The sequence below is a fragment of the Argiope bruennichi genome, chromosome 7, assembly GCF_947563725.1.
Source record: "Argiope bruennichi chromosome 7, qqArgBrue1.1, whole genome shotgun sequence".
In the NCBI taxonomy this organism is placed as follows: domain Eukaryota; kingdom Metazoa; phylum Arthropoda; class Arachnida; order Araneae; family Araneidae; genus Argiope; species Argiope bruennichi.
In genome coordinates, this window is record NC_079157.1 from 16,615,449 (window position 1) to 16,687,537 (window position 72,089).

Sequence of the window (72,089 nt, forward strand, 5' to 3'; positions counted from 1 at the left end):
CTTAACTGTTCTTTTCTATTGGCAGAAAATGCTATAATTCATTTTTCTTTAAATCTGAAAGACCTTGATTGTCTTCGAGATATGAATCATTCTCTGAATTGTCGTTCTAGATCCTCGGGAAGAGGCAACACTACGAAACCAAACTTGTTCGAGTTCAGATGATGTTCTCTCATTTAATTGTTCAGCTTATCTTCTTCACAGTTCAATGTACCCTGATTCCTGGAAGATATTGTGGTGAAAGCTTATAAGCCAGTTAACAGATACGCTACACAGACAACTGCTTTTGTATTGTGGTCATGTTACTGGCTGCGAACCACAAGGTCCCAAGTTCTATCTTCGCTCCTAACAAACTGCCACAATATCATAGACGTTTTGGTTAAAATTACCGCAAATAATATTTAAAAAAATTCTAAAAGAAATCATTTCGTTTGTGTAAATATGAATCATTCTCTGAATTTTCATTCTAGATCCTTGGGAAGAGGCAACACTACGGAACCAAACTTGTTCGAGTTCAGATGATGTTTGGTCATATAGAAAGAGGAAGTCATGCTGCGTAGGGGATCGGAGTGGCATCAAGATTTCCTCAAAGACAGTATGCATTTGGGACCAGTTTATAACCGCGATAGTATGAAGGAAAGGGTTCATGGAATGTAAAGAAAAGAATATCCTACCTTTTTCAGTTACTCAATTGAAAAGGGACTTCTGGTAGAATACAGACCGTCCCGTATCTCCGTTTTCCTAATCTTTTTGCCACTCTTCCATCATTTTCTGTTCGAAGAACAATGATAAGTAGGATCTTGGTACCTCAGTGTGGCATTGTTTTATGTTTGATTGCGCGGCTTCCTCCACCAGTCTGTCGGATTCTTCATTTCCCTTATATCCAACATGGGCTTTTACCCAGGAAATTCCGTTTTTTTTTAGTTTTTAGTTATATTAACGTCGCGTTTGAAGCAACACTAGGTCTATTTTGGGACGGACCTCGTCATTTTGAACCACGGTCAAATGACGAGGACGACACCTGAGCTGGCACCCCCCTCTCCACACCACACCACACCAGCGGGAGGACGTTTGATCATGACGGATTTAACTTGCAACAGGCCCCCTTACACGACGTTCTTCGGCGAAATCGGGTCTCGAACCTGAAACCCTCCGGTTCCGAAGCCGAGACCTTACCACCAGGCCACCAAAGCCCCCGCCGCCAAGGAAATTGAGATTTTTATGTGTTGAATTAGATTATTTTCAAATGAATTAGTAGAAAAAGTTTTGATTTTGTTATGACAGTGAAAAAAAAACTGCTAAAATTTAATCACAAAAATAATTTTGATGAAATTGATGGCAAAAGATAAAATACAAATTCGTTATAAAAACAAATATTTTTAAATTTTAGAGTAGTGTAAAATTTATCTTCAAATTAAAAAAAATCGTATTTATAATATTTTTGAGGATTACTGTGAAAAAATGCTGAAATTTTGGTGGATTTTCAATAAATTAAAATTTTAAAACGATTACAATTTTCAAAAGAGTTTTAAAATACCTTCCAAATTTTATATTTTTCAAATCTTATAGTTCTATTTTAAGTAGGTTTTTTATTTCTGGATCACGTCGGCACATAAATCTTTCTTATTACTTGTAGAGATATAATCCTGTCTGTTCCTTGATTGGCTTTGTAAATTTAGGAAATGAGAAATCCTACACAATTCACTGTTGATATGAAATGGAATTCCACTACCCAATAATATTAATAATTAAAAAAAGGCTTGCTCTATTTATTATGTGCCTGTTTTGTTCATATCCGTGTCCTGTTCACGGACAGTTGTAAAAGAAACCGTAATATTTCAGCATAGCGCCATTCAAAATGAAACTCTCCTGTTAGACTATCTCCTAATAGCTCCCTATCTTTTGCTGTACAATAAATTCTTATTCTGTAATTGGGTAAATGATAATCTGTTTTTCAACGGCTTTCAACAACGGGAAAAAAATCACGCGATTAAATCGTTAATGAAACAATGGAAAAGATTTTCAATTTTATTCTAATATTGAAAATAACACTGAAGATTCCGCTAAAAATATTTTTTAAATATGTTAAATTACAGGAAATAATTTCTCGATAATTTATCAATATCATTAAAATGCGAATTGTTTTCAAAAATTTTAAAATGTGTTATTTTTTTGTTTTGTTTAATAAAATTGTGACGGATTTTCCTCCTTACCGTCGGGTTCGTTTAGATAGTGGTAGTGATGGTGAAGAGAACACAATCAGCAGGCCTCAATAGAAACACAACAACAACGTTTATTTACACGAAGACACGATTACACAAAGACGACGAATAAACAGACAAGAAATATTTACAGCAGAGACGAACACAGGACAGCACACAGTATTACACTACAGCAGACAGTAACCCACAAGTAGTAATCGTTCACTGCACACGAAGCGGCTAGACAGAATCCAGTAGGAGAGGTGATCTTGGGAGCTTTGCTGTACCGTCTCTCCAACGGCTGACTTCACGCTTTATCTGCTGGCTACTACACACAATATACGACGCTGCCTCCACAGTACACGACAGGATTCGGCACACAGCAGTTCAGTATTCGCTCCACATAACGCTGGTAATTCGCCGTTGCTTCGCTATCCTCTGGAAGACTCGTTATTTGTCGGCGACTCCAACTTCTCGATCCCGCAGCTTGAGAGTGCCGGCCTTATACAGTTCCCGGGAGGCGCGGCTAGAAGCTTCTAGACCAATCAGATATACTTCGGTTCCTAATGGACGGATCGACAAAATTCTGGAAGTTTCGAGTATTATCCATTTTGTCGCCATAGTCGCCAAATGGTCGCAAAGTTCGTCGCCAATCTCTGGGATCACTGGCTCGGCATCCGGCAGCATCCAATACTGATGACTGTAAAACGGTCTTTCTTATGATGACACTATTCGCGCTGGGAATCAAACTTACAGGTTTGTAGAATTGTTCCCCTCTTTAAGGACTGACGTCCTGGGATTCCCAGTTCAATGCAACAGCTGGCGTAGGCTTCCGAACGATGTGATGCTGATGATGCGTTAGGCGACTTATTAGTAAATGCAGGTACAGGGTAAAACAGGTTTTTATAATCTACATTTTGTGCATGCAATCGAAGGATATTGTACTCTTAAAAGAGACAACATAGTATGAAATTGGATAAATAATATTTATAGAAGTTGATGGACATTTGAAAGCCATTGCTAAAATAATAAAATGAAATAATAATTAGTCTGATGGAAAAAAATCCAAATAATATTTCAGTAAATTACTGGAAATGACTTTTAAAACATATTGAGATATGATATTAGTATTATTTAAATATTGTTACGAAAATACCTCAGGAGTTCTTTTTCCATTTGTTGGTCGATGAAATAAACTTCTTTAGTAACGGACGACGACTTTATTAACACAAAGACAGCAGTACAAAGACAACAAATACACACACACACACACGTGTATATATATATATATATATATATATATATATATATATATATATAAGACGAACACACACAATACATAGCAGCACACTACAACAAACAGTAGCCCACAAGTAATAATCGGTAGCAAAAACAGCCACAGCACACTACAACAAACAGTAGCCCAAAAGTAGTAATCGGTAGTAAAAACAACCACAGCACACTACAACAAACAGTAGCCCACAAGTAGTAATCAGTAGTAAAAACAACCACAACACACAAAGCGGCCAGACAGGATTCAGCAGGAGGAGGTAGTGCGTAGCTTAACTCTACGGTCTCTCCAAACGTCTGCAATTCTCCTCGCTTTAGCTGTATCCAACTGCCCACTGAATACTACACAATTGGCTACTCCACACCCCACTCAATGCTGCAAATACAATAAACGCTAGGACCCGTAACACAGTTCAATTCAGCAAACGCTTGAATTCATAACATCGCTTGAGCTTCACCGGACTGATCCAACTTTTCGCCGTTGTCTCGCCAAGATTCTGTATAGTATTGACTACAGCTTGAGACTGTCGGCCTTTTATAGTTCCCAGGAGGCGGACAGAGAATGTTCTGGAACAATCATGCGTATCTGGGTCCCTATTGGTTCAATCGCTAAAATACTGGAAGATTCTATATTATCTGTTGCCAAAGTCGCCAAATGGTCGCCGAGCTCTGGGATCGCTGACTCGGCAGCTAATCAGCATCCAACATTACTGATTGTAAAACGGTCTTTCCAGTGATTGAACCAACCGTGCTGGGAGGCAACATTACATATCTTTAACAATATGTATACTCTGTTTCACCCTAACTTGGCAGTATTGTAAAAGGCAGAAAATGTGACGCTCCGCGTTAGGAAAGAGTTCCCCTTCAATTCTGACTTTAAAATAGTTAAAATGCTTAGAAATTTATCAAAAAATATCATAAATTACAGAAATTCTTTTTTTATCAGTTTGTATTTAAAATTATTCTCAAGTTAGAAGGGCTTGTCTGTTAAGTATTTTGTAAATAAAGCGAACGAATAAAACTAAAAGATTAACATAATGAATTCCACTTTGGCTAAAACCGGTCTTCAAGGTCAAATATTTGGCGCGCTTTACTTTTACGTCTCCGCCAACTCAGCTTCATTCAGTTCGCAACCATTATCATCTTTCGTACTTTTTTATTCTCGCTTTTTTTACCAGCTGATATCTTTGACATTATTAATCACTTTAGTAGTTACTAGTTTTGATTATTGAATATTTATTCGATTCGTCATTTCTATTCACTTCTAAAATGTCTGAAAAAGAAAAAGTGCTATCACCGACTACACTGTGCACACCTTCAAGACGAGAGAAAATAACGAAAAGTGCAGCATGCAGAAACATATTAAAGGTTTATTCTCGTCTCCGAGAAAACCCTCAAGATTCCATCAATCAAATCGTCGATAAAGTTTTGCATCTTACAGGTGTTTCGCAATGAACAGTTTTCCTTTTGAAAAAAGAAATAAAGCATTCAGTCCTTTAAGTACCCCAGGAAAGAAGCGACCAGGCTCAGTAGGTAAACATTCAGGTCTTATAAAATATGCTGATTTTACACTATCCTGTATTTGGCGAAAAATCCATGCATTTTTTTCGTAAAAATGAGATCTCAACATTAGATAAAGTTTTAAAAGATGTGAACGATGATACAGATATCTTTTCTAAAAACAATAGCCGAACTACGCTTTACAGAATAATGAAAGATTTAGGGTTTTCTTTTGAGAAACGATGAAACGAAATGAAATTACTTTAATGATTTATTAAAATAATGTATCAATAATATAGAAAAAATAATGAAAATAAGGAAAAAATTAGTTCTCCGATAAAATGATAATATAATAAAGTAAATAAATATTTACTATTTGGCGAAAAATTTGCGAGATGAAGTTTCGCCAGTGATTTGCATTTCTAGTAACTTTGTACTTTAAAGTAACCCAGTTCCCCTGACAACGACTGCGATTCGGCATGCCTAGAATATACACTACTTCCAAGTTAGGGTGAAAGAGAGTATAGTGATAATTAAATGATGAATTATAGTAGTAGCTACTATATTTAAATATGCAAACAGTAGCATTTTTACATTAATGGTGTGTAGAAAATTCTTGATATGTATTAAAACAATGGATTGACATGTTAAATCTATTGTTTTCTCAGATTACTTTAGACAAATCGTCTAATCAAACAATATTTTCTGTGAAATTAAAATTTTAAAAACGATACTTAGAAGTCTTTCAAAATAAAAATTTGAATTCAATTATGCCTGAAATCTGCTGGAAGATAACCCCTGCTAGTTTATATAGGAACATGTCGATAACTGAAAATATTTAAGTTCGAAGCATTGATAAGACTGCACGACAAAGAAAAGCAAAGAGTATGTTATGACGAAGCCCTAAAAGGAGTCTGGGAGTATCTTCTCCAAGAATGTCTAGTAAAGCTGAAACTGTTTGTAAATAGATATGGATGAAGCAAGCAATTATCGACAATGTCTGTCTGAATATTAATATTGAAAAGGTGATTTATTGCTTGAGGTTTTTCAAATGTCTGTAGATGTATACTCATTAACCACAATTACCTTCAAAATATATTTCGTCCTGGAAAAAAAATCTAGAATGAAAAATAACATCAAAACCATCCATTTTAGTATTACAATGATACAGACGTCAAAACTACAAAAAAAAAAAACCCCTAAGTAACACCTTTCTAACTTTGTTATTTACTATCGCATCTTTATAAAAATGGCTGTCGATGGAAATGGCTTAAAATGACAGGTTTGCTGAGATAGGCAAATAGGTTAACTGAGTTAATTAACTTAGTTAATTAATTACAATATGGGAATTGATGAATAGGAAAATTAATTAACCGAGTTCATTAATTTAGTTAATTAATAACTATGAGATAATTTTCCCATTACGGAAATTGTTATTTTTAATAATTCGATTCAGCAGGGTTTTTTTATGTAAGTGTATCAAATTTCATTCTGAAATTTGTTATAGTTCCTGAAATATAATTAATTTTATTTTCTGAAAACTTCGTCCCAAAACAACCGACCTACTGGGAACCATATATTAAGTAAATCTCAGTTTATGTATAACTGCCGTAAAGAGTAAAAATCAAACATTGTTATAACCAATCTGCCCTTTAATCAAATTTTATACCGTTTAAGTGATAAAAAAACATTTATTTTGAAAAAGAAAACAAAATTCATACTTAATTAAAATCGTCTAGTCTGAAAATAAATGTAATAACTAATTGCGATATTTTATGGCTACTGAAGCTCGCGTTTTATAAAGAATAGATCTATAAATACAAATAAATTTAATATGCGGTTGGTCAAAAATTGGACGTTGTAAAATTGGCTATGGGAATTTTATAATTACTGTGAATGTTTCGAATACTGTTTAAAATATGCACTCATTTTTTTTATTCCAGCATTTTAGCATGTCAGCCTTATTTCCATGCAAAAATTTTGCTACATTACAATTTATTTTCTCTCCATTCAATAAAATAAAAAAAGGTATCAAATTTGTGTTATTTCTGCCTTTATTTCGTGAATTATAAAACATAATTTTTTTTTTTTTTTTTTTTTTTTTTTTTTTTTTTTTTTTTACGTAAGTGAAAAAATTTGAAAAATGTTTAATAGCTTCCAAGATAACGCAAAAGTTCATAAGATTTATTTAACACTGGAAGTGATATTTTTTCAAAACCCTATAAATCTCAAAACTATCATCATAATTTCATAAAACTTTATTGAGCAGCTAATTTCATGATGAAAAATCGATTCAACAAGTAAAAATGATAATCTTAATGAAAAAATTTCGAGATGTTAGTTAATTAACTTGGTTAACCAGCTTATAGTTTGGAAGAAACCTGTCGCCTCCAGTAATTTCCATACATATCAAATTTATGAAGATGCACTTAACACTTAACACCACACCACACCTCCATTTCTGGAGCTCATATGGCCCTTTTCCGGTTTGGTATAGATGTAGGTGGACTTTATTAAAAAGTATGACACAATAATCAATTTGAAAGAAATAAACAAATGACAAAATACGGAAACGTATAACGTAACAGGAAATGATAAAAACTAGAACGAAAAAGTATCTGGAGTACAATAAAACTGTATGAATGCAACTACGTTTATTTATTATTGTGATAACGTCCAATTGATGATTGAAATATTCTAAAATTCCAAGAAGACTTGTGTTTGGGCCCTTTGACGAATGCTCCATTACTCTACATTTAGGGATTGCAATACCGGACCAATATTTCAATACCGGTATTCGGTATTTTTTAAATCTTAATACCGGTATTAGAAATTTTAGAAAACGAAAGAAAACACAGGTGTTTCTTTGTTTTATTTGCCAGTTTTGTTAGAGAGTGTAAATATCACAAAAAATAATTTGTAACATAAATTTTAACAGTATATAATCACAAAAAAGTAAAGAAACATCTTATTTATTTAAATCACAAAAAAAGTGTAAATATCACTATTCAGTCTGTGGTACAATTACAAATTTTTGAAATGTGATCTTAAAAAACAAAATGCAATAATTGTACTGTCATTAAGCCTAAAAAGTAATTTTGTGTAAAAATGACCAGCTGTCGAAAACGCTCTTTCAGCATCTACGCTAGTTGGTGGTACTGTTAGCAATGCGCGATATATTTTTTCCAAGTATTTACCTCTAAATTCCTCATCTTCAAATAAATCGATTTCTCGTCGGATGGTTTTGGATATAGCTGATTTCTGTATTGTATTTTGGTTCGTTGAAATTTTTTTTATTCATCGCTAATTCTAATTTTTGTTTAAAACACAATTCTTTTTCACTATCGACAGTAGTGACATCATAATCTTCGATAATTGAACCGAATTCTGAATGTGGATAGGTTTGTGGGAAATTTTTTTTAAAAAAACTTTACTCTAACTTAATCAGATTTGAATTGGTTATTTTCTTTTCTTCTTTTCATTTTCATTTTTAAAATCATTAGAATTATGTAAATACCATAAGACATTTTCTATTTCGGTATGCCTTTCATCTGTGCGATTTTTCAATGTAATGTATAATTCTTCAGATAGTTATGTGTGCTGTTCTTTCAGTGACTGCAGCATGAAATTGATTGTTGCATTATCTGTTAATAAATTAGAATCTCTCCGACATAATGCCTCAATAGTCAGTTATATTGGAAGTAGAGCTGATATAGTTCTGGATATTAAGTCGAATTCACTATCTGAAAAATTAATTTACAGGTTTAAGTCGATTATTGCTTTTTGGATTGAATTTCTCAGTTTCAAAAATCGTTCCATCATTAAGAGTAAACTGTTCCAACGTGTTTTAGAATCTAATATTAACATATATTCTGTTTTATTTTCAGTTAGTATATATTTTAGTGATATATCCTTTTTTATAGGGGAACGTTTAAATATCTTAACAATTTTTCGAACTTAATAAATTATAGGAAGCAATTCTCGATAGATTAATATTTCATCCACATTAGCAATATCTTCTTCAACAATTACATTGTCATTATCTTCATTGTCAATATCACTAGCACTCTCTTCAAAGTCTTAATCCGAAGTTTCTATATCCTCAGTATTTGGATTCTTCTTTATTTTTTTTGGTATAATACATCTATTACTCCTAATTGAAGACCATGTGCATAGCAGAACTGCTGATTTGCACCTATCAACTTTCCAACTTTCTTCATAACTTTTGCTCCATTAGTCATTATGGATACAATATTTTCTTTCAGGGATAATCCATGTTTCGCTAATTTAGATTTAAGCAATTAATTAAGCCATTAATTAGCTAATTCATTTCGCCCGTTAGGGAGACATAAAAACAAAAACGTATGCTATTTTGTCATGTTGGCGATCTCTGAACATATAGTGGAGACACTTTAAAAAATTTCTAGTAAATACCGAAAAACCGGTATTTAAACTTGTGAATACTGGTATTACAAAATTGTACAAATGGCTCAAAATACCGGTATTCGGTATCCCGGTATACCGGTATTGCAATCCCTATCTACATTGTCTCAGCGATGCCAGTAAGTCAGCTTTTGCAGTATGTGTTTTCCTTAGAGCATCGTATCAAGGTAATACGTCTGTACGCCTTCTCCAAAGTAAGGCAAGGGTTTCACCAATGAAAGCAACAGCAATTCCTCGTTTGGAACTTTTGGGAGCCCTAATATCTGCTCGTATGTACACTCAGGTTGTTGAAGCCCTGAATTTTCGAGTCTGCAAGGTGTGGTTCTGGTGCGATTCAAGCTTTGTTTTAGCTTGGATAAAGAGAGACTCCTGCTGGGACACATTTGTAGGAATCATGACTTTGCTATTTTTGAACAAACATAATAATGTAGAGTATGAGTAAAAATATAGAATAATTTTTTTAAAAAAATATTAGTTACTTGAGGAGGTTAAAGGATAAATTATGAATAAAATGCTAGGTGCATTAAATGAGGCCCTAAAAATTGTTAAGGTTAATCTAATTAGAACTGTTCTAAAGGATCAATTAAGAATCTAATCGTGTTTATGATTCTTTCTTTGCAAGATGAATTATTAAGAACTTTTTGTATTAAATACTTTCTAGCGAGGATGAGGGTTTTCGGAGGTGCTATTGCGTGCTGCTGTATATAAACTTATAATAATCTTTGATAATTATATACAACACACACACTCAAACGTAGCGTAGAACGACTGAATTTATTTAGAAAAAGAAATTTCCGTTACGTTCATCATGTTGCCATGAAAAATAATATAGTTTTATTTATATAACGCCATTCTGGAGCGCGACAGGTGCCATGGAAGAGTAAAAGGTCAGGATATCGCAAAGTGAATGGGATCGCCGACTTCTCCACAAGAGCAATAGTCATCTTCTGATAAATGGAAGCTATGAAGAAAAAAAGGGAATGGACCATGTCCTGTTACAAACAGGATGTCTTCACGAATCCAGGAAAGTGGTTGCAGTTTTACTGTTTCGATGACTTTATAAACAGAACAATCAGTATCTCCACTACCCCAAAGATTTTCCCATTTTCTTATATTTTCTGAAGACACGGTTTAAGATGACACCGGGATTTTGGATCTTCCATTGGAATGTCTTCGATAATGGGGTTTTTTTTCTAGAATATCATCTTCTTCATTACCCCCATAACGAGCATGGGCTTTGATCCATCTTAAGAGAATATTTGGATTATGGAGGAATAGGGATTGATGTCCTGGACAAGTTGATGAGGAGAATGGGGATCTTGTATTGCCATCAAACTTGAAAGACTAACTGTTCAGATTTTAATCGTCTCGGTTTTTTCACTAGCTCATGTAATACTCCTGAGGTATTAAATCCTGTAATACCCCAGTTTCTTCTGGCTCCTGTAATACCCCCAAGCAATTCAGCTTGAAAAACAGTATGGAATGTTTCCAGTTTTCCTTTCCATTCAAGGAATTTCATGTCATTTTCGAATGCGCAATATGAGCAACCTGTTCCCAGGTGTGTTTTGGACCCATCTGTGTAGAATGCCAGACTGTTATCCTCTTCAAAAAGCTCTATTGCTGAGATTTGTTTTTCTATCTCAAACAATGGAGGGTGGATAGTAATATTCTTGACTTTTTCTTCAAATTCTCTAGGATAATACGTTGTTGTTTCTTATGGCACTGGCCATGGACAAGTCCGCTGTTACGAAGACAGCGATTTAAGCCGGAGGGAGAGCGTCTCTTGTTTTTTATAGTAGCCCCAACTAGGATCAAGAGTATGACTTCGCTACTCGCGTATCACGCATTCGTTTGCACAACCCCTTTTTACAGGAGGGCACATTCACACATCTCACAGATAGAACAACGGAAGAACAACCATGCCCAAACCGGGACTCAAACCCAGGACGCCCAGATCACGGGGAAGACGCGCTACCCCTATGCTAGGACGCCGGCAGGATAATATGTTACACTTTCTAATTCCATTCCTTTCTTTAAGTCTGTGATATAGATGTAAAGGGCTTCTTGTTGAGCTTTCAGGTGCAGAGACAGGATGACTATAGCAATAAATAAAAAAGTTATAGAGGTGTTATATTTTTTATTGTTGTTGAAGACTGCGCAATAGTACTTAAATTGTGTTTGCTGTCACATGTTTCTATGTATCATATAACCAGCGGTAGTGGTTATATGATACGTATACTCGTATGATAAATGTACTTCTGCATTATCAACTGCATGTCATTATCAGCAGTAGGTACGAAAGAACCAATTGCAATACGATTTTTGACAACTCATCTCTGAGATGTGATTAATACACAAATATCAGAATATCATGCACATTGAATCCACATGATTGCAACCAAACTTTGACACGGAACTGCAATGGTATTCACAAAATCACATACAAGTTTCATGCATTTATATCAGTGTGTTTTTGAGTCATCGTGTTTACGTATGGACAGATGTACGACCGAAAAGTACAAAGTTGGCAGATGGGCAACTTCTTGGAGTATTTGATTCCAAGCTTAACATGGTCTACATTTTAAATGTTAAATTAAATTTGCATTCTAGATTTTATTTTGCTAATTTTTTATGTTTTGTAATTAGCTTTTTGTATTCGAACAGCCAAGCAATTAGATTTTCTCCAAATGGCTTTCAATCATAATTTGTTACGATATTTGGTGTAAAGAAAATATAGTGAATTACTTCAGTCCAGTTCAAAGCAAATTTAATTATCGTGTTCACAGAGATACAGACGTATTGCAAGAAAGTATTTTTCTAATTTAGGGAGATCTGAAACATAGAGTCAAAATCTCGAATTCTAATTTTTTGATAATTACAATGTTTTTTGTATGCTTCATATATGAGAAAAGAAAAACTAGTTTCGGATGCTGGATTTATCCTTAAAATTTGTTTAAGGCATTTTCAATCGTCTTCCTTGTGTACAACCAAATTATTTTCTCGTTTGCGTGAACACTTTTTACTGAAGCAGCTAGTTCAATAAAGTTATGTTTGTCTTACTTCATAAAAAAGTTTTAGTACAATTTCCAAAGTGTTAAGAATAATAATTGTCGAGGAATTTAAATGTTTATTTTTTAATTTTGAAATTTTTAAGAAACGAATAAACAAAAGCCATGGTAATATAATAAAATCTGAAGATTATTTTTATATTACTAATTTGAATAAACGCTTATAAAAAGATGCCACGATATTTTTAATGATTATAGTTTATTTTACTTAAAAAAGTATAGAAATTCGGAATTAATCCAAAAAAAAACGCAGGCTTTAGTGAAGAAAAAAAAATATATTTTTAAATATATTATATATTACTGAGAAGATAATAATTAAACAATCAGTTTTATATATCAGAATTTTCTAAATATAAATTTTAGAATTATTTTTTTTTAAATTTGTGTTATATTTCAAATATAAAATAAAAATTTAAAGTAAAATATTGGTTCTGCTATTTAACTATTTTTAAATATTTCAAATTTATATTAAATAAGAAAATTCAATAATTAAATAAAGTTTTTCTTTTGTTAAATAGAAGATCTAAATGTTTCATATTTTTGAAAAGTTTGGATAAAATTCGAATTTATTCAATTGGAGAATTACTTTATAGCTAATGACATCAGAGAAGTCATAAATAAACAGTAAGAAAAATGATAAGTAAATTTGACATAAATACACTAATCTTATGTAGATAATCTAAACACTACTTCAGCTATCGAAACGATCGATAAACTATCAACACTTCCGAATAGTTAAAAATTGTAATTTAATCACATTTAAACTATATAAACATTGTCTAGAAAGTTATCTTATATTTTTTATTCTTCTTTTAGCGATAAATAAATAAAATTTGGAGTTCAAAATGTATTCAATTATTAGATGCATGTTTAATACAACAATGTTTATAAAGTCCTCTTTTCTTTATCCTTCATTTGGATATAGGTAAGTGGATTTTTGAATTTAAAATATATTCAATGACTGAATGCACAGAATTTGATAATTTATTAATAAAACTAATCGTTTTTAAGGAAAGATTTTCTTGACAGTTTAACATTTCAGGTCGATGGATTATTTTGTACTGTTTTTTCACTTTTAATTTCCTTGAGTATAGCATTTAAAATTTTAGATTACGATTAGTATTCTATTTATTTAATTTTAGAAGCTGTTCTTACAACTATCTCAACTAATATGTGCAGAAATTCTTATTATATTTCTTTGATTGGCAACAGACAAAATTAACCTATGCCATATAAACGTCTCAGATTGCTCCATTGAATGCTTTAATAGCCTTATCTAATTTAACAGGTCATTGATGGAAACGCCAAAAAGTGTTAGAAATGCTCGGAAAAGGACTCAACGTGCCATCGAAACCTCCATTCATTCACAAGAAGGTAGATGTAAAAGAAAGATATATCAAGTTCAAAAAATTCAAACAGCTTTGCCATCGCTCATTAATTAATTTGCTTATGATGAGTGATGTTCGCTATGATTTGTTTATGAAAACTCATGTGCATATCTTCCAAAACTTTTAACTTGCAAAAAGGATTTTTGCCTTAAATTCACACTTAAAAAATTATCTTTTTTTAATTCTATCAATTTCTTTTACTTCATTTTTTCTTTACTTTTAATATATTTTAAAACATTTCATTTGGTATACAATCCATGACAATGCTTTTAACTTTATGAAGGAATTCAAAATCATCCATCATAACATTTAATGGAGTGCTTTTATCAATTTTAAAAATGAGATAAATAAAATATTTTCTGCGGGCATCAACTCTGGAATATGATTTCGATTTTTGAATTTGAATTTTTGTTTACACCTACAGTAATTTGTTGCAATCTAAATCAATTAAATTCATATTTTTCAGTTTTATCAAAAAACAAATTAGAACTGTAGAAAATGAATTCCGTAGTTTAACAGCCTAAAAGTTCATTAATATAGAGGTACAAGCTGGTCCCCAAAGACGGATAGTAACTTTTTATTAATGCTACCACAACATATGTACAGAACTAAAGATGCTTAGTTCCTTATTAAATTTTAATAGAATTGCATTCTATTTACGCACAAAATGAAATTTGAAAACGGAAAAATATATTATTCTATATTTTAGCATTTTCCTTGATAAAGCTACATGATTTTTGCATTTTTCATGTACAAAATATATAGTTTCTTAATCTGTATTTATCATTTTATGTATTTAAGATTTATTTTTTATAGCTATTGTTCCAAAAACTCAAGAAATTGCACGCTAAGATTTTACAGTGGATATATGTTATTTTACATTCATTTATTTTTCTTTGTTAATAATTGTTGATCTAATATAAAACAATAAATAAGTGTATTCCAATAAAAAACATTCTTTCCTACATTTAGTGTTTTAAAAAATTAATTACAAACAGTTGTTATTTATGTCATTAATATTCCTATTTAATGTTCAAGAGTATTATCCAATGAGAGAAATATTCCGGTCATAATTTCAATCAAAATAATTTAAATATATCGCGTTTCTGCAATATAAGGTAACTGAAGATTTACTTATCTAAGCACCCTAAATGAAATTTAATTTTTTTAAAGTATTCTAAGTTGTTTAATTAAATTTTTTAAAATTAATTTGAAAATTGTTATTATGCATGATTAATTTTAGACCAGCTGCATTTGGTGACCAACTTATTCATCCAAATTATTGACTTTTTAGGTTATTAATTGATTCACACATAATGCACACACCGTGTTTTACATATATACATTTTAAAAGAAAATTCACAAAGACAATTGTAGAAAAACGCACTTAATATCTTTAAACTTTTTATTAATAATTACAAAAATATACAAGGAATAATACTTGCAGTGCAAAATACATCTCACCACGTGATATATTATTACGTCATGTTCTCTAAGTTTCAGATGTTAAAACTCTTCATTATACTGTACATGTCATGCCATAATATTTATAATAAGCAGCCAAAAAAATAGCATTTTGAATGCTTTTCAAAATTCCTTAAAGCCTTTTAAAACTCCCGAAAATTATTATCTTTATTTTGATATCTAAGAAAACCTGAGAACTTCAGCATGGTATATATAAAGCTCTCTACTGTTTCCTTGAATGCATCTCTCAAATTGAAATGCTTTAGAATCTCTCAATATGCAGATTCAAGAGGTAAACTGATCAGCAAATGTCCGTTTTCGATCTTAATCTAAAATAAGAGTATACTTAATTTATTAAATATGCAGTTTTAAGAATTTTTTAATTATTCACTATTTCCATTCAAGTTGATAGCTTCATTTCATTATTTATATCACAAAAAAATCTTATTTCAAGTTCATTAAAGTTGATTTTTAAAAAGAGAAATGGAATCATTTAAATCAATGCAAAGAAAACATTTTTGTAAAATAAATTGTTCTGAAGCAAGGTCTTTATTTAGCAAAGGATAAAATATTTTAGGCCCTTGGCAATTATTTCAGCTATAATTCGAGCTTAGTTATAAATAACTTTTCGATAAATCCTTTTTACATCTTTTCCATTAAAAAAATATATTTAAGCAAAGATAATAACAAATAAATACTATTTTAAGTTAAAGGTATCTAAGTATCAACACACTTCATCATGAATAAATATTGCCATATAGCTCAAGCTTTAGACGAGCGTCTGCTGGAATTGGATTCACGGCGCCAGTTAAAACAATTAGATTCACGACGATGGTGGGAGTCACGGCGTGGGTCGGAAACGGATTCACGACGAGTGCCGCCAATTAACGCCAATTTTTCTGGCGCCATAGCCTTCCTGAGCCAACTCGTCATGTCATACTTTTCCAGTTCTCCACCATATTGAGTTGGCAGGATCTCTTTCGGGAAGTAATTTATAAGAGTTTTTGAGTTATTGTGGAAAATAATCTGAAAGAAAGACAGACAGAAAAATTATTTTATAATGCTTCTTTAAAATGTTAAATTCAAAGTTGTACTGTACGATCATTCTGATGATTATGTAAAATTGCCAGTTATTATATATAATGAACACTAAGTTTGATAAATATGAAGCATTCTTAATTATTTATCAAATTAACCGACAAGTTTATAAAATGATCATCTAGTTATAAAAATCCGTTACTATTCGTTATTAGCTTGATGCTATTAATTTTACTTTAAGATGTTAGAGAATGCGTGAGAAAATCATCTCTTTCTGAAGGCTACCACCGGGGAGGAGCTATGAGGAGGAGAAGCTTCTGGTATGGTGGTTGGTTCTCTCCACTCTGGTCTGTATAGAAATAGTGAGGGTCTGCTACCTCCTACCGATGATGGGAACGGTTTCCCACGGGAAGGATTGTACCTTGGCCGGTTGTACATAAATGTGATGAATTCTTTTATATTTATCAAATTACGAGTCGAATTCGAAGAGTTTATATAATTTTCATCTCGTTAAAAAAGTTCTTTGATGTTTGTTGTTAGGTCGATGTTATTAATTTTGCTTGAATATGTGAGAAAATCATATCTTTCTGAAAGCATCCACCGGGGTGGAAGTACTCCATCTATGAGGACAAGAAGTTTCCGGTATGGTGATTGGTTCTTGCCACTCTGGTCGGTATAGAAATGGTGAGGGTCTGCTACCTCCTACCGATGATGGAACCTCTGTTGCGGTGGTCCTCTCATTCAGATTTATACGCGTGTCTGAGGGCTAGATCGGAGTAGTCAGTTTGTCATCTGTTTTTGAAGGTCAGTGATATCAGCAATGCCTTTGCAAAAGGACAATGCAACTCTTATAAATACAAATGTAAAAAGTTTGGGTAACTATGTAATCTTAAATGTCATAACAGTCTAATATGTTTAAATATGCAAATTTAAAATTTTTAATAATTTGCTGTTGTAGAAATAAAGGTTTTTTTTTGAAAAAATGTAATTTTTTCCTCTCGAATAAAGGCTTCGCTGTTTTTGATAGCTGTTTCGTATGAGTAACTGTTTTGTATGAGTTCTAATAATAAAATTATTTTCTCTTCTTAGGTCTTCCATTTGTCAAGATATAAAAGCTATATTTTGTTCATTTTACATCTATGGGATTCAAAAGAAGCATTTATAGAATTTTTAACTGTAAATTATTAAATATTTTTATTCGGAACCTCCTGGGTCATAATGACCACCGACAAAATATCCTTCTGACTGATAAATACTCAAAACACTACTAGCTTGTTACTGGCTAAGGATTCTTAGGGATACTCCAGTTACTGGCTAAGGATTCTGCTATTAAGGATTCTTAAGGATACTCCAGTTACTGGCTGAAGATTCTGCTATTAAGGATTCTTAAGGATACTCCAGTTACTGGCTGAGGATTCTGCTATTAAGGATTCTTAAGGATACTCCAGTTACTGGCTGAGGATTCTGCTATTAAGGATTCTTAAGGATACTCCAGTTACTGGCTGAGGATTCTACTATTAAGGATTCTTAAGGATACTCCAGTTACTGGCTGAGGATTCTGCTATTAAGGATTCTTAAGGATACTCCAGTTACTGGCTGAGGATTCTGCTATTAAGGATTCTTAAGGATACTCCAGTTACTGGCTGAGGATTCTGCTATTAAGGATTCTTAAGGATACTCCAGTTACTGGCTGAGGATTCTGCTATTAAGGATTCTTAAGGATACTCCAGTTACTGGCTGAGGATTCTGCTATTAAGGATTCTTAAGGATACTCCAGTTACTGGCTGAGGATTCTGCTATTAAGGATTCTTAAGGATACTCCAGTTACTGGCTGAGGATTCTGCTATTAAGGATTCTTAAGGATACTCCAGTTACTGGCTGAGGATTCTGCTATTAAGGATTCTTAAGGATACTCCAGTTACTGGCTGAGGATTCTGCTATTAAGGATTCTTAAGGATACTCCAGTTACTGGCTGAGGATTCTGCTATTAAGGATTCTTAAGGATACTCCAGTTACTGGCTGAAGATTCTGCTATTAAGGATTCTTAAGGATACTCCAGTTACTGGCTGAGGATTCTGCTATTAAGGATTCTTAAGGATACTACAGTTACTGGCTGAGGATTCTGCTATTAAGGATTCTTAAGGATACTCCAGTTACTGGCTGAGGATTCTGCTATTAAGGATTCTTAAGGATACTCCAGTTACTGGCTGAGGATTCTGCTATTAAGGATTCTTAAGGATTCTCCAGTTACTGGCTGAGGATTCTGCTATTAAGGATTCTTAAGGATACTGCAGTTACTGGCTGAGGATTCTGCTATTAAGGATTCTTAAGGATACTCCAGTTACTGGCTGAGGATTCTGCTATTAAGGATTCTTAAGGATACTCCAGTTACTGGCTGAGAATTCTGCTATTAAGGATTCTTAAGGATACTCCAGTTACTGGCTGAGGATTCTGCTATTAAGGATTCTTAAGGATACTCCAGTTACTGGCTGAGGATTCTGCTATTAAGGATTCTTAAGGATACTCCAGTTACTGGCTGAGGATTCTGCTATTAAGGATTCTTAAGGATACTCCAGTTACTGGCTGAGGATTCTGCTATTAAGGATTCTTAAGGATACTCCAGTTACTGGCTGAGGATTCTGCTATTAAGGATTCTTAAGGATACTCCAGTTACTGGCTGAGGATTCTGCTATTAAGGATTCTTAAGGATACTCCAGTTACTGGCTGAGGATTCTGCTATTAAGGATTCTTAAGGATACTCCAGTTACTGGCTGAGGATTCTGCTATTAAGGATTCTTAAGGATACTCCAGTTACTGGCTGAGGATTCTGCTATTAAGGATTCTTAAGGATACTCCAGTTACTGGCTGAGGATTCTGCTATTAAGGATTCTTAAGGATACTCCAGTTACTGGCTGAGGATTCTGCTATTAAGGATTCTTAAGGATACTCCAGTTACTGGCTGAGGATTCTGCTATTAAGGATTCTTAAGGATACTCCATTTACTGGCTGAGGATTCTGCTATTAAGGATTCTACTTGCATTCTACTGGCTAAGAATGTGATAAATGTCGGTCAAGATATTTATCACATTCGCCCTGCCGATTTGGGAATTACATAAACTCGCCGATTAATTTGATAAATATTCAAGATTCATTACATTTACCAAATTTAGCAATACACAGTAATCGACAATTACACATAATATTCATATTATTCACATTTAACATAACATATACATTTAAACTAAAAATTCCTGTTAATATATCTGAAAAAAGAAGAAAGAATAGGCATGCATTGCCAAAATAAGCCTCTGAAAAGAATGCATTTAAAATAATTAATTTTACTTTAATAAATCCCACTTAAAGCGGAAAGAGTAAAAGCTTGAATTATTCTTCATCAGTCGCAATTAGCGACTGGTTGGCTCTACGGAATTAACGATTGTAAAATTTTTTAATTACATATTTGATTTATAGAGAAAATATTTTTTAATTCGAATTTATTGAAAATCTTATGTCATTCTGTTTATTGTTTTACTCGTTTCCCTAATTTTCTATCTATATATTTATAAGTTTAGTTATATTAACGTCCCGTTTGAAGCAGCACTAGGTCTATTTTGGGACGGACCTCGTCATTTTGAACCTCGGTCAGATGACGAGGACGACACCTGAGCTGGCACGCCCCACTCCATACCACAACAGCGAGAGGACGTTTGGTCAGGACAGACTTAACGTGCAACAGACCCCCTTACACGACGGTTCTTCGGTGGAATCGGGTCTCGAACCTGAAACCCCCCGGTTCCGAAGCCGAGACCTTACCACCAGGCCACCGCGGCACTCCTATATATTTATAAATGCAATCATATCATTTTAAAGAACAGCAGTGGTTTAAAAGCCTTTAAAAATGTCAGCACTTTTCCTTAAAACATTTCATAATGTCTCAGCTCTGATGTTAAATTATAACAAAAAAGTTCAAAATCTTATTAAAATCTAATCAATATGGAAAAAAAATTCCTCACAGCAAGCTTGCAGATGCCTTTTCATCTAAATATTTTAAAATTCATTTCAATCTTTATACAAAAACTAATGTGAAAGATCTTCCCGATACATTTCTTTTATATTCTCCAATTAATCCCCCCCCTCTTCCCCACACAAAACTGTGGCCCTAGGATAAAACCGCGAGTACCTTGCATGGCGTTTACCATCGCCATGGAAAGTTATTGCATTGCCCCCCCCTAGGATTGAACATCAATTCAAACCAAGACAAAAAATCGGCGCTGTAACTTCTGAGGGTAAGGACCCCCTAAGCATCCAAAGACAAAAGTCTGACTTTAGCTCATATGAATATGACACTCACACACTCGCTTGCACAACCCCTTTTCATATAGGGGGAGGGCTCTTTGACATATCTCAAAGATAGAACACAGGGTAGAAAACATCAATGTCCAAACCAGAGCTCGAAACCGGGACGCCCAGATCACGGGGAAGTCGCGCTACCCAAAGGCTAGGACGCCTGCACCATTGCGTGTAATTACAACTTACAGATATTTTGATATTTACAAACTATGTTTTGGTTTGGATCTAGTATTTTTGCTGAATTATTTTAAGAATGCGCATTTTGGACACCGTTTTGCAGAACGACAAAAGGAAACAAATTTCATTGATTTAAGTCATTGAGTTTATGAATTCTCGTGTTTACGTGTATTAAAAAGTATTTACGGTTAGATGGTCAACCTCTTTACAGATTTCATTCAAAATTTGATAACAATTTCTACATTAGATGCTAAATCTACTTACGAAATATTATTTGCATGGATTTTTTATGTTTTATAATCAATCATTAAGTCCATTTGTACTCAACAACTGGACAGACAGATTTCCTCTGATCAGATTTTGTTCAACGTTTAATAGAAATCTACTAAGTTGAAAAGACCTTGTATGGAATTGAGTTATTTTTGTTACATACTGACAGACAGAGAGTCATGGTGCCAAAAATACGTTTTTTGGACTCAAGTAGGCCTGAAACGAAGAATTTAATCATAATTTCAATTTGAATTATTTGAAGTTTTGGAATATATATACTATATATATACTTGTATAATAATATATATACTTTCTCTATACTTCGTATACGATGAAGCAAAAATGAAATATTACAAATTTGTAGCCACCATAGGTAGTGATTATATTGTTACGAAACAATTTAGTATTTATTACAGAATAAATAATATCAAAATACAAATATTATAAAAATAATATAAGTATCTATGTTTATTACAAATTTTATATTACTGAAAAGCTTTAAAGTGACATGAACATGGCACTGAATATTTTAAAGCAAAAGGCGAAAATTAAGTCCTAACAGAGCTATTTCCAAGATTCTGGAATATTCAGAATCTTTCATTTTTGTCGCCAATGTTACTAAATTCCTTAGTGTGTCGCCAAAGCCTGGGATAATTGACCTGAAGCTATTCAGAACCCGTTAAAGCTGTCTGTAAATATTTTTCTTTTACCATGAAAATAACAGCTCATGGAAGTATTATTTCTGATTTGTTACAATATGCTGAGGACTTTATCTGAAGGTTATCTTCATTTCAAACTCGTGCAAACAGTGCATCAATAATAATGCATGATTGCCAATACAAAATGTCCAATAATTTAAATGCATTTATTTTGATTTTGAAATTACTGCTAATCAGAAAACCATCAAATACCCAATAAAAAGCATCTAGATATTTGTGATAGTTTGCAATAAGAGTTTTCATTTAATAATATGTCTAATCATAAAATATCTTCTCAAAATTAATAATTTTATAAATATTTTTCTAAATTTCATTTAATTTAATATTACTTGCTGTTATAAAATTCGTGGTAAAGTTACACTTACTCTTTTCTTCAGTTTATCGCTCATAAAGGATTTTATTATGAACCAAGCAGCCTTAAATGTAGCTGACGTATTAACAATGTGGACTTCTTTGTATCTTCCAGGAACACATTCCTGCAACGAAAGAAAATCAAATTTTGAAAACCATATATTTGAAAATAAACTCATGAAGATCTAATATTGCAGTGTATAAGTGGTTCATACTGAATGGGAAAAAAAAGAATTATATGGTACGAATTCTAGAATTATTTATTTTGCCTTAAGAAATTTATTCTGAAATTACATTATACGAGTTTAATCGAACAACAGCGAGTATTGTTCCAATAAGAAAGTATCGTCACTATAGGCAGGTAGGAGAAAATGTTCGATGTCATTATCAAACTAGTGACGTCCGGGCAGGAAAAAGTATAAAGTGTTTTGGAATATGCCATTACATCTTCTTTAATTGTCTGTCAAAGAGATTTTCTCAACACTTTTGTTCAATCACTTTCGTCTCACTTTGGACGAATTATCGTATCGTCACAACATATAACTGCAGAAGGGGAAGTAATTTCAACTTGCTTATCTATACTTATAATAAAGCTCAATGTGTGTGTGTGTGTGTGTGTGTGTGTGTGTGTGTGTGTGTGTGTGTTGGCGCTCTACAGGCCAGACCGTTTGACATACAGCTACTAAATTTGGTACATGTATACCTTGGAGGTTGGGAATGAGCACCTGGGGTTTCTTTTTTCGAATTTTTAATTAGAATTTTAATTATTAATTAAAAACTAACTTTCCCGCCAAAATAATCTTCCATTTTCCCCACCGCCAACTTTTCCGCCAAAAAAATCTTCCATTATCCCCAGCGCCAAACGAGAAAGGCTTCAGTTTTTTTTTCTCCCAACAGTAATGAAGCTAGGGTTAAAATTTTTCGGCGGATTATTTCAATCGGTTCTGTTTATTTTCTTAATGTTTGATGCATTTAAAATTAAACATTGTTAATGAATCAATCTTTCAGATTCATTCTGAAGTACTTTTGAATTAAAATAAAACAGAATAAAGGAAATTAAAAATGTCTAATCCGCATAGCGTTACCCCAACTGGCGTAGAAAAAATCAATCACGTATTTGCGTTACGTAACCGGCGAAGAAAATTCACGCGTGCGCATTCTGTTCTGATTGTTGCCATGACAACGTTATCAATGGATGATTTAAATTATTTTTGGGTTAGTTGCATGCTTTTGTAAGTAAATTGTATTTATGTTAGTTATATATTTTTTGTATATGCTTATAGTTTTAAGTACATCGTTTTTTAAGTAGTTTTTTTAAAACCTGTTTTCAACCGTTTATTTTAAACGATTCGTTTTATTTTCTTAGTGTTTGATGCATTTAAATTTAAACATTGTTAATTAATCGATCTGCTCATAATGAATCTAAGAAAATTTTGTTGACCAACTCTTGAGATATTACATAAATTAAAAAAGATATTCTTTAGTGCCCATAAAGTTGAAACGATGAGTGACTCTATTTTCAGTAATCAGATTATAAAAAAATGCTTTGTTTCAGTAAAAAATATTATTATATTAATTGAAGATAAATTCTTTCCACTTTAATTTAAAGCATAAATTCTACGGGTGCTAACAGAAAATGAGAGAAATACATATTACGTTATGACTGAAGGCCTTTATAATATTATGAATGAATTATATGATAATCAAAATTTGAAGTTTTAAAATATTTTGATGAAGAAGCTATTAAAGTAGAAATTGCATAAAATATTTAATTATTAAAATTTTAACGAACATTAAGATTGGCGAACCGGCTGGTCGCCAAAGGCGGCTAGTGTATAATAATCAGAATAGGACGAACGCTCACCATAAACAAAATGGTTGAAAAAATTCGTAAACCATTTTCATGAATCCCGCCCCCCCCCAAAAAAAAAATCAAAGCATCGTGCAAGAAGTGGATGAATAAATGTATCCTAAACAATGAAGAGGTATATTGTTAAGGAATGTGAGAAGAGGAATGCATCTATAGAAAGAGATAATTGTAATTTCACGATGAGTTTGATTTATCAAAATAAATTACAGCGTTCATAGGAATGATTTATTTTTGTCCCATTCAATAGGAATCAATGAGTATATTAAGAAACATGATTCGTAAATCATTATGTAAAAATTGGAAATACTTTAAGCTCAACTTACTCCATGTTGAGATTTTTGCATTTAGTTTTGTCAAATTACACAGCTGAGAATAGGGCATACAGTTCGGAGTTTCGCTGGAATGATGAACTGAATCCAATTTTTGACAACATATTCAAAGTTTCGATATACAAATACTTACGGATAATATAATGAGTATTGCAGCACTTTTCAAATTTAATACATTCACACCGTGTGACTCACACCTACTATCTAATTGTACGGAACCATCTGTCTAATTAGATTACCTCTTTTCTACTGTCGTTAAAAGATAGCAAATAAGAAGTCATCTAATTAGATAATTAATGCGAATACCAGATATGAGTAGGAGCAGGGAATGCGTTAACTGAATAAAAGGAATTCGAAATCCCCCAACTCTTGTATAGCGACAAATATTGTTAAATTTTGTAAATAAAAAAAATGTGTTTGGAAAAAACAATGAATATAAAAAAATACAGCATAAAGCAATTAGTTTAATTTTAGTTTAGCTTAGTTATATTAACGACCCGTTTTAAAGCTAGCTACACTAGGGCTATTTTGGGACGGACCTCGTAATCTTCAACCGCGGTCAGAAGACGAGGACGACACCTGAGTTGTTCCCCACCCACTCCATACCACATCAGAGGGAGGACGTTTGGCCCGAATGTATTTAACGTGCACCAGAGCCGTTTACACGACGATTCTTCGGTGGAATCGGGTCACGAATCTCAAACCCTCCGAATCCGAGCATAAAGCAATTAAAATTAACAATAAATCTAAGTAAGGAATAAATGAAATTTATTGCAATTTTGGCAATAAGAAATACACTGGAAAAAGTTTCAGTAAACAGCACGACTGAAGGCAAATAAAATCACATTAAAAAAGCCTCAGACATTTTCTCAACTGTTGTAATTATTCGTCATTTTGAGTGATATTTGTTCAGTTCAGCAACATTAACGTCCCGTTCTAAAGCAACACTACAGCTATTTTGAGACGGATGTCGTAATTTTGAGTCATACTCAAATGATGAGGACGGCACCTGATCTTACACCTCTTCTCTAAACTTATGCAACATATCAGCTTGAAGAATGTTAACAAGAATAAATTCAGAAGTCTTTTTTCTCCGATTTCATGCTTTAATCCCCATCCCTGTTGGTGGTTTCTACAATAATCTGTACTTATATAAAGCTCAATGTGTGTGTGTGTGTTGGAGCTCTACAGAAAAGACCATTTGACCTACAGCTACCAAATTTGGGATGTGTATACATTGGAGGTTGGGAATGTGCACCTGGGGTCCCTTTTTTGAAATTTTAATTATTAATTAAAAGATAACTTTCCCGCCAAAAAAAATCTTAATTTCCCCAACGCCAAATGAGTAAGGCTTCAGCATTTTTTCCCCTCGCTAATGAGGCTTAGGCTTAACATTTTTCGGCCGATTATTTCAAACGATTCTGTTTATTTTCTTAATGTCTAATGAATTTAAAATTAAACGTTTTTAATTAATCCATCTTTCAGATTCATTCTGAAGTACTTTTGAATTAAAATAAAACAGAATAAAGGAAATTAAAAAGTTCTAATCTGCATAGCGTACCCTAAATGGCGTAGAAAAATTCACGCATTTACGTTACCGTTACTGTCATTGAAAATTCACGCATGCGCATTGTGTTCCGATTGTTTACATTATTTTCAACGGAAGCGGAATTATTTTTAGGTTAGTTGTATGCTTTTATAATTAAATTGTATTTATGTTAGTTTAAGTTCATCGTTATTTAATTAATTTTTTTTACCTGTTTCCGACCGATTATTTTAAACGATTGTGTTTATTTTCTTAATGTTTGATGCCTTTAAAATTAAACATTGTTAATTAATGGACCTTCTCATGATGAATATGAAAAATTTTTGTTGACAAATTCTTGAGATATTACATAAATTAAGAAAGATATTCTTTAGTACCCATAAGGTTTAAATGCTCAGTGACTCTGTTTTCAGTAATCATATTACAAAAAAAAAAAAAAGTTTTGTTTTAGTAAAAAATACGGGGAAATTCTACGGGAGCTAACAGAAAATTAGAGAGATACATATTACGTTATGACTGAAGGCCTTTATAATATTATGAGTGAATTGAAATTTGAAGTTTTAAAATATCTTAATGAAGAAGCTATTAAAGTAGGAATTACATAAAATATTTAATTATTAAAATTTTAACGAGCATTCAGATTGGCGAACCGGCTGGTCACCAAAGGCGGCTAGTACTTAATAATAGAAGACGTTAAAATGTTTTCATATTGAGAGAAGTGTTAAGTTAGACTGAAAAATTAATCTTTAGAGTGTGATAAAAGAAATTTCAAAATGTTCTTCACGAGGAAATTATTTCTGGTAAAATAGGCTATACTTTGCACTTTACTTTTTAAGATAAGTATTGCTTTCCCGACAACTAAAGAGATGATGTATTGCCAGAATTGGATTTCAAAAGGAATCCAATTCCATTTATAGTCAATATACATGTTAAGGTAATCATAGATTGACTACTCTAAATCGTACTGAGGCACACGGAAGAAGCTGGATGACTGGGTCGCTGCTACAGCAAAATGGCAGGTACTATGGCTGAGTCCTAAAGAGAGCAGGCACTATATAACCCTTCACATGGGAAATACATTCCGTCGTCGATATGAGGCAGCCACCACCACTTTTTCTGTACCCACCAGTGTAGCGAGAATCAACAAGCATGCCAGAAATTTCTCATCTTCGTCTCGGAGGTGCTCCGATGGGAGTTATATGTTAGGGTTAGTCATATCACTGATTCACCGACCCGCCCGAAGGCCCATGGATAAATAATACTGAATGACCGTATCTGCCGCAACAGCGACCATGGCGGGAACTGTGGTTGAGTCCTATGTGCCATCACCGGCCACGTTACAACCCTTCCATAAGGAAGTACGTCCCGTCATCAACGAGAGGAGCCAGACCAGACTCCCTTCTTCGTTTACACTCTAGGGTGGCGAGATCCAACCACCATGCCGGAAGCATCTCATCCTCATTTCGAGGTGCCCCAGGGGGATTATAGGTTTGAGTAAATGTAATAAATTGGGGATTGTGTATAATTAAGGGGATGATTGATAATCACCAATAAGTTTAGTGCTGATTAAGAATAATTATCGGCAATTATAATTAATAATCGGATTAATCACATTTACCGTAATACATATATATATTTATATGCGTATATGTTCATGTGAATCAATAAATGTAAGGTGCTAAAATAAATCAACATAATAAAATATCGATAGAATAATTTAAAAGATTTGCAGATTATATTCATAATAGAAATTAAAGAATATTAAAAATAATGATTACTTAATGCCAAAATATCTTTCTTAAGTTCTAATGTAATAGAAAGAATTCTTCGGATACACCATTTATGAATGGGGTTTTTATCTTGCATAGTCAAAATATTAATACTTCGAAGATCTTTTTACAAAAAAAGAATATCTGAGACCCTTTGCTAATGAAAACGATTCGAAGAATTAATATAACAACCTCAGTCAAAAGTCCTAAAGGATTGTGGAAGTGTGAAGACGAGATGCCAGTTCATGCGTCGTCCTCATCATCTGATCGTGGCTTAAAATTACTTCCATTCCAAAACAGTCTGTTTTATTTCAAAAGTGGGCATGAGTATAGTTAAATTATACTTAATTTAAATAGAAATATGATTTAGCCAGAATATATAAATGTTATATCATATTCCAAAAGAATTTTTAGGGAGAACTGGCCTCATTCTTCTACTTGAAAAAAAAGCATTCGTTAATTCGGTCACAGAGAATCATGTGCCTCTATGTAGTTTTATCGCACGAGCCCACTGGTGAAAGTCTATTGATTGACACAGAGGACAATCATAAAAAAACTGTGATATCCTGACCCTTTAATGAATTTATGTGACTGAACCACATCAGAGTTTATCTCACGTACCCATTGATGAGACATTTCTTGATTGACATAAAGGACAATCATCAACAAATTATAGTATCCTGGCCAATTAAAGAATTCATGTAACTCCACCGAATCCTGCTGATGAGACATCTGTAGATTGTTAGAAAGAACAGTAATTTTAAAAAGCTAAAATACTTGTGTTTAATGAAATTATATGCATCAACTATTGCAGATTTTAACCCACCAACACATCGAAGAGATATCTGCTGATTGATACAAAGAACAATTTTTTCTTTCAAAAAAAGTATAAAATCCTTATACTTAGTGAAGTTATGTGTCTCAACTGTATCATATTTTAAACCACCAACTCACTGATGAGACATCTGCTGAGTGATACAAAGTTTTTTTTTTTTAAGTCTAAAATCCTTGAATTGAATGAAATTATGTGCCCCAGCTATTGCAGTTTTTAACCCACCAACACATCGAAGAGATATCTGCTGATTGATACAAAGGACAATTTTTTCTTTCAAAAAAAGTATAAAATTCTTATACTTAATGAAATTATATGCCTCAACTATATCAGATTTTAACCCACCAACTCACTGATGAGACATCTGCTGAGTGATACAAAGTTTTTTTTTTTTTTAAGTCTAAAATCCTTGAATTGAATGAAATTATGTGCCCCAGCTATTGCAGTTTTTAACCCACCAACACATGAAGAGACATCTGCTGATTGATACAAAGAACGATTTTTTCTTAAAGAAAAGTTTAAAATCCTTATACTTAGTGAAGTTATGTGTCTCAACAACATCATATTTTAATCCATCAACTCACTGATAAGACATCTGCTAACTGATACAGTGTTTTTTTTAAAGGCTAAAATCATTATACTTAATGAAATTACGTGCCTCAACCATAATAGATTTTAACCCATCAACTCACTGATGAAAAATCTGCTGACTGATACAATTTTTTTAAAAGCTAAAATCCTTATACTTAATGAAATTTTGTGTCTCAGCTGTATCAGATTTTAATCCACTAATTCACTGATGAGACATCTGCTGATTGATACAAATAATTAAAAAAGAGTCTAAAATCCTTATATTTAAGGAAATTATGTGCCTCAAGTAGATCAGATTTTAACCCATCAACTCACTGATGAGACATCTGCTGACTGATACAATGTTTTTTTAAAGGCTAAAATCCTTATATTTAATGAAATTATGTGCCTCAACTGTAACAGATTTTAACCCACTAGCACACTGATGAGACATCTGCTGATTGATACACAGTATAATTAATAAAAAAAATCCTGAAATCTTGATCATTTAATAGTTCTTTAAATGATCAGGATTTCAGGATTTTTTATATCAATTGATATCAGCATCTATACAAAGGAAAAAGCTTCACTCTCACATCATTTGTACCACGCAAAGGAAAAGGTTAAGATCGTAGAAATCGTGTTACATCATTTGAAAGAATATTAGATAACACGAACGACACATTTCAAAAAGAAGCAATCAGCAAACCCATCAAACACACATTATCAGGATATTCATGATAATCAACGAGCTGGAACGCTTCATTCCTTTGTCACATTTTGTAACCGCTGCCTAAATTGCGATGCTTATTCTGTCATGAAATCCAAGAAATGAAATCATCCTCTTTTTCCTCATGCAGCTTGTCAAGGTCAATTTCGAAACACATTTGAATAGAAATGAATAATGATGAATATAATGATGTTGAATTAAAAATTTATTAATCATTTGTTTGCTTTCGGCGCTATTTATGTAACTGCCAGGTCACCTTGCTCTAAATCACCTTGATGAAATTAAATTTCCTTATGGCTTATTACGACTTATTTTAAATAAAAAAAGTAGTCAGCTTTTCCTGTTTGGAGGAGGGATCAACAACTAAATCTGATAAATGGAAGGAAAACTAAATTCTATATGTTGACTGCAATAAGCATTAATATTATGATTCCTAAAAGAATGGTTTTAACCTGCGAGAATGGTCACACCACAACTTTCTGTAATACATATACTCGTGTATTATTACACGCACGCCATTGGTAAGTATCTACACTATGATATCTACAGTTTATCTACACTTTAGATATTAAATTTGTGCTCCAAATTTTATTCATCTAATTTTTTTGCATTTATCGTGTTAAATTATAATTGCGAAACACTAAATAGCGTGAAATTACTGTCAAATATTTTGATGATTAATCGCTGGGATTGGATTATACTAAATAAACAAATTTCGAATGCACATTTTGGATGTCTTTTTTATTTTCGCCCTTTTAAAACCAAAATTTGGCATAGAGCCATAATTTAGTCAGAAACTCATGATCCAAATTTTATATAAATTACTATGGCTTCGTGTACTCGCGTTTACGTGCTTGTGAAATTACAGAACGACAGATATCAAACCTTTTATGGAATTGACTCAAAATTTGAAAACCTTCATCTCTTTATATGCTAAATCTAAGTACCAATTTTTATTTCTGTAGCATTCTTCATTTAGTCGTTATCGTGTTAACTATATTCGAACAGCTGGATTTTAGTTGAATGGATTTCATTACAAATTTTATAGAAATGTATAAATTTATTATAATGGTGATATACCAAATTTCATCCTCCTATCACATTGAAATGTTGAGCTATCGTGTTCACAGACAGACAGATGTAATATCAGAAATATATTTTTCGAACTTAGGAAGGTTGAAACAGGAAAATTCATCAAAATCTCGAGATCGGATTTTTTTGACAATTACAATAATTTTTCTTTGTATATTTCATATACAAATAAACAAAAATATAGATGCTGATGTAATGTTTTATACAATATTTTATTATCAGAACATTAATAACTTTCACTTAACATATTTCTAAAGTTTTTGTTATAATTACGAATTTCAATATTCTCATTAAGATAATTTGGAAAGCTATCCTATTGGTGCTCAGATCGAATACAAAGTATAGAGAAAATATTGTAATCGTCAAAAAATCCGACTCCCAGATTCTGACGAATCTTCATATTTCAGACATCCTTGATTTCAAAAAAACTCAAAATAACTCAAAAATGATTTGAACTACACCAAAATTGCAGATTTATATCAAATTTTGTGTAAAATCTGATCATAGGAAGACTGTCTGTCCGACTGTTCGAATATAAGTTAACACTATAATTACAACACGAAGAGAGCTATATAGATAAGATTCGGTACATAGATTTAACAACTATAAAGAAGACATCTTTCAAATTTTTATCCAAATCCGACTATGGGTTGATTGTCTGCAAGTCTGCACTTCCAAAAATAAGTAAAAGTGATAATTCAAAAACACACAAAAAATTAATTATCTATTAATTAAATTATCAAATTCAGTATGAAAATTTGTTATTTTAAGTTCAACTTTCTGTCAAATATTTGTTCCAATAGGTTGGGAAAAAACATGCCTAAATACAAATTCGATGTTTGGAAATTATTAACGGTATTCTAGGGATTAGTCGCCAAATAATTCACCAAGTATAACACGTTAGATTTGGTAAAAATGGCAAATTCATGCCAAAAGTTAATATTTCGTAGCTATTGCTCGCCAATGCCATGTAAGGCCTTTTTTCCTCTCTTTTTGAAACCCGTATCGAAACGTCTGTAAAGCTAGAGTCTGGCTGTCAAAATTGGTTTTACTTCGTTTTATCATTTCTATTTGCAGATGCTACCAAGCAGTAATAATTATGCATTGGCTTACGTATATTCTGATGATTTTATCAATAAGTAGCTTGGAAATTCATAATAAGATAAATATAGAGATGAAAAGACAAAGTGGTATGAAAATCTTAAAATATAGGAATACTTCGAATAGTACGAAAACATGTAAGAATAAGATGTAAATTTAGGAAAATGAATCACTTTCATTCGACAAATTCAGCATTAATTTGAGATTTGAATGATAATTGCATTATATATTATCGAAGAGAACACATATTTTCTATTAACCTTTAGCATTCGGAAGGCGCCTCTCACACAACATTCAAGACGGTGTATCATTTTGACATTTTATTTATTTTTTAATTTTAATTATTAAAAATACCTGCAGACTGGCAAAAAGATGTAGATTTATTTTTGAGGAAAATACAACTTGTATGTATTTTTTTTGTGTAATAAACAAGTCCTGTATTAAGTAAATAACTATGCATCGAATTGCTTTTTCAAGCGGAAAGGGTTAAATATCTCTATCAAATCTTATTATTTTATATGTTAATATGTTGCATACATCTAATACATATAATATATTTGCAGAATACATCAATAATAGATCATTCTTAAATAACGAATATCTCCAAAAGAGTTCTAAATCCCTCATGCAGCATCAACTTATTAAATAGTTATTAATTAGGAAATTTTAGAGGTTTCAAAACTATCTAAGTAAGTTAATAAAAATTACATGTTGAATTTTTTTTCTAGAATTCTTGCAAAAGGGGCATCTGTCAATCTGAATTCGACATTCTTCTAAGTTAATACGAACTTCGCTTTCTTTGTGCATGCCTAAAAATATACAAAGCGCCATACAGCGCCAGAATTTTCAAATATTATGTTAAGTTATAAATGGTTGCCAGAATGTTTATTTCTGTAATTACTTGCCATGACTTTTCTTAGCGATCACTTTTTTGAAAAGGAAGTCGGCATGAAAGACAATAAGCGAATAGTGAAAATATTGTCCTGGTTTTGTTTATCTGTGATTTTTTTTATAAGTTTTAATTTCGTTGTAATCTAATATGAGCCTTCCACTTTCAAGTTTAGAAGCATTAAAACAGTTTTAAATTGAAGTAATTCAAATAAATGTGTGGTTTTTGAATATATATATAATGATATTTTAATTCTAATTTCAATTTAATTAATTTCCATGATTTTATCTTAATTTAGCCCATAGTAACTTCATTCTAAAAATATTTTCTTATTTCGTGATCCAATTCCACTTTCAATTTAATTCATTCCTCTGGAAAACCAATGCGCCATCAGTACTACGTATCAAATGTAAGAGATACTTCCAGTGCCCTTGCCAAGGTATCAAAGGTCACCACGTGTATTGAATTGGCGCATGGCCAGAAAACCTATGTTATATAAGACTAGTGATCATTTGTTTCGGCCCTTTTTGCTTTTTCTTACTTCTGCTTTTGTTGCGCGCTGCGCCTGCTTGTAAATAAATTGCTTTCCCGAGATGAATATTAAATAGAGAATATATATATATATATATATATATATATATATATATATATATATATTCGTATTTGTAGGTTGTTCGCGTTGCTTGTATTAAAGTGCATTATAAAAGTAGTTTGTAATAAAGTAGTTTGTATCGTAAAAGTATTTGTTTTTATATGATTTATCTTACCTGAGAGCCATGGTATATGAGCCAGATATTATTAGGAGTGCAATGTCTTAGATGCCGGAAAGGATTGCTCTTAACGTCTAAGATGGCCTTGAAACCGTTTATTTGAGTCATAGGTTCCCGGAGTGATTGCATTAGCCAGACTGCGCAAGCTCTCTTGACTTCTTCAACCGGGAAAGTTTCAGGATACCAATTATCTGTTAAGAAAAAAAAAGGAATTGAATTTGCTACCTTTTGATAAAATATATATACCTTTCTACAAAACTTAAAATAGTTTCTTTTTACTTTCTTAAACACATAGTATAGAGAAAGTATAGTAACCGTCAAAAAATTCGACCTCGAGATTTCGATCAATCTCTACGTCTGAAGTCCCTGAGTTAAAAAATAAAACTAAATTTTGGAAAAAAAAATTCCGTATTGTCTGCCTATGACAAAGACAACTTAGAAACGCTTTGAACTAGACGGTTGAAATTTGGTATACTGTCTTTACACCAAATCTGCTGACCTCTATCAAATTGTGAGTAAAATCACAGGTAATATATCTGCCCTGCTTTTCGAATATAAATTAACAGGATAATTACAAAACGAAGTGAGCTAGATAGATTAAATTCGGTACACACATTTAGCATTTGTAGACAACTGTGAAATTTTTAGATAAATTGATCAAGAGGTTCACTATCTGTTGGTCTGTATTTTCAGAAACATGTAAAGCGATTTCAAAAACATAATGATTTAAATACATCAAATTTGGTATTAAATTTTGTGACTATAAGTGCTGCATTTAAGTCAAATATTTATTTCAGTCAGTTGGGAAAAACACGTCTAAAATAAAATTTGTTTTTTGGATACTATTAATGGATGCAAGAGATCAATCTCTAAATAACTCGCCCTATTTAGCAAAACTGCTAAATTCAAGCCAAAAGATATTATTTCGTTACTATTGTACGCCAATGCCATGTTTGGCGTTTTTTGGCATGATAAATTTACTACAGAGTATTCCAGAATGTTTTAAGGAGACCATTACCACTGGTTTTGTTTCTATTATTACTTACAATCATTTCTTCATAATTTCTGACAGTTTTGTCTTCAATTTATTATTTATAATTTCTGTCCTATAATTTGGGACATAAATATATTATTTTCCTGCAGCAAATATTATTAAATTATATTCAAATTAATCTCAATAAGCAAAATTCTGATAAAGAACGTCTTTCAAATTTGAATTGCAGTGAGTCAGAATCAAGATTTATGACAAGTATGAAAAATGAAATATCACCACATCATTTCTTACAATGATAATGCACTAAAATAATTTCCAGTGTTGAAAACAGTATTCGGGATGATTAACTAAAACTACATCACCGTTTCTTTCTAAAAATTCCCATACTACACATTATCAGTATGACACAAAATTAGAAAAATCAGATATTTTAAAAAAATATACTTTTATTAGCGAACTAAAGTTAATAATTTTTTAATTACTGTTTATTTATTTTTATTTTTTAAGTAATTATATTCTGATTTCCCATATAGATCTTTTCTTAAATTCGCCATTAGTATAAAATAAAAATGTAAGAAAAATTATCGAAATTCAAACTAATTATTGAAATACTTAATGATAATAATTATTTCCATCAATAATTAATTAATTACAAATTAATATGGAAGTAAAATACGAATGTTCTTTATTAAATTAGTAAAAAAATCCATTAGTCTATTCTCTCTTTACAACCATGAATTTGTAGAATAAAATTAAAATGCATAATTGCTTACTAGGGCTTCCATAACGCTACCGTATGCTTCATTAAAAATCAATAAAAACTTATTTAAAAATGGTAAAGCTTGCTTACTTAATATTTATTTAATAATGATTTTAAATTTGTTTTTAAACGAAACTACAAAAAAATTCTTCAAACGATTTTTGATGTTTATTATCGAAATACAAAAAGAAATAAACAATTTTAAGTTGCCACTTGGAAAGAAAATAATTTTAAGCAATTAAATAAAAAAAAAATAGCCAAATGATAGAGTATGAAAAAATAGTCAAACTATTTTTGGCACTTATAAAAAGAAACAGCAAAAGAAATGTTTAAATGAAAAAGTCAAAAGAATAAATAAGAAAGCAAATAACTTTATAATGTAGTTTTAATAGAAAGAAACTTTTAAAGATTATTTGTTGAAAAGAGATTTAAAGATTATTTGAGAAAGAGAGATTATTTGTGCATTTCTAATAAGTAATTAAAGTAACTGTTGAATTTTCTGAAATTGAATAGAATGTGAACAGTTTTTACTAAGAAAGACTTTAAAAGCAAGACATACCTAATTGAATAAGTAAAATGGCACATCCATCTTGGCATCTCCAAGGAAGCAACGTAATTGTTTTATCGTTTATAGTTTTTGAAGTTTTCTCGAAGTTGAAATCGGTGAATATTTGAGGATTCTTCTTTTTCAGTTGCACCAGGGCCTTCAATTGAGTAAATGCTCTGGTAGCGTTATACTTTCTTGCTCGTAGGTATTGTATGAGAAAGTCATCATCGAATTCATAATTTCTAGTGTGTTTGTCATCTGTTGAAAAAAATTATTACAAATATAAAAAAAAAGATTTTAGGCAGGATGCTAAAAACATTCTTAAGGATAATTTTCAGTTACAATTTTGAATGCTAAAATTACAGGTGATATCACCATAGCACAAAAGCATTGTAAAAATAATGCACTTTAACAATTAACAAAATTCAGAGCATTGTGAAATATCGTATATAATTATAAAACATTGCATTATATCAGACAATATTATGCAGTACGTCGTTCTATTTGAGTATTGTTGTAAAAATAGAAAAATGCAAAAATATGAAATATAGCTTAAATTACTCTGGCTGCTGAAAATAAAAAACGAATAACGATTCACTTGCTTTAATTAAAAGTAAACAAGCATTTGATTGAAATTTTAAGAAACCCTTAAAAATAGCAATATCATTGTAGCTACAACGTACTGTACAACGTTTTATGGTACAACTTACTGTATTAATTTTTAGGTACATTTATGGTATATGTACAATACAAATGTGAGGTACATTTGTACTGTATTAATTTTAAGCAAAAAAAAAAAAACCGTGTTAAAATTTGGAGATTTTTTGCGGATGTAGTCATTAATGGCAGTTGTAATTAAAGCGTAATTCCTTATACAGTCCTTGATATTGTCACGTAGGTTCTTTAGTGTGAAACTCAATGACACACACAAGAAGTAGAGCTAAACTAATTTATTAACTGAACTCAGTGACTGACAAATCTTCTGCTTTTATACTAGCAGGGAAAGTTCCAGAATACTTTTCTGGAGACAGTAAGAAAAGTCCAGAACACTTGTCTGGTAAACCAAAGAAATGTCCAGAATCTTCTGGAACAAGAAATAAAGGAAAACATGTTGTTGTTGTTTCTCTTATAGCACTTGCTATGGAGAAGCCCGCTGTTACGAAGACAGCAATTTTAAGCTGGTGGGGGAGCGTCTCCTGTTTTTATAGTAGCGCCATCTAGGGCCAAGAGAAGGATTTAGCTGCACACAAGTCACACCCCTTCATTCCCGCATTTCATTCACTCATCCACATATCGTAATTGAGGCTTGATTCAGAGAACGATCACCCCTGATCCAGTACCCCCAGAGGTATTACTCTCGACATGGAGGACTTCGTGACCACGACAGATTTATACGCGCGTCAACCACCAAGCACACGGAGAAACTTCTGCCGGCGGGGTTCGAACTCTCAAACTAAGGGACGCGAGTCCAACGCTCTAACAACCAGGCTATCACGGGCCTAAGGAAAGCATAAAACCAAGGAATGAAATATTTACACAGACAGTAAATCGCATTGTCTCTAGCTGGATTCGAACTTACGATCGCTTCATTATGAGATCAGTGCTTTGACTATTCGGCCATGGAGAATCCACAACCTTTTTTCAATTCAGCAATATTTAGTATAAACAGTCTAGCGAGTATAAAATATGCATATATTTCATTAAACATTGAGAGAAATTCCATCTTTCAAAAAGTATAAAATGTAAATTATGGTATCGATTTCCTAATAAAAATGGAATGAACTCATTAAAAATCGATATTCAATTTAAATATTGACAAACTGGTTTAAATGTTCTGAAATAAATAAAATATTTAATTCCAAATATTTCTTTGTTGCTCGCAAAAATTACTTTTTCATACTCTTATTAATTTAGTTTTTCAAATTTGAAGTATTTAATTTAAGGAAAGGCAAAATTTGAATTGAATAAAATTATAACATTTCGTGCAAAAAATCTTTTTTTATATATTAAAATTAACTTATACTTAATTTTTATGTAAAATTATACTTTTTTTATATTTTTAAACAAATTTATACGAAATCATTTATATATTCCAGTTAAAAAAAAATCACTTATATAGTTTCTCTGACTCCTAAAACTGACCGATGCAATAAATACTGTTGTTATGGAATCATTGTAAGTGTTCTAGGAATTTTCCTATTTTTACATAAACAAAAGAAAGAGAGATTCATTATTCTCAGAATTTATTTTGAGATATGATATCTAATCATCAGAAAATCATGCTCCAATCGGAAAATCATATGCTTACATACAATCAGTTTTCATCTTTCAGTTTCCATTGAAAAACAAAGAGATGAAACACTGAATGCATAATCAAATTTCAACTAAAAAAAATCGGATTTCTGAGTGTTTAAAAATTATTATTAATTATTAAAAAAAACACAAAAGACTTTTTTATGTTTTTCCAAGAAATTATTACCCCAGTTAATGAAAATAAAATAAATTTGGTAGCTTATTATTTCATTTTTACAAAATTTGGATTCTCTATTTTACCAAAAAAATGAAAAAAGAATAAAAGACATTAAAGAATTATTTCTACTCTTTTTAAAGGATAAAAATTTCATTTGATATTTTTGCCCCTTAATGTTTAGTTAAAGTCTTGCATTTATATGTCAGTCACTATTATTGTAATTAATGACTAATCTTAAAATTCAAAATATTAAAGCTAAGTAATTATTACTTAAAGAAAGATTTTTTTCAAGGAAGATATATTTCAATTGCACGTGTGCAGTATTGGGCAAGGAAATAGTATGACGATACTCTAGAATTGTTTGATGAGTAGAATTTTAAAAAGTTGAAACATGAGAAAGAGACATATTTAACAAATATTTATTTTATTTTATTTATACTGAAATATGTCTCTTTAATTAAAAAAATATTTTTATTGTTCCATTAATTAAGTTTTAAAATGGATTTTGTTACTTACTTTTAATCATTGACGTATTGAAACTCTATGCTGAAACCAATTGTATTCATATTGGATGTTGTAAAGTTATATTTAAGCTCATAATATGCAATTGTATTTTGTATTATTCTGTATTATTCTTTAAAGATAAATTATAATTTATTGAAAAAAGTCAACTGCCTGCTGATACTTAAAATTGTAAAATATTGCGTTCAAAAACAATACTTTATTTAGAAATGAAGAAATATTAAAATTCTTTGACGCAGTAGATTTCATAATTTAAGTTAAAAATAAAGTTGCAGACGATAGTAAAATTTTGTGTTACATACAGTATTATATAAAAATATCTTTTGCAATAAACATGGAATTTCAAATATAAAATAGTTTTGTTTAATACTATTTTCTCTTATATATAAGAATATTTTACATTAAAAATATTTCATTTTTATATATATTAAGAAATTAATTTAATGAAGCTTTAGAATTTTACTTTTTCAGTGGCAGCGTAAACCGTGTGTAGCTTCCAACAACTTATTTCACATGCATTTTAGCTTTAACATTTTAACTATAAATATTTTTCATATTATAACTACTTCATATTTTACTCACAAATATGCAAATATAGACTGGAATTTAGTGAAGGCTTCGATAATTAATAAAAATAACATTTCGTCGGTAAGCTCATAATGATATTTTCAATCCAACAAAATATCTCACATAATATAGGAAATTTATAAGATATTTGTAAATAACATTATGCAAAAATCGTCCTTAACATCCTAAAGGAATTTTTCATCTAGTCATTATATTTAGTATTCAGTTGCTTCTTGAGTAGAAACAATCTTTCAAATATATTAATTAGTTTTTAATCAGTTAAAAATGAAATAACATTTTTAAAATTACCTGTTAAATATAGTAAATCGAAAATCCCTGTTCAATGAGATGAATTCCTGTTAAATATAGTAAATCGTAAATTCCTGTTCAATATTCTTTACTCATGAGAACTGAGCAGATGATAAACATTATCTTTCTTCATCTGCTTTTATTAATAGGATTAAATCACGATATATTAAATATTTGATGAAACTATAAAAAACGGTTTGAATCTAATTAAAATAACATTAATTAGTGATGTGTTTCTGTTGATGTTTTAAAAAAAATAAAAAAAATCTTTAAAGAATTGTGCTAGCTCAGCAAAACTTGGCAGTTAAATTCATTTTATTAAAAAAATAATTTTTAAAATTTTATTTCTGTATGAAAATATTTTGGGATTATCGGGAAATAAATAGTATTATAATCTAGCTTTATATTCAGATAGTCCAATTTCTAATTATTTTTTTTAAATCATCTCCGAGATACTCATTTCTATCTTTCAAAGCATATTTTTGCAAAAATTAAAATCTCTGAGTCAAATGTTTTGGCATGTATTGGACTGGTAGTCACATATTGAGGTTATTATTTATTATTAGAAGCAATTTAAAGCCTAAATAACTAAAATGAACCATATACTTACGTTCTTTTCAGATTAGGCAATAATCTAAGGGGTTTTAATCGACTTTAATAATAAAATAATATTTTAATACTTGAAATTTATTCTAAAATTTGTTCAATGTTATTTTTATAAGAGCTGCAATGTTATAATTATTGAATTTGGGGAAGCAAGAAGCTTGCTCATAGTTTACAATTTTGTATGCATTTTTAGTTTTGCACTTTTCATATATGCATCCATATTTCTTTGGAATGATGAAAAATTTAAATAATGAAATATATAATGTGAAAGCAATAAAACAGCTGTAATATTTTAAACATTACCTTAAAAAGTTATTTCTTTCATTTAAAAAATACAGTGGACGCTGCTTAATGTGATCACTGTTAACATTATTAATATATTATTTATTAAAATCCTCAAGTCCAAAACGTATGTATTCGACTGTACATACAAATATTAGTTTAAAGTAACTATATCATTTAATATCATCAGTTTTCATTTTCAACCAGCAGTAACGATTCATATTTATAAAATTCCTCACTCCACTTGTAATGAAATATTGACAGCTATTTTTTCCAAGAAATGGGGTCCATATTGTTTTATCTGGACTAGAATGATCTATATTGGCTTAAAAACAGGTATACTATTAAGTATTGTCAAAACTCTGGACAAACATTTAGCACTAATACTACCTGCGATTTAATTCCGAAATCAAAATAGATATGAGAAAGAAGTGATTTGAATATTTAATACGCTATCTCAAATCAATTAATCTAAAATGTGTCATCACAACGATGCGACACAGATGAACATTTTGCAGCTTCTTTTTTGTAAAATTTTGAGAAAGTGTTACTTTTTAATGAGCAAGACCAAGCATATGAAATTCTTGATTCTGACAGGGAGGAATACGTTGGCAAAATGGTCGCACGGAAACACGAACTAAGTCACGTTCTTCATTTTTTTAAACATTGCACATGTTGCTATTGGTTATAGGCGAACTCGAAATACTTGGGTTCATAGCCGAATAACAAGACCACAAGACAAAAGTAATTACTCATGTCTCGTAGCTGTTATCTGGCTTATAAGTTTCACCACATTACTCCCCCTCCAGTGAGTCGGAGGTGAGATGAACAATATTTTTTCGAGTGGTGATTTCGGCTGTTGCGCCTTATCCATTTTTATAGGCTGATTATTTATCAGATTGTTTTTTCTTTATTGGCTGATGATTTATCAGCTTGATTTTTCTTTATTGGCTGATTATTTATCAGCTTGGATTTATTTATTGGCTGATTATTTATCAGCTTGATTTATTTTTATGTTGCCTGCTTTTTTTATTTTTATTTTTTGGCTCATTATTTATCAGCTTCATTTTTATTTTTTGGCTGATTTTTATCAGTTTTTTTATTTTATTTATTTCTGGTAGAGGGCTCCACAACAGTTGTATGAAGGTTGCATATTTTGCGTCATCGGGTCACTAATTTTGCGATTGGTTATAGCGAGGACCGAACTCGCAATGTTTGGGTTCATAACCGAGTAACAAGACCACAAGACAAAAGTAATTACTCATGTTCTCGTAGCTGTTATCTGGCTTATAAGCTTCACTACACACACAGTATTATTCAACAAATAAAAATATAGTGCAAGTACTAACACTATATAACTTAAATGTTAAGGAATTATTGCCCACAAACAACAATGAATGATTTTTCAAATAGGTATTTTTGAAATAAATTATATATAGCATTGAGGTAAATGTTTTTATTTTTTCCCTTGTGGTAAAAATATAGGTGATTTTATCAATTCGATTATTATTATTATTAATCAGAGAAAATGTCACCCACTTTACCTTAAACGGCAGCTCATGTAGCTATAAATTCTTGAATACGCCCAGTATAATGTAATGTAAAAAAGGAGCTACTTATTAATTCATCTTAATGTTTACGTAATTGTTATCCTCAGATATTTTTTTATGATTATAATGTAAATCAATTAATTAATCATCTATCCTGTACACCATGCCTTTATAATTCAAATAAATCATTTCCCCACTTTCTTGGAGGAAAAAAAACAATTCTTGCACTATATCGCTTTTCTTTGTTTTTTCTTTCTAAATAGAATTTTAAAATAAAAAAAATGAGAAAACTTGCTTTGAGCTAATTCTCTTATTTCTCGAAGGCCTTGCATCTTCTTTTCCGTGGATTCACCCAATTCTGCTTCAGCTTTCTTCAAGAAATATTCGGGAATGGTGTCAATTTCAAAGGGCAAAATTTCTTCGCCAATTTTGGCTGTCTTTGGATCTCTGATAAACATCTTGATTTTCGAAAGTTCTTGTTACTTCTTCTGAAATCTCTTAAATGTTGCTGTTGCTCACCTATAACACAGAAAGAGAGAGAGATAAGTGTTTTTAATTTTTTATACAAAATATATAAAAAATATTGCAATCATCAAATAATTTATCACAAATATTTTGACAATATATCAAGTTTCGAATTTATTTTTGTATTCAAGCAGATTTCATGGAATTATGTCTATCTTACCCCTTTGTAAATATAATAACTAAAAAGTGCTTAGAGATAATTTTGTGGGATATATTTGTATGTGGTTTTATATCATTGAAAACCATTCAGAGGAAGTCTGTTGAGAAATGCGTCTGTCTATCTGTACGTCCGAGTGTAAGTGAAATCAATAATTTCAAAATAGAAAATAAATCTATAAAAGCTGATGCAGAATTTTAAAATCTATGGTAAAGATCTGTTCCAAAGTTTGAACCAAATCCCTCAAGGGCTTGATTTCCTGTTGGTGTGTAGATTTGAAAGCATGCAAGCGGCAACTCAAAAATGACAAATGAAATAGATATATTATTTTGTTATAACAATTGTAATTATGCATCAGATTTTTGTTTCAACCTTTTCTCTATAGTATGCACCCAAAACGAAAGAAGATTCCTATAATATGTAACCAAGATGAAAGAAAATTCCTTTAATATACAACTAAGATGAAAGAAAATTCCTATAATATGCAAGCAAGATGAAAGAAAATTTCTATAATATGCAATCAAGATAAATTAAAATCCCTATAATATGTAACCAAATTAAAGAAGATTTTTATAATATGCAACCAAGATGAAAGAAGATCTCTATAATATGCAACCAAGAAGAAAGAATGTCTCTATTTTATGAAAACAAGTCAAACGAAAAATCCCTATAATATGCAACCAAGATGAAAGAAAATTCCTTTAATATACAACTAAGATGAAAGAAAATTCCTATAATATGCAATCAAGATATATGAAAATCCCTATAATACGCAACCAAATTAAAGAAGATTTTTATAATATGCAACCAAGATGAAAGAAGATTTCTATAATTTACAAGCAAGATGAAAGAAGATTCTTATGCAACTGAGAATATGACATTCATCTTCCTTATTTGTACAGATAAACAATAACATCAGAAAATTCTTCTATTGCTTCGAGTTTACATTTTTTTAATCATTATGTTCTTAATCGCTAAGTATATACTTCATTTAATAATATCAATCAGATAATGCATTTTTTTTGCGTTTTTATAAATATTTATCACAAACACGTGATGATTTTAAAAGATAATAAACACTCAATTTCGGCGAAAGTAATCATCCAATTTTGATTTCATCGACTGAGAGTGAACTTCGAAATTACGCTCGAATTCAGATAAGGAATAAAAACAATATATCTTTATCCATGGCTCAAAGATTAAACGACCTATAATCATAAAAAATAACCTTATTCCGTTCCTAAAAATTTAATTTCATTTAAAAAAAGCAGACAACCGCCGATACATAGTTGATTGTAGGTCGGTAAATCTTATCCTCTTTCAGTGCTAGAAATTTAATACGGGGGGGGGGTATCTTTTAGATTTTATATTTGCTAAGATAATTAAACATTTTTTCTTCTGTTCTCCACAAATCCCAATCTTCACCCTCTGAACACAGATTAGGGATTTGGTAGCGTGGAGCGGAAAGTGTCAAGCCTTCAAAAATCATTTTATGAGCACAAAATGCTTAGCTATATTGTTACGATATTTTATAGAATACTTAATATCGCATATTATCGTTTAGAAATGGTGTACTATCTTATATAAATGAGGGTGGATTCACCCTCAATTTCTGTTTACAGTGTTACTATGTCATATTTATACTTTATCAATAAGAAAGGGCCGCAAATGCTCGTCCAATAATGTTCAGGAACGCACTAGAATCACTTAGATATCACTGCCAAATTCCTTCCCAATTCTTTAAGTGTGATCGATTGAATATCTCTGGCACGTGCTTTGTTCGTTAGAGACACTCGCCTTTACTTATTTAGGATCGGGACTTTATTTTAAGAACATTCGAAGAATGTACGAGCATGCATTTGCTTAATAGTTATCAGCTAAGTGAAGATCTTTTTTGCATTCCAACCCCTTAAGGTGTATGTACATACTTAAAACTTCGAAAATCGTTCAAAATATCGATTTTTTTTAATTTCTTAATAATGTTCTCTGATCCTTTAGCTTCCAAACGGTACCAAGATGTTGTCAATATTCTAAATATTTCTCGAGTTATAATTATTTTTCTTGAGGTGCTTTCATTAAAAACTCTAGTTACGGTTTTTTTAAAACTCATTTTATGAAGAATGATATTTTTCCACTATGTTGCTTCATTCAAACGATCATAACTCGACAAGAAATGAAACAAATACAATTATTTATATATCAAAATAATCTGTATGATATAGCGGATGTTTTGTACCTCAATCAAAGTTATATTTATAGAAACAAATTTTTAATAGCTATTTAAATGTTAAAATAACAAAAAAAATCTCGCTTTTTCTATTCATCGTTAATGAAAAAATTGTTAAAAAAAACTATATTTTTATAACTTGATTGAGGCAGACAACATAAAGACTCATATTAGGCATCATTTCCAACAAGAATTGTGTGTCTGTACAAATTAGAATTTAAGATATGTTTCAAAAAACATGCTAATTAGCTCATTAAATATTAATTAATTAATTAATAATTAGTGTACTACGGTTTTTTCCTCACTGAAATGAGTTTAAACATATATTTATGACCTACTGTGAAAAACTGGATTTTTAAGGTCAAAATTTTTTTTAAAAAATCTTCTAGTGTGTACGTACATCTTAAGAACATGAGCTGTCTTCGCGATTTTTAAAAGGTGTGGATGATTCCTCTTATCTTTGAAAGAAAAATTCGGGTATTCAAATATTCTGAAGAATTTTAACTAAAATGATCATTTGAACGAGAGGGTTAATTATTCAAATATTCTGAAGAATTTTAACTAAAATGATCATTTGAACGAGAGGGTTAATAATGTGACAAAAACTGATAAGTAAATTTGCGGCTTTTTTTTCTACTGATTATAACATATGTTTGATTATTCTATTAGCATACGTAGTACTCAGATCTAGCTGACCCAGATTAGCTTAAGTATAAGAAGCTGAATATAAGATATCATGTCCATTGGCAAAGAGCTTTAGAAATAAACAATATATTATTATTATTATTATTATTATATATAATTATAATATTTGCAGTATGTTATAGAAGCAAAAACGCAAAAACATTAGAAGATTTTTATTTTATCACAAAAGAATATTCTCTCCCCGTCAGATTCATGACAAAAAAAAAAAAAAACTAATCACAGAAATTGGATTGAAACAATTAGACATATATTAGCAGGAAAGATAACGCTATAAATAAAAATATCGATAGTTGTCTCTCCAAAACTTTCTAGCGTAATTTCTGATAAACTTATCATGTCCGTACATGGCATTGGCGTACGGTAGTTATGAAATATTATCCTTTGGCGTCGATTTAACATTTTTACTGAACCTACCGTGTAATTCCTGGCGAGTTTTTTTTTTTTTTTTTGGTGATTAATAGTATCCAAAAATTGAATTTCTGTTTTAGTCACGTTTTTCACAACTGACTGAAGAAAAAATTTAACTCTAAACTGCACTTATAGTCACAAATCCCCATACCAAATTTGATATATTTAAATCATTGTGTTTTAGAGCAATCACGTTTGCTTATTTCTGAAAGTACAGACCGACAAACAGTCACCCATTAGTTGAGTTTGGCTCAAAATTTGTCAACTGTCTACACTATTGAGATTACCAATTGCTTAGGTCTCTTCCTTTTGTAATTATTGTGTCAACTTATAATCGAACAGTTGGATAGGTTGGCTTCCTCATACTCAAAATTTGATAAAAATTTGCAAATTTGGTGTAAACACGGTATACCAAATTTCATCTGCCTAACTCAAATTGTTTTTTATTTATCTATATCACAGACAAACGTATATATATATATACTACCCACCTTTGGCGACCAGCCGATTCACCAACTTAATGCACGTTAAAATTTTAATAATTAAATATTTTATGGAACTCCCATTCGAATTGCTTCTTCATTAAAATATTTTAAAACTTCAAATTTTAATAGTCATATAATTCACTCATAATATTATAAAGACCTTCAGAAATAACGTAATATGTATCTCTCCAATTTTCTGTTAGCTCCCGTAGAAATTAGGCTTTAAATTAAAGTGGAAATGATTAAACTGCAATTAATATAATAATAATAATAATAATAATATATATATATATATATATATATATATATATATATATATATATATATATATATATATATTGAAACGAAGCATTTTTTTAAAAATATGAGTACTGAAAACAGAGTCGCTGAGTATTTAAACCTTATGGGCACTAAAGAATATTTTTCTTAATTTATATAATATCTCATGAAGTTTTCAACAACTTTTTCTCAGATTCATCATGAACAGATCGATTAATTAACAATGTTTAGTTTTAAATGCATCAAACGCTTAAAAAATAAACAGAATCATTTGAAATAGTTTGTCGAAAACATAGTAATCCATCAAAACCAAGTCCGTATCCAGTTAACAATCAGAACACAATACGCATGCGTACATTTTCAAGGCCAATTATCATAACGCAAATGCTTGAATTTTTCTACGGGAGTTGGGGTAACGCTATGCAGATTAGAAATTTTTAATTTCCTTTATGCTGTTTTATTTTAATTCAAAAGTACTTCAGAATGAATCTGAAAGATCGATTAATTAACAATGTTTAATTTGAAATGCATTAAACATTAAGAAAATAAACAGAATCCTTTGAAATAATCTGCCGAAAATTTCTTAAGCCTATCCTCTTTAGCGTGGGGAAAAAAACTGAAGCCTTACTCATTTGGCGGTGGGGAAATGAAAAGATGTTTTTGGCGGGAAAGTTATTTTTTTAATTAATAACTAAAATTCTAATTAAAACTTCAAAAAAAGGGACCTCAGGTGCACATTCCCGACCTCCAAGGTATGCATGTTCCAAATTTGGTAGCTGTAGGTCGAACGGTCTGGCCTGTAGAGAGCCAACACACACACACACATTGAGCTTTATATATATATATATATATATATATATATATATATATATATATATATATATATATATATATATATATATATATATATATATATATATATATATATATATATATATGTTTGTCTGTGACAAAGTCTTAATAATGAGTGTGTCTTAATAATGAGCCCCATGATAACGTAGCTCTATTAAAGCTTTAAATGTTTGTGTAATCTATTTAAAATTGCACATTGTCTTTTGCGATTGTACAATTTTATTTTTTGATTCCTCCAGTAAATTGCTCAGATAATTAGCCTAATCTTTTTCTTTAGCTTTCAACAATGAAAGAAAATCACGAGATTAAACGGTTGATGAAACAATGAAAATGAGTTGAAATTCTTTGTAACAATGAAATCAGTTGTTGAAAAGCTTACAGCATTATTAAAATTCAGGAAAAATGGCACAGCGAATAAATTGGTACTTTTAAAAGGACAATTTTTACTCTCTCGTGTACGAAACGTAGATAAAGCATTGTAATCGTCAAAAAATTCGAATTCGAGATATTAATTTATCTCCAGGTTTTAGATCTTTTTGAGACCGAAAAACATTTTCTAAGCTTTTTGCTTGTTAGTCTGTCTATCTGTGATAAAGCCTCAAAAACGCTTTAAGCTATACAGATGAAATTTGGTATGTAGCCTTTACTCGAAATTTGTAAACTACTATTAAATTTTGAGTGAAATATCTTCAACCGAATTCTATTTGTCTGACTATGAAAATATGGCAACTGCAAAGCGAAGACAGCTAAATGGATTAAATTTGTTAAAAATATTTGACATCAACAGTGTAATAGTGTATCAAATTTAATACCAAAATCGTCACGAGGTTGTCTTTTTGTCGTTCTGTGCTTTCACAAGCATGTGAAAGCAATAACTCTAAAAACTTAGATAGATCAAATTTGATTATGTGATCTGTTTATTACATTTGTAATTCGGAGCCCAATTTTGCTTACAGTCGGTTCGATAAAATATGTCTAAAGTGCAAATTCGATTTTCGGGTACTTTCAACTGCCTGCCACTGATTAATCAGAGAAAATATTTCTACGATAGATTCACTCCAATAATTTATATTTTATAACTGCTATTCGCTAATGCCATGCAAAACATTAGCCATACCTAAATCCAGAATTTCATGTGGGGTAGAGGGACATGATAAGTTTATTGAAGAATACGTGATAAAGCATTTGATAGACATTGCTGTTAATTTGAATATTAAATGGTGAGAAAAACAAGTTTATTTTTATGATATTTTAAGAGATTATGGAAGCATGAAACCTAAATTTAGTACATTTTTAATTAGTTGAAATTCTAAAAATTTTTAATATCATTTTAAAATATACATTTCCTTTTTCTAAAGTGTATCTTTGTGGAATCTTTCGAACATATTTTGTTTATTTGTTCTGTTGAGCGAGCTCACGCACGCCCATACACACACATAACGCACATATGCACACATAACACACATATACACGTGCATACACATACATAACACACATATACATTCGCATACACTCACATAACGCACATATACACGAACATACACACACATAACACGCATATACACGTGCATACACATACATAACACACATATACACGTGCATACACACATATACACGCGCATACACTCACATAACGCACATATACACGAACATACACACACATAACACACATATACACGTGCATACACATACATAACACACATATACACGTGCATACACACACATATACACGCGCATACATTCACATAACGCACATATACACGAACATACACACACATAACACACATATACAGGTGCATACACATACATAACACACATATACACGTGCATACACACACATATACACGCGCATACACTCACATAACGCACATATACACGAACATACACACACATAACATTCATATGCGCGCACAAATGGAAGAAAATTTGTTACAGACGATTTTATTGATTTATTTGCTGGCAACAAAAAGGTGCAATTGTAATAATAACAGTGGAATTTAATAATCCAGTAAAATTAAAATTACCTCTGCTCATATTCATTTTATTTATTACAATTATTCATTTATTTACTCATATTCATTTTATTTATTACGGTAATATTTCTTAAGTTAAAAATATAGCCACAAATTCTTAACTTTGTCCTATATTGTTATAGCTTTTCTTCATTTGAATATATTCATGTTTTGTGAGCATTCCTAAATAAAAATTTAGTTGAAATTTTTAGATTAGACCAAAGATAATAAAGCTACTGGTTTTGAATTTTTTAAACTATTTAATGAAGTATTTGATCAACAAGACCAATGCTCGGGAACTTAATGCAAAAGCAACAACTTATGTCCGCAGTTTAAATACTTATTAATAATTATTTTCGAAATAAAAATCCTTCTGGTTCAAATTTTCTGGTCCAAGATTATCAAGAATAACAAATTTAGGGGAAAATATTCTGATATATTATATTAAAGAAAAATTAAAATTAAAAGACATTAAAGAAACAAAAATGTGTCTAAAAATATGGAATCAAGAAACTGAAACAAATCTACATCCCTAATTAAAATAGATAAAAAAGGATCAAGTGATTTTCTTAAACGCAAACACAAGAAAATACTAAGTTTAAACAATATCCACATTTCCACATATCCGGTTGCTTTAATTATGTGGTTAATAAAACAATTTCTGAACCGCAGTAAATAGTAAAATACATTTTCCGTTAATTGAGATAGTTTAGTTGATAGAACCTGAATTCAATAAAAAAATAAATAGTGTCAACAACGTGTGATGAGCAAAATTACATTTCTAATGGAAAAATAATATGTAGAAATGTTTTGGTAGAAAATCTGATAAAAAATCTATAATTGTATTGTTTTTGTGATCTGCTCTCAGAGTATTCCCGAAATACTTCGAGAAAAAAATAGAAAAACTATAAATACATCGAAAATTCCAGAAATAATGCGGAAAAATACAATAGGAATAAATATATAGATATTGAAGGAGATAATGCATTTATCTTTGAATGTCCTTCAATGTTTGAATTTTTGCATTTTACTGAAATGCAAAAATGAAAAAACATTTACAGCATGTGGAAAACGTCACTGCCAAGTTTATCAAATGATGCCGTTATATCTTAGAATAGATTTTTAAAAACATTTATATAATTTGCATTTATTAATGATGAATAATTATACCTTAAAATGAAATAATTATTTTATTTTTCATTGATAAAACGGTAATCTTTTTCTTGCTTGCATTTATATTTTAAGTTCTAGCCAATTTAAAGGACAAACGATTTATAGATTGCAATTTTAAAACTATGCATCTTTCAATTATACCAATTTAATTTTTAATAGAATTTGAAATACAATTGCTTTAAAAGTGAAAATCTTGCCTTATCAAAACTTGTGATTCGTTTTTATAAGTCAAAAGTACATAAGCATTAAAGCTAGAAATGAAACTTTATCAGATTGTCTTGTTACTAATTAATATACTATCTTCTCAAATTTTAAAGCAAAAGATTTTTAAATGATATATTTTAAATATTTTCTCACAAGAAATTATATTAAGACAAATGCAAACAATACAATTTCTTTGAAAGTGAAAATCTTGTCTTATCAAAACTTATGATTCGTTTTTATAAGTCAAAAGTACATACGCATTAAAGCTAGAAATGAAACTTTATCAGATTGTCTTGTTACTAATTAATATACTATCTTCTGAAATTTTAAAGCAAAAGATTTTTAAATGATACATTTTAAATATTTTCTCATAAGAAATTATATTAAGACAAATGCAAACAATACAATTTCTTTAAAAGTGAAAATCTTGCCTTATGAAAACTTGTGATTCGTTTTTATAAGTCAAAAGTACATAAGCATTAAAGCTAGAAATTAAACTTTATCAGATTGTCTTGTTACTAATTAATATACTATCTTCTGAAATTTTAAAGCAAAAGATTTTTAAATGATATATTTTAAATATTTTCTCATAAGAAATTATATGAAGACAAATACAAACAATACAATTTCTTTAAAAGTGAAAATCTTGCTTTATCAAAACTTATGATTCGTTTTTATAAGTCAAAAGTACATAAGCATTAAAGCTAGAAATGAAACTTTATCAGATTGTCTTGTTACTAATTAATATACTATCTTCTGAAATTTTAAAGCAAAAGATTTTTAAATGATATATTTTAAATATTTTCTCATAAGAAATTTTATTAAGACAAATGCAAATAATACAATTTCTTTAAAAGTGAAAATCTTGCTTTATCAAAACTTATGATTCGTTTTTATAAGTCAAAAGTACATAAGCATTAAAGCTAGAAATGAAATTTTATTAGATTGTCTTGTTACTAATTAATATACTATCTTCTGAAATTTTAAAGCAAAAGATTTTTAAATGATATATTTTAAATATTTTCTCATAAGAAATTATATTAAGACAAATGCAAATAATACAATTTCTTTAAAAGTGAAGATCTTGCTTTATCAAAACTTATGATTCGTTTTTATAAGTCAAAAGTACATAAGCATTAAAGCTAGAAATGAAATTTTATCAGATTGTCTTGTTACTAATTAATATACTATCTTCTGAAATTTTAAAGCAAAAGATTTTTAAATGATATATTTTAAATATTTTCTCATAAGAAATTATATTAAGACAAATGCAAACAATACAATTTCTTTAAAAGTGAAAATCTTGCTTTATCAAAACTTATGATTCGTTTTTATAAGTCAAAAGTACATAAGCATTAAAGCTAGAAATGAAAATTTATCAGATTGTCTTGTTACTAATTAATATACTATCTTCTGAAATTTTAAAGCAAAAGATTTTTAAATGATATATTTTAAATATTTTCTCATAAGAAATTATATTAAGACAAATGCAAACAATACAATTTCTTTAAAAGTGAAAATCTTGCTTTATCAAAACTTATGATTCGTTTTTATAAGTCAAAAGTACATAAGCATTAAAGCTAGAAATGAAACTTTATCAGATTGTCTTGTTACTAATTAATATACTATCTTTTGAAATTTTAAAGCAAAATATTTTTAAATGATGTATTTTAAATATTTTCTCATAAGAAATTATATTAAGACAAATGCAAATAATACAATTTCTTTAAAAGTGAAAATCTTGCTTTATCAAAACTTATGATTCGTTTTTATAAGTCAAAAGTACATAAGCATTAAAGCTAGAAATGAAACTTTATCAGATTGTCTTGTTACTAATTAATATACTATCTTCTGAAATTTTAAAGCAAAAGATTTTTAAATGATATATTTTAAATATTTTCTCATAAGAAATTATATTAAGACAAATGCAAACAATACAATTTCTTTAAAAGTGAAAATCTTGCTTTATCAAAACTTATGATTCGTTTTTATAAGTCAAAAGTACATAAGCATTAAAGCTAGAAATGAAAATTTATCAGATTGTCTTGTTACTAATTAATATACTATCTTCTGAAATTTTAAAGCAAAAGATTTTTAAATGATATATTTTAAATGTTTTCTCATAAGAAATTATATTAAGACAAATGCAAACAATACAATTTCTTTAAAAGTGAAAATCTTGCTTTATCAAAACTTATGATTCGTTTTTATAAGTCAAAAGTACATAAGCATTAAAGCTAGAAATGAAACTTTATCAGATTGTCTTGTTACTAATTAATATACTATCTTCTGAAATTTTAAAGCAAAAGATTTTTAAATGATATATTTTAAATATTTTCTCATAAGAAATTATATTAAGACAAATGCAAACAATACAATTTCTTTAAAAGTGAAAATCTTGCTTTATCAAAACTTATGATTCGTTTTTATAAGTCAAAAGTACATAAGCATTAAAGCTAGAAATGAAATTTTATCAGATTGTCTTGTTACTAATTAATATACTATCTTCTGAAATTTTAAAGCAAAAGATTTTTAAAGGATATATTTTAAATATTTTCTCATAAGAAATTATATTAAGACAAATGCAACAATACAATTTCTTTAAAAGTGAAAATCTTGCTTTATTAAAACTTATGATTCGTTTTTATAAGTCAAAAGTACATAAGCATTAAAGCTAGAAATGAAAATTTATTAGATTGTCTTGTTACTAATTAATATACTATCTTCTGAAATTTTAAAGCAAAAGAATTTTAAATGATATATTTTGAATATTTTCTCATAAGAAATTATATGAAGACAAATGCAAACAATTATCACAAATTTTATATGATATTAACTAATTAAATATTTCCTTTTCCTAACTTATCTATTAACTTTCACAAGTATACTCATTATTAAGGCATTCGATTTTTAAATATAAAAGAAATCTAGAATGCAGTTTACATCATACACTTTAAATAATTAGATATGAAATTTCTTAGACGAGATATATTCCAAAATGAAGTTCATATTAATGTTTCTTATTATTTAGTTACATCATGCTGACAAAAAATTAGATTAAAATTTCAGTTCATTGTCATTAGAAATTTCACGCTTTTGCTGTTTTTATATGAATTAAATTTTTGAATTTAAAGCAAAGGCAATATCATAATTTTAGTAAAATATTTGACAATTTAACAGCAAATTTCAAATATTTTTTCAGTATTTATTTACTCTCATAACGTGATTTCATAAGATAATAGTAGTAATTGTAATGATAACTTAATTATATTTTGAACAATGCAAAGCAAATTACTACAAAAAAAAGGATTCCTTATTAATATTTGTATTTTATTTTCTATCGATATACGTTTTATATCGATATTGACTCATCAACCTTAAAAACGGCTTCGAATGACATGTCAAATCTTATCCTCGATAGCCGTCACTGATTATTTTTTTTCGTTATCTGATTCGGAAGTTTCTATTTATTTATTTAATATTCAAGTTCTTCTCAAGCAAAAGGTCAATTTTCTTTTTTTATTGATAGTGTAAAGTTCAAGTGGTAAAATCATCACTGCGCCCTATCAGTATTTCGAGATCATGATAATAGTTTTACAGTATGCTACAAGACAGCTATTTTTGTTAAAAAACATGTAAAAAGGTATATGAACTTGACACATCGGTATATTGATCTCTATGATCGTATTAGATTGTTTGCCATCTTTTCTGATAAAAAGTTTCGGCTGCATTCGATTTTTTATTATGTCATAAATATGTCTAAACCATCATTTATTTTTATGTATTGCATGAATATTACGAAAACTATTTTGTATTCTTTCAAAATATAAAAAAAATCTATTCTTGCATTGATTATATAGATATTATATGCATTCTAGGCTTTTAAAAATAATTTTTACTAATTTTATAAATTTCAAAAAAAATAATAAATTTCATTTTTTTAAAATTTTAAATATGGAGTTACCAAGAAATATTCTCTGAAAATTTTTAATTATGTCATTCCAGTTTTATGGCATATTAATTTTTTAATTAATTACATTTTTTTCATGAAGCTATCCTATATATTTTTTACTCTTAATGCAAATTAACCAATTAGCGATGAAAAAAAATTATTCCAAATAAGGTTATCCTATAAGGTCAAAATAAAGTCCTATATCTTTTACTCTTAAGGCAAATTAACCAACTAGTGAGGACAAATGAAAATTATGCAAAATAAGTTTATCCTATAAGGTCAAAATAAGTACTACATTTTTTTTGCTCTTAATGCAAATTAGCCAACTAGTGGGGAAAAATAAAAATTATGCAAAATAAGTTTATCCTATAAGGTCAAAATAAGTACTACATTTTTTTTTTTTTTTTTGCTCTTAATGCAAATTAGCCAACTAGTGAGGAAAAATAAAAATTATGCAAAATAAGTTTATCCTATAAGGTCAAAATAAGTACTACATTTTTTTTTTTTTTTTTTTTTTTTGCTCTTAATGCAAATTAGCCAACTAGTGAGGAAAAATAAAAATTATGCAAAATAAGTTTATCCTGTAAGGTCAAAATAAGTACTACATTTTTTTTGCTCTTAATGCAAATTAGCCAACTAGTGGGGAAAAATAAAAATTATGCAAAATAAGTTTATCCTATAAGGTCAAAATAAGTACTACATTTTTTTTTTTTTTTGCTCTTAATGCAAATTAGCCAACTAGTGAGGAAAAATAAAAATTATGCAAAATAAGTTTATCCTATAAGGTCAAAATAAGTACTACATTTTTCTTTGCTCTTAATGCAAATTAATCAACTAGTGAGAAAAAATAAAAATTATACAAAATAAGTTTATCCTATAAGCTCAAAATAAGTACTACATTTTTTTTGCTCTTAATGCAAATTAGCCAACTAGTGGGGAAAAATAAAAATTATGCAAAATAAGTTTATCATATAAAGTCAAAATAAATACTACATTTTTTTTTACTCTTAATGCAAATTAACCAACTAATGAGGAAAAATAAAAATTATGCAAAATAAGTTTATCCTATAAGCTCAAAATAAGTACTACATTTTTTTACTCTTAATGCAAATTAACCAACTAGTCAGGAAAAATAAAAATTATGCAAAATAAGTTTATCCTATAAGGTCAAAATAAGTACTACATTTTTTTTGCTCTTAATGCAAATTAGCCAACTAGTGAGGAAAAATAAAAATTATGCAAAATAAGTTTATCCTATAAGGTCAAAATAAGTACTACATTTTTTTTGCTCTTAATGCAAATTAGCCAACTAGTGGGGAAAAATAAAAATTATGCAAAATAAGTTTATCCTATAAAGTCAAAATAAATACTACATTTTTTTTTACTCTTAATACAAATTAACCAACTAATGAGGAAAAATAAAAATTATGCAAAATAAGTTTATCCTATAAGGTCAAAATAAGGTCCTATATTTTTTTACTTTTAATGCAAATTAATCAACTAGTGAGAAAAAATAAAAATTATGCAAAATAAGTTTATCCTATAAGATCAAAATAAGTACATTTTTTTTACTGTTAATGCAAATTAACCAACTAGTGATGAAAAATAAAAATATGCAAAATAATGTTAAATTTCAGAAACAATGCGTTTGACAAATAATAAACAAAGCGTGTCAGTATTTATAATAACTATATTTAAAATTTTAAAGTATCTATTTTAAATATAATAATTTTGAGTATATAATTTTTTAAGAATTTTTTTTAAATAAATATAATATGCATTCTCTTAAGAACTGATAGATCTAGTAATATCAATTTTGCTAACTGTGTAAATCGACAGTGAATGCGTAGTTTTTTTCAGTTATTCTATTGACTAAATTACATTTTTACGCACTTAGATACTTCTATTGACTACTTACTATTTTTAAGTAACTACATTTTTTTATGAACAAATGGTCATGGTTACATCATTTCAAAAACATTGATAAGGATTTATTGATAAAACAAAATTTCAAATGAATTGTCTGTGACAAAAAGCATTTATGGAAGTGAAATATTAAAATTAACAGCAACTCTTAGCTGGATTAAATGATCATGTGTCCATTTACATGAACTAAAAGAATAAATCCTAAATTGAAGAATATTATATAATATGATATTAAGTCTCCATGTGTTTGAATTCAGTGCCACATAAAAATTTTGAAACCACAAAAGTTAAATTGATAAAAAAAAATAACAAGTTTAAATTCCACTTGGGTATTTCATTCAAAATTTTGAGAAAAAAAAAGATTGCAAAGAGACTAGTGAATTATTTCTTTCACCAAAATAAAATCCATATGAAATAAATAATTAAACAACCCATATTCGAAATAAATCTCATACAATATTTACAGATTTTCTTTTTAGATTCATTTCTATATAAAATTTACAACAATGAAATCATAAAATAAAATATTATCTTAGTTAATGCAATAATAACAAAAATAAAATAATTTTTGACGATTTAAAAAAATTACTCTTTTGTCTAAAGAGTATAAATATATTTTTAAAAAAATCGTCTGCCTTACCCAGTCCCCTCGCAGTGAAATTGTTCTGAAGAGTTCTTGAAACTTAATATTTGTAAAGAGACATTTTACGGATGAAGATGTTTCGGATAGAAACTTGAAGAGGTCGTGCCTTTGGCAATGAGTGTCTTATATACAGAGGGAGAGGAAAAAAAATACAGAAAGTGAAACTAATTATTTAATTCCGGGTTACTTATTCTTTCTTTTGTTTCAAACAAAAAGAAACATTTAATTCAATGATTCGATAATCTGTTAGCAATTTTGGCCATGTTTCGGTTTTAATAGGGGGATCCATTAAAAGAGGTGGAGCTTTAAAATACTTGCTCCGCCTATAATATTCAAAATGATTTTAGCATAGCAATCACAAAGCTCACCGAATTTTAATTATTTGGTATTTCTATATAGAAAGTAAATGATTTTTGGTTATCAATGATTGATTGATATTTTTAGACTCAATTCGAACACATATAGAGCTTTTAATTGATATGTTTAGACTCAATTCGAACACATATAGAGCTTTTAATAAATAATCTCAAAACTTGAGTAATTATTTCTCACTTTTCATGTCCATAATTTTCCAAACTGGAAAAAATAAGCTGCGATAAATATATATCATCGTACATTCTAATAATTAAATTAGCAACTCATAAGAATTTTAAATTAAATATTTAATGATTTGAAAAATGATGCAACATATATAAGTGAAAAGGGGAAATTATGAAGTAATTTTGTAGTTTTCATAAGAATTCTTTAAAATGTATCATAATTTAAAATCAGTGAAAATTTGAAAAAACGATGCTTAATTTAAAAAATAAACTATTAGTGACTTATTAAGTCATATTTTTTTAAATTCAATCTGCAAGTTTTAAGAGAATGAAGTTCTTCCTAATAAGAAATGATGGAAAATAATTCTTCTTTCTTCATTGAAACAAATACTCCAAATACACTTTAAATTATTTAAAAATTTTTTTTAAAAAAAAAATCGAAAGTCATACAAAATAAAGATCTATTGTCCCACATTTTTTATTATAAGCTAAATATTAATGACACGGTGTAAAAATATCAAGAGAAAAAAAAACTTAAGAATATCCAAATATTTGCCCTTATACTGATTAAAAATATAATACTTGTCTGACCAAATTTTTTCTTAAAAGTAATTTCAAAGTTCTAATGCTTAAAGTATTTTAAAATCATCTTTTTACACAAAACTGGATGATTATAAAATCTTTCCACGAGTATGAAATTTATTACGAAAGAACTATTAAATATAATACTGAAAAATTTTTACTATGAAATTGTCGTGCTGTTTATTTTTTCAGTCCTATACGTGTACAATTAATACAGAAATACTGATTTTACATTCTTTCATTATTAAAATTGCATGAGCAAAAGAAAATTTTTAATTTCTTTGCTTTCATAAATTCAAATCTGCCGTTACTGTTCAGAGTCAGTTTTCGGCTTATGTAAAAGACAGAATAGTTGCAACGCTATTTGTAGATATTGACACACGCAAAATTAGGATCATAGTTGTTGTCATGACAGCCGACATAATGAGCAGTACCAAGTATGCACACATCGAAATCTGCCGACAAATCAAACTAAGCAGCTTTATTACAAACTTCGTAAGTATCCTTAAAATATATTGAAAAAGCACGCATCAAATTATAATAGTTATTTTACAATATGTTTTGTTATAAGGGAAATATTTCTAATCACACTGTAAGCTGATTTAAGTCGTATCAAACCATCAGAAGACATGCAGTTAAATTAAATGGTCTAAAAGGCAAAACATTAATAAGCGAGAACTATAGTTGTGTCTTAAAGATATCACCGGCAACAATTCAACCCTTTCCATAGGAAGCATATCCCATCTTCGGGGGGAAATGACACGCACCCCACAACTTTATTATAACTACCAGGATGACAATAATCAGTCCCCGCACTTGAAGCTTCTCCTCGCAATTTCTAAAGCATTCCCCCCTGGTCACCTCGCGCAATTCTGAAATGGAATTACGGAACCCATAAAACTCAGACAAAATAAGCCTAATATATATTACTATTATTACAAAGTACTTGCAAAGTTTATCCCATTTTTCAGAAAAGTTCAACCATAAGTCAAAAGTTAAATCATGCCTAAAATACATGGTTTGATTTTGTATCCTCAAATTTAATCAAAAATGAATAAAAAGTATGAAAAATGGTAAATAACTTGTTATAAAAAATTCATTTTAAATCAAAAATATTTATTATAATTTTTTATGTGACTGAAAGTCATCTTCTGGGTTAATTTTTTAAATAATAACTCCAGATAAAGGTATAACAATGTTTTATAAAAAATAATTAAAAAATTATAATCAAAGTTTTGGTCTGTTGAAATCTGTTAATAATAATGTTAAATGCGCTTGAGTGTGTTGGCACTCTACAGGCACTACCGTTTTATCTACAATTACCAAATTTGGCATATATATACCAAGAAGTTAGAAATGCGAACTTCGGACCAATTTTGTTAAAATTTTGTTTCGAAATTTAATTAATTTCAAATTAAACAGATTTTTTTCCCTTCTTCTGTTATAACTTTTTAAAATATTGTCTTACACATGGTTTCAAAATTTTCAAAATATTTTTTTAAGGATAACAATTTAATACTTGTTTAAATTTTTAACATTTCATATATATATATACAGGGTGGTCCAAAAAAAACTTCCCCTATATATGAAGCCCTAGCGGCCTATCCGCTCAACCAATCGAACCAAAATTTCAGACATGGTTGTTTGAAGGTATGCGCTGGAGATTGTGATGATTCTAAACAACGCAGAGCTCACGGTTACGGTTACAGTGAGAGAATTTTGAAATTTTTGAATGGCAACACCCACTTTTTCTTTGCTCAAATTGATCAGCGTATTGAAAAACCACAACTGGCGTTGGAACGATTAGCGTGTGACAAAAATTGCCGCCTTAAAGCATTTGCAAAGAAGAGCATTATAAAGGACTAATGACAACACAGAGAGGAAAGAGAAAAAAAGCTTTTATTGGAATGGAAGGTTATAATTACAGGTTTTCAACGTGTTCACCTTCGTAGGCGACAACGCATTGCATTCGGGAGATTGTGAACAATGCCGAACGTAGCATGAAAGGAGGAATCAACATAACTTCACGTGTTATGGTATCTTGCAATTCTGACAAAGTTGCAGAATTCCGTTATTCCTGAATTGCAGCAACGAAATGTCATTAGGGACATTGTATGGATGCAAGATGGGGCTCCTCCACACGTCGCCCAATGTGTTCGACCAGTGCTGCAACAACACTTTGGTGATAGAGTCATCTCTAGTAACTTTGCAAGTTCGTGGCCACCGCGATCCCCCGACTCACTCCTATGGATTTCTGGTTCTGGGGTTATCTGAAATCTAAGGTGTACACGCCTAGTCCACGAGATGTGAGATAGGGATAAAGAAATCCCTATTAAAATCTCACATTATTGCTGGGTTCAGTCTCTGGACAATATTCTTCGCTTATTTTAACCTAAATGATTATTTTTTCAATTGTATCAAAAAATTACAATTGCACGGCAATTATAATACAGAAATATATTTTAATAGAAAAGAAAGTATAAGGAAATTATATTTTCGTTCCTATGCTTTAAATCAAATTCAGAAAAAAGAAGTGTACATGAGCTGCTCCCCAAGGATTTGACAAAACGAGTCCTTGCTGAAAAAATAATAATCCAAGTGCAAATTTATACCTGTTAGGTGGAATCACTAGAGTCTTTTTTTAAAAAATTGAATCAGTTTAATCAACTAATTTAAAATTAAGGCAAGAATAAGAAAATAATACATTGTCATTGAAAAGCTGATTATTTTTTTAAATTTTAAAACTCTAGAAAGGTATGGGGTGAATCTGAATTCGCTTACAAAGTCATCATTAGAAATATGACAAAGTATCCAAATGTCACCTAAAAGAAATATTGATTTCCTTACAAAAAGCTAATATCTTTAAAAATTTTAATGCGTTTAGTCGTATTTGGATAAAATCGATAAAAGAATTATTGACCAGAGTTAGCCATATCAATATGTATATTTAAATTATGGTATGTAAAAGCAATTTTTCATTCTTAACAGTTGTTATCGTACCATTTTGTACGAGACTTCCTTTACAGATAAGTTATAGATAAAACAGAAATTTTTACTAAAAGAATGAAATCTTAATAATAGTTTTTTTTTATATTTTTTAAAACTATTGTTATACATATGATATTTGATTAGATAATTTGAATAAATGAGACGTATTTCAGCACTTGAGGATGTAGAAATAATTTTATACCTATTAAAAGATTAAAAATACTAGCAAAGTTAATGTTTTTAGGAATATTGTCTCTCAACTTTTGTCTCCATAGTAATATATACAACACGATTTTGTCTTTCTCAACTATGCAACTAAATATTATCGTTTGACATTCATAAAAACTTCTAAAAGAATTCGAATTTATCTTTTTTTTAAATATAATTTTAGGTTATCTTAATTCAGATGATATATCTGAAATTTTAAAATAACGAATTTTTCTTAAAAAAATAATATATATAAATATTCGATGTAATTTAATTTTTTCGTTAATTTTAATTTTATTTCAATTTTTTTAAAAATAACCTTAAATTTTGAACAATTCATTTCTACCATCTTAAGCATGATAGTTTTTTTACCTGATTCTTCTGCCTTATTTTCTGAAGCTTGATTACTTCTGCCCTTGCATTCCTTGCATAGTGAATTTTATATTACCCAATTTATCAAATAAACACCATCAAATAATTTTAGCATATTAATAAAAGGGATATATACTAATTTTGATTTGAAGTTTGCTCAGATTGAAAATGCATTATTTTATTGTTTTATCTCCGGTGAAAAAAATTCGTGAAAAACTTGAGGAAACTATAAAATTGATGATTTTCATAACAATAATAAAAAAACAGTGTTGCCAATTGCATTCGATTATAGTTGATTTCTAAAGAAATTGAGAAGAAATTAAATAGAAAAATTGGTATCTCTGAAAATATAATTGCTTGAATTTAAAATGGTTTTTGTACAAGAATGTGATCCCGGATTGACGTACGTTAAAGTTTTGGTATTATTTATAATTCCTTAAAAATACAAACCTCTATTTAGCGAGCCCTTACTATTGTAGAAATATGTATCATATTTAGTAATTCTATAATTTATTTGTTCAGTATTGCATTCAGTGCATTAAGTATCAGGTTGAGTTTTGTTTTTACATTTTTTTTCATCATCTAATTTTTAGAAAACATATCAGCCAAAATATTATAGTTTTAATTAGATATGATTTCAAAAATCATAACTAATAAAATTGTATTTTTAAATTTGTAAAATTTAAATTTTGATTTTACAAAATGATAATCATACAAAATTCGAAAAATTGTAGAAAAATGCATAATGCATTTACAGAACAAATGAATATAAAAACATAAAAAATCATTAATGCAATTCCTAGGAATTTATAAAGCAAGGTTTTTTTTTTATTTTTTTTTTATTGCTACGTGTAATAATATAGTAGTTGCCAGAGATATGAAAGAAGGTAAGAAAAATACTTTGGAAAAAAAGAAGATTTTAAAGGCTTAGTAGTTAATCATTTGACCTCTTAGTTTTCAAATAAAACTCCAACTTTAAATATCAACAAATGAAAGAAAAATCATCACTATACAGGGTAGTTGCAGAACAATAATCTGATTTTGAGATTATAAAACTTTTTAACATCAATCATGTTCTTCAATGCTAGCTATAGAAAAAAAAGTGAAAAATTTAAATTTTATTAATTTTTATCATATGCGATAACATTTTAGAATTCAAATTATTATTACTTTACTTAATAATATTTTTCATTATTATTATTTTAATTAATAACATTAGTTATTATTATTAGTAGTAGTAGTAATATTATTATTATAGTTTTAATTAATAACAATTATTATTATTTTAATTAGTAATATTTATCACTATTATAATTATTATTCTAATTAGTAATATTTTTCATTATTTATTATTATTATTATTTTATAAAAAGCAATAATATTTTAATATTAAATTTTTTTTTAATATATTTTTTCCCATGCCAATATCAAATGAGGAGCAAAAGGGCTTCACTTTTTTTGAAACGAGTTTTTTTAGGCCAGTAAAAGGAAAAAAATAGTTCGTTATATTATGAATATATATATATATATATATATATATTGAGGTACTAACAATTTAATACATCCTAGACAACTCTGGAAATTTCCATATTTTACAGGTTGGGATTTCTTCATATTATTAGCTACGTTAAATGAGATCCAATACTGTAATATGAGCTCTGATATTAGCATAGACAGCGATAATTAACGACGGCCCAGGAGGGAATCGAATTATTTAATCCTGTCATATTCTATTTTGTTATGAAAAAAAATGCGTAACAGCAATTTTCTTCCTTTAATTTGTTGGGTTGGTTTTTATTATTGACAAAACTATATTTACTCCTATGTTTGCCCTATTTTCGTTTATGTACAAGCACAGGGAGATGATAGATTGATTTTTCTTGTTTAAATAAAACATTGTTTATATGAAAAGAGAAATTAATATGAAAATGATATGTAGATTAAACAATGCCTAAAAATAAGCCGTCGTGTCTTAAGATGGATTAACTTGGTTAGGAGTAATTTTTTTTAAAAAAATAAATTAGGATTATTTTTTTTAATGTATGAAAGTTTTTGAAATTCCATTTAAATGCATTTTGAACAGATGGAAATACAGTCAAACTTTACTTAACGAGTGATTCGCGAAACAATCAAACAAAATTGTAAAAAAAAAAAAAAAACTGGCAATGTTGCAAACGAGCGATGTTTCGCAAAACGAGTGATGTTAAAACATCGTGACGACACATTCAGGAGCACGTTGATTTTTTTTGTGATTTATGATTAGAACACGATTGCTAGTAAGTTCTTTTGTTGAAATAGAATTTGAACAGTCAAACATTTAATTAATTGAATCATTAAAAAAATATGTAAAGAACTGAGATAAGCGTTATGGTTTCACATTGTGATATGCGAAAGAATTTCAGTCAAATCTCGTTCAACGAGAACCTCATATAACGAGTGATTCGCATTACTAACAAATAAAATTTTAAAAAGTATCTCACTTAAGGAGCGGTGTTTCGCAGAATAAGTGACAAGGAGACACCATAAGGCCACATGCTGGATTGCTATGTACCAATCTTATTTGGAGAACTACTATATATATGGAAGAAACTATGGCCAGATAAAGTTGCCAAACGCGAATCCGAAAGGCTTTCAGCAAGTGCATGCTAGAGGATTCTATGAAAATCAATAATCAGAAAAAAATATCATACAACTTTTATACCATGAATTTTAAAGGCAAATATTTAGCAAAATTATGAACTGTTATTGTAAGAAGTCTGATGCATGTTGCCCCGAAATATATCATTTAAAAAACAATTAATGTTAATTGATTGTTGCTAATCACGAATAAAAGCCTCATAAAAAGAAATCACTGATAAATGGTTATTGCTTTCATAATAAATATAATTTTTTTATCATGAAATTGCATTTCCATTTTATTATTATTTTATTTTTCATTAACGTCTTGAGTGCAGAAACATGTTGGACCAAGAATTTTATAGGAACATGCAGGAATCTGTTAAAAACATAGAAAGAATAGAAGGAAAGGAACTATTTATCTAACAATTTCGGCTTATAAAAAGTTAAATCAACAAAAAAGGATATCAATTAACATGGATATTAAGAATGAAATTACAGTTACGCATAGTTTACTAGATTGATAAATTAGATTAGATTATTGGATTAGATAATTTCATAAAAATCATTTTAAAAGTTGTGTGGAAGAGATTTTTGTTGATGCATATTTTAATTTAAATATCTCAATTATTGAGCATGGAAACAATCCTATTTACAAATTTACTTTTATTATTTTATTTAACACTAGCCGCCTTTGGCGACCAGCCGGTTCGCCAATCTTAATTAAATATTTTATGTAACACCTATTTTAATAGATTCTTCATCAAAATACTTTAAAGCTTCAAATTTTGACAGTCATATAATTCATTCATAATATTATAAAGGCCTTCAGTCATAACGTAATATGTATCTCTCTCATTTTCTGTTAGCTCCCGTAGAATTTATGCTTTAAATTAAAGTGGAAATGGTAAAATTGCAATTAATATAAAAACATTTTTTACTGAAACAAAGCATTTTTTTTTATAATCTGATTACTGAAAATAGAGTCACTGAGCGTTTAAACCTTATGGGCACTAAAGAATATCTTTCTTAATTTATGTAATATCTCAAGAAGTTTTCTACAAAATTTTCTCAGATTCATCATGAACAGATCGATTAATTGACAATTATTGGTTTTAAGTGCATGAAACTTTAAGAAAATAAACAGCATCGTTTGAAATAATCGGTCGAAAACATGTTAGGCCTTCAAAACGGTTGAAAATAGAGTAGATAGTCCGCATTCGTGAAAATAGAGTTGTCAACAATTAGAACAGAATGCGCATGCGTGAATTTTCAACGGCAATTATGGTAACGCAAATGATTGAATTTTTCTATGCCAGTTGGGGTAACGCTATGCAGATTATAAATTTTTAATTTCCTTTATTCTGTTTCATTTTAATTCAAAAGTGCTTCAGAATGGATCTGAAAAATCAATTAATTAACAATGTTTAATTTTAAATGCATCAAACATTAAGAAAATAAACAGAATCGTTTGAAATAATCCACCGAAAAATGTTAAGCCTATCCTCTTGAGCGTGGGGAAAAAAACTGAAGCCTTACTAATTTGGCGGTGGAGAAATGAAAAGATTTTTTTGGCGGGAAAGTTAGTTTTTAATTAATAATTAAAATTCTAATTAAAAATTCAAAAAACGGGACCCCAGGTGCGCATTCCCGACCTCCAAGGTATGCATGTACCGAATTTGGTAACTGTAGATCGAACGGTCTGGCCTGTAGAGCGCCAACACACACACACACATTGAGCTTTATATAAGTATAGATTTTGTGCACTTAAATACCCATTTAATAGTTTCTGAACAATCTGATTAATTCTTTTCGAATAATCGATTATGTAATATTAAATTAACAAATATCGATTTGATTTGTTCGATTAATATGTTTATTAGTAGAGCCAAGCAATTTCTGTGCAAAATCTCAAGAAAAAAAGCTTGTAATCTACAGTGAATCTCTTTGAATGATATGTCAAGATTTTAAGAAAAAAAAACTCATTTAGAATAATAAAGAAAAGCCAATTAACTAAGCCTTACTCAGACTATTATAAGGAATCGAAGCTGTTCGACAATTTACTGTTATTACAGTTGGTAATATTTTATAATGACAGTATATAGAATCCTATGATTGAATGACGTAATAAATATATCGGTGCCTCTTAATATTACAGAAAATTTTTAGAAAACTAGAAAGTTTTATTTTAAATACATGATTTTTTTACAAAGAATATTAATTACTGTTGATTGATACTTAAGGTGTACGTACACACTTAAAATTTAGAAAATTTTTCATAATATAGAATATTTTTTATTGCTTAAAACTGCTCTCTGATCCTTTAGCTTGCAAACGATACCAAAATGTTGTCAATATTCGAAATATTTCTCGAGTTATAATTAATTTTCTTCAGGTGCTTTCATTAAAAACTTTAGTTACGTTTTTTTTTTTTTAAACTCATTTTATGAAGAATGATATTTTGACACTATGTTGCTTCATTCAAATAATCATAGCTCAACAAAAACTTAGCCAAATACAATTATTTATATATCAAAATAATCTGTATCAATCAGTGGATGTTTTATGCAACAATCAAAGTTATATTTATAGAAATAAATTTTTAATAGCTGTTTAAATGTAGTAATTACAGAAAAAATCTCGCTTTTTCTATTTATCGTTGATGAAAAAATTGTTTAAAAAAAACTATATACTTTTATAACTTGATTGAGGCAGACAACATGAAGACTCATATTAGGCATCATTTCCAACTAGAATTGCGTGTCTGTACACATTAGAATTTAAGATATCATGCTTCAAAAAATATGCTAATTAGTTCATTAAATATTATTTAATTTATTAATAATTAGTGTAATAGGGTTTTTTTTCTCACTGAAATGAGTTTAAACGTATATTAATGACCTACAGTGAAAAAACTAGATTTTTAAAGTTAAAATTTAACTATTTATCAGCGCATAATAATATAGGGTGTTCATTAATTATTGTCAGTGTTTCCGTACCTAATAACTTTCGAATAAAAAGTATTACGCAAAAACCGATTATGTATTCGTAAATTACAACTCAAGGAATTTTATTAATGATATTAAAGTGTAAATTTGCACTTTGTAGGCATTCAGCTGAAGGCGATTATGTATTCGTAAATTCGCTGGACAAATTTTGACTTTTGATAATCGTGCGGGTTCTCAGAGCCCCATATTCTACAGTTATGTTTATTCACTTTTTCTGACACATGAAAAGTGGATTCGCCACTGAAGAACCATTTCCGAAGGTAATTTTCATCATCCTCAATTCGAGTCAAAATTTGTGCAGCGAATTTACGAATACATAATCGCCTTCAGCTGAATGCCTACAAAGTGCAAATTGTGCAAGCTTTACACTTTAATATCATTAATAAAATTCCTTGAGTTGTAATTTACGAATACGTAATCGGTTTTTGCGTAATATTTTTTATTCGAAAGTTATGAGGTACGGAAACGTCGACGATAATTAATGAACACCCTATATATCTAATATCGTTCTCCGTGCTATAAATTTCAATTAGAAGTAACAGTTGAATATAACAACCAGTTAACAAATAAATGAATTTCTCTGAATAACTCTCAAAATAATTCAGAAAAACTTAATTTTACAATCAAAAGCCTATTTGCGTTTATCTATTCCTCGATCAGAAATCCTCTTTACAATTCAGATAATCAGTGCCATTGTTTTCCCATTGAGAAATATTTTGTAACAGTTACAGATAGAAAGTGTTCCTTCTAAAATGTCCATCAATATAAGTAGTAATGATTATTGTTCTCTTTAATTTTGCAATGTATTCCTTCATTTGCAAAACCTGTGGTTAGTAAAATAGGGATTCATTCAACTTAATTGGAAGCTAATCTTCCTCTTAGAAAGTGAAGGTTATTTCTCTGCATTATTTTTAAAAAGATATACTTCTTTTCTTTTTAAAAAATCGCTTTATGGGAAAGAAATAATTTCTTGAAGAGAAATGTTTCTTCAAAGAAACAATTCTCAATATAATAAAGACCTTTACTCGCTTTCAAAGTACTTTTAGTGATTTGCAAAATGACTCAGTAATATTCAAGATTAAACTATCCAAAAGCGAGAAAAGTTATATGTATATACGGGGTGTTCATTAATTATTGCCGGGGTTTCCGTACCTCATAACTTTCGAATAAAAAATATTACGCAAAAACCGATTGCGTATTCGTAAATTACAACTCAAAGAATTTTATGAATGATATTAAAGTGTAAATCTTGCGCAGTTTGCACTTCGTAGACATTCAGCTGAAGGCGATTATGTATTCGTAAATTACAACTCAAAGAATTTTACTTGGCAACAATGCGATCTTAGCGCATTTGTTTGTTTGCATAATATTTTTTATTCGAAAGTTATGAGGTACGGAAACCCCGACAATAATCAATGAACACCCTGTATATTTTTTCTGGAATGAAGATTTCAAATTCAATTTTCCGCATTTTTAGACATTGTAATTATAGGTTTATTCTTTTTTAAGTATAATTTTTCAGCATACATTATCCAACATATATATTATATTGTTAAATCTGATATTCTAAAAGAATTTATCGAATGTTTATTGTAACATACAGAATTCCTCTCTTGATCAGAATTTTGAAAGAAAATAAATGTGGAATGAAAATGCAATTTAATACTTGAACTATCAAGACCGTTATTTTGACGGTTTTCAAATTCCATGTTTAAAAATTTTAATATGATTTATGTATTGTTCTAGAACTTTATGACGACTTTTAATGCAATATAAGAACAATTAAGCATTCCTATTCATATTTGCACTCAGTCATTTTAATTTCCATAATCAGTATGACTCATATCTACTTATACCAGGATCCGTCAAAATGACAGCTGTAACAATTTCAAAGTTTTTATGATATTTTATGTATCATATGAGCAATAGTGGACATTAATATGTATGCACATTCATTTATACATCGCTTTCAGGCATTTCCTGGAGGAATTTGAATTTAGGAATCATTTTTCATATGATTGATCCAAATTGTTTGACAGCCTTTATAATGAGATCTATGTTATTCCGATTATGATTCAGTTTAGAATTAAAAGCTCTAACTGGATATCCTATAAATGCAAATACGAGCTTTTTTTAGTTTTTTAAATAAAAATCAATGAATTATTATATTAAATATTTTTTTAGTTAAATTATATCCTTTTATTTACATAAACTAAGTGAAAAGTTACAATGAAAGCCCTGATGGTCAATTTCAAGGGTGCGATTAAACTAGATATATATTTAACAACGGTAGTCCAGTCATTATCCTATAGTCATTCCTCATATGCTAAACCTAGTCATTATGCTAGTCCTAGTCATTCCTCATATGCTAGTCATAGTCATTATCCTCATATGCTAAACATATGAGGATAATGAGTGATCAGAACGACGCAACGGCAATAAGCAGATACCGTGACCGGTGATGGGTCTCAATTGAATCCTAAGGCCATGTTGGTCATGGCACAACCCATCCCGTAGGAGGTACGTCTTGTCATCAACAGGAGGTAACTCGACATCATTACTATCACCACCAAGATGGTGAAAACTAACCACAACGGCGGAAGCTTCTCATTCTATTTTGATCTGCCTATCGGGGTTAAGAAAGCGTGAATTACAAGATGGTTTATCTCATCCATTTCCACAATTAATTGATAATTAAGTAGTAATCATGAGCGTTTCAGGTTGCTATAATCAGATAATGATATTAAATGAAACAAATTGCTCAAAACGTAAGAATAAACATATCTGCTAATGTTATGTAGCATATTTTGTCCAAATGAAGAAATATAAAGGTTGTAAGGTTGTTTTTTAAAATCATTTATTAATTTTTATTTGAAATTTTAGATATAGTAATGTCTTGATCCTGACCGATCAAATGAGGGAGTAGCATAGCAAAACAATTCTTTTATTTACAGCATTATATATATACACAAAAATAACTTGTTCTCATCTAGATTAATATTATTTACAAAATTCACACAACAGTTGAAAGTTCAGTTATGAAATAGTTCCTCTATTATATCGGAGAATAGACACCAAAAAGACGCAAATAGGATGTTATCTCAAAGGTTGCACCAGGTGCAGCTCCAGAAATCCATCGACCTTTATCGGGTAGATCTTAGCATAGAAATCGAATCAAACGGAGCTTCTCACAAAATCAGGAACATCTTCTTCGAACACCGACGTCTCTCCGACTTCTCCTTTCACGCCTTTCACTGCTTTTCACTTCCTCTTCAAAAAAACACCGCATTTTATTTCATGTCAAATCTCCGCCTCCGATTGGTGAATTTGAGTTCCCTTATCACCCAATAGCTGATCAGCAATGCTTTCTCAATGATCTCCAGGGAATGTCTGCCGATGATTCACCTTTGTAGCTGACCCTTCTCGAACACATGTCAATTATTTTCAGTTAACAGTTAAACTAAGTCCACCTGACTTCGATACTTATTGACTATGGTGGCTGGTGATTGAACGTTTCTTGAAGATGTGTGGAGTCCCTTCGTAATGGAAGAAAGAAATTTAACATCTGGAGCTTTTGTCTTTCTTCTCCCTTAAAGATGTGAACGATGAAACCCACATATGTGATCCTTTATCTGGATACAACAAATGACCAGACAAAATGCTTCCACTGGTTAAGAGGATTCCCATATGGCGTTCCGGAGGCCCTTAACGATGTGTGCGACAATAGGTGACGTTACATCTGTCCGGAATACCAATTATCTTATGAGGGAAACGAGGAAACATTACAATAAATAACATTTATATTTAGATACATGTCGTAATATTCTTCATTTATATCAATTTTATTCCTTTAAAATAATTCTTATAT

General features: G+C 29.7%; 1 protein-coding gene across 1 annotated transcript; it reads right to left on the minus strand.

Moving 5' to 3' along the window:
- Positions 1–15,278: 15,278 nt before the first annotated feature.
- On the minus strand, positions 15,279–58,041 carry LOC129976445 (alpha-tocopherol transfer protein-like). The gene is made up of 6 exons (XM_056090022.1): positions 57,907–58,041; positions 42,657–42,880; positions 36,068–36,313; positions 33,752–33,945; positions 22,271–22,381; positions 15,279–16,377 (listed from the first exon to the last, which is right to left on the minus strand). Exons 2-6 carry the CDS (start codon positions 42,817–42,819, stop codon positions 16,114–16,116), a joined length of 978 nt encoding a protein of 325 aa, XP_055945997.1. The 5' UTR covers positions 42,820–42,880; positions 57,907–58,041; the 3' UTR covers positions 15,279–16,113.
- Positions 58,042–72,089: the final 14,048 nt, after the last annotated feature.

Bases quoted from the DNA above. Each gene is read 5' to 3' on its own strand.
- LOC129976445 (XM_056090022.1), bottom strand. From the start codon at position 42,819: ATGTTTATCAGAGATCCAAAGACAGCCAAAATTGGCGAAGAAATTTTG. The intron at 36,314-42,656 runs GCAAGTTTTCTC...TTTTTTCAACAG, and splicing joins AATAAGAGAATTAGCTCAAA to ATGACAAACACACTAGAAAT. The intron at 22,382-33,751 runs GTAAGATAAATC...CTTTCGTTGCAG, and splicing joins TCATATACCATGGCTCTCAG to GAATGTGTTCCTGGAAGATA.